Below are 60,948 nucleotides of genomic sequence, written 5' to 3'. Positions count from 1 at the left end.
TGCCTTATTAACCACTCTCTCAACCTGTCCTGCCACTTTCAATGACTTATGCACATATACCCCCAGGTCCCTCTGCTCATGCACCCCCTTTAGAATTGTACCTTTTATGTTATATTGTCTCTCCATGTTCTTCCTACCAAAATGAATCACTTCACATTTCTCTGCATTGAACTTCATCTGCCTATTTTGGTTGTGTCCCTGTCTAGGTTGGAGTACAGCAGTGCTCCTTACAAACTGTATGTCAAAGGCCACTAAGCCAACTAATGACTTGCTTGAGACCCACTGCCAGAAATGCTGTAACATGGGGTGCTAGGAAGTCCCGCGTTTGAGATTTCCTCACACAGTGAGCTCCTGACTTCAATCACACCATGGCAAAAACTAGACACTTTTCCAAAGGAGGAGAAGAAAACAGTGGGACAATTAAACTGCTCTATTTTAAATAGGACCCTTCCATTTGCTGTATAGAAACTGGAAAACCCTGATTCCTAATATCACTCATTTGTCATATTTTTCTGGAGAGCAAGAAAAGAGGAGGGAGCAGTATTGACAATTCAGACAACATCCCACAGTATGTTAGGCTCGAGGCTCCGAGGTACATGGAACAGTAGGTTTGCAGAAGGGCTACAGGTGAGAGATTAGTGGGCTGCAAATGCCTTAGGCCACAAAATAGTATTACTGGCATTGGCAATTGCGTGTTGTTCATAAATAGAATGGAAATAAGACTGAATTAAATTCTAATGACGTGTGCAGTACTACAATAGGGCAGAATTGGGGGCTGGGGTCAGAATCTTGGAGTAGAACTGAACGGCAAAGTGTCTGGCAGCAGGAAAAGTGGGAGTGAGGATTTTGGCAGGAGAAAGGCCACCACAACGAAGAAAAATATTTTGATGCTGTTGAGAAGATGGAGGAATAAACCTTAACATGCTTGTAGTGTGGTATTGGGGCAAACAATGTCGAGATTTGATCCCTAGACTTTCCTGAATTAGCTGATCACAAGGAGAGGGTTGAGGCACTCCAATTAGTGTCCCTAGATTAGAGAAGGGAAGAGTTGCTGAGAGTTTCTGTTCCTGATCAATTCTCACCGACTGCTCCTTGAAAGCAGCAATAAGGTGAGAGCTGAATCAGTCTGATCTGTGACAGTTCAACATAGCAACAGGAATTGGCCAGTCAACCTGTTTTGCCTCAAACTAGATCATAGATGATTTGTACCTCAACGCCATTTACCTGCCTTTGACTCATATCCCTTGATACCCTTACCTAATAAAAATATAACATTCGAAAACTTTCATTGACCCAGAATCCACAGCCTTCTGGGAATAAAATGTCCACTAATTCTATATTCTCCTACCAGAGGAAATAGATTCTCTTTATCTACCCTATCAAATGCTTTTATCATTTTAAAAGCCTCACTAACTTGGTGAAGCACAGTTCATGAAGAATAGCTACTCGGGTGAGGATCCAGAGGACTGCCTGTGACCATAGATCTATACCAGGTTTGACTCCGTGTTTTCAGCAAAGGATAAGGAGGAAAATTGGTAAAATTACTTGAGGGTACGTTGGCCGTGAAAGAACAAGAGATATCTATTCTAGATAATAGAGTAGATAAAAAATAAATGACTGCTGCAACCAATAAAGAAAGTAGGTTGTATCAATGTAAAACATCTCCAATTACGAATGCCATTTATTAAATTTGCCTTAGCCATGTGCTTCAGGTTAGTCGATTGATGTGCGTATCACAAAATATGGCATGGAGCTACCCAAACCATGGAATAGAATGTATTAGGCAACATTGCAATGGCTTTGACAGTTCTGCAGAACCAGAGAGTATGACAGTCATCTCCATTATCGCCACTCCACTCCCAGCCATGACTCTGTTGGCCAATGTGACAGCCACAATAAGGCAGAGGAGTGTAGCACAGAATTTTAAAATGCCCAATACTAACGCCTGCCCCGCCTCTGATAAAATAAGAGCAGGTGGAGACTTATTTTTGCTTTACTGCCGTTTTGCTAATATACAGTGTGATCCTGTTGTGTCAAATGTAAAAGGCAAAATAGGATTTGTAGATATTCTTGAGGCTGTGTTCTGATCAACCCTGCATGACTGAAGATTCGGAATCTCTGTCCGGTTTGCATTGAAATAAATTTCTGGCTGCTTGGTCAAAAGTTGGACTGTCTGATCCTAAACTAGACAGACAGAAATCCTATTGTTTACTGTTAGGAACTAAGCTTTCCTGAAACAACCTTAATCAAAGTCACAAATGACATCCTGTCTGACTTTGACTTTGGTGCACTTTCTTTCCTCATTCTTCTCGACATGTTTGCTGCCTTTGATACGGGTGACCACAACTTCCTCCTCTAATGCTTCTTGTCACCGCCAGAATATCTCCTGCAATGGCTTCTCTTCCTGTCCCCACACTCTTACCTCTGGAGACCGGGAAGGATCTTTCCTTCGCCCCCTCCTGGTTCTCATCTACATGTTACCCCTCTGCGTAACCATCCAAAAACACATCAAGTTCCATGCATCCCCTGCCAAAATCCAGCTCCACCTCACCACCATGTCCTCTCTCAGGCCCTCCATTGCTTCTGTGTTGTCAGGTTTCACCATTTCTGGATAAGCCAAAATTTGCTCCATTCGACATTGGGAAGACCAAAGTCATTGTCTTCATCCCACACCACAAACTCCATTCTGAACCACAATATCTCAGGTCAAGCCACACTCTGACCCTGAGCTGAGCTTCTGACCCCACATCTTCTCCACTAACAAGACTGCCTGCTTCCACCTCCGCAATATTGTCTGTCTTTATATTTCCCTCAGCCCATATGCTGCTGAAATCCTCATCCATGTTTTTGGCACATCCAGACTCAACTATTCCAATGCTCTCCTGGACTTGCATCTCCCACCCTCCAGAAACTTGACTTCATCCAAAACTTTGCTGTGCAAATCCTAACTTGCATCAAATCCCACTCAGCCTTCACCCCTATGCTCGCTGACCTACATTGGCTTCCAGAACCCGAAAGCCTCCATTTTAAAATTCGAACTCTCATGGTCAGCTGCCTAGGCCCTAAATATTGGAATACCCTCTCTGCTTGTCACTCCTTCTTTAAAACTCTCAACACTTTCTGACCAAGTTTATGGTCATCGACCCTAATGCTTCCTTCTTTGGTTGGGTGTCAATTTCTATCTGACTATACAACTGTGAAGCATTTTTGGTGGGGGTGGAGGGGGGGGGGGGTGGTTAACTCCATAAAAGCTTACATCATTGGCAAAAGCTTCCCCTGAACAAGCACACCATAAACTTAATGACTGCAGAGCAACATTCTGAAGGCACATACTTGTCCTGGAGTCTTGACATGAAAAGTTTTAATACCCTTGGAATTATTATGGATACCAATATCGCACTCAATAAAATCATGGTTTGTGAAACAAATTTAGTTTTAGACAAAAGAACTGGGAGATGAAATTTCAAAAGCCGTGGGGCTAGAAATTTGTCTTGGGTGGTGGCGCAAAACAGGTGGAGTCGGATTGACTGCCCGTCCGACGCAGCGCCTGATATTTATTCCATCAACTGCACTGGAACCATCAGGGGCTGTGTAGCCAATTCAATAGTGCACATTTTTGCGCCATCACCTGAGATGAATTTCTAGCCCATGGAGTCACTCTCTAGGTTATAGCCCAATGCACTTATTTAAGTTCCATATATAAAAAGAGCAAATGCAATGTTCAAATAAGAAGTTATGTAGGGAGGAAAGCTACTTTGTGTGTAGCACTAAAATATCCTGGTACTAAGCTACTTTTCCTGCGCTCATTTCCCAGTCCCAGACCCCTCACTGCCTGCAGTAACCAGAAGTGAATAGCAGGCGACCCGGAAGATGAGATCTGCCTGAAACAAGCCCGAAGATCATCGCAACCCTTTTATTTTTTTTAAAAAAAAAGACCCTTTGCAAGCAAGGTCTGTATGCAATGCTCTGATTTCAAAACTTGGTTGGCTGCATTCAGTGCAAACGATGCTTGTGGTGCAATGGCGAGATTGAAGGCGAGACGAAGCTTTGCTCTGTGCAAAGTGCCACTGTATTTTCAGATCTTTGGCTTTTGCATTCAAATGCAATGCAAGGCATGCGTGTTCTCGGAAGTGTTGAAGCGTCTGAATTTTTTTTTTTGTGTGTGTGCCGGGCGATTCAAACCCTTGGCAATTCTTAAATAGCACGTAAACAATGAATCATCAGACATGCAAATGTGATTTCTGGTCTGGGCAGATCTCTTTTTTTTGTTTCATTACTTTGAGACCTGCAAAATATGGCGACTCTATGTCCTTTTTTAAACACTGGCTGCCATTTTTGTTTTTTCTTTTGTCGCTTTTTTTTATTTTAAAAACTCCAGACAGTCTGAGAATGTGGGAGAGGCATTGCAATAAGGGACAGCTGGAGCAATCTCTGCAATATCAGAATGCCCACATTTCTTTTGTGTGCAAAGTTTCTCTTAACAAATTCCTAACATTTTAATTTTGAAGAATTCAGTTTTGTTAATTGCAACTTTCTTTTTTGGAGCGTGAAACAGACACACTGCATTTTAGCGCCTTTCCACAATTAAAAAAAAAATAATCCTTTGGAATGGTGTTTTAAGAACTGTTACTCTTAGGTTTTGCATTAAGTTTTTTTTTAGTTTTATAATTAAAATCGAAGCTATTTGGTTTGAAAGATTTAAGTTTCTTGATTTTTCTTGTTTAAATATATCTTCAGAAGTTTTGCATTGAATTAATTTTTGTTTAATTTGCTTCAACTCATGTAAATGCTTCAGCTTTAAAAAAGCAAATGCAACTTTAAAATCTACTCACCTTCATTGAATAATTAATGTTAAGCAAAAACAAGGATTAATTTGCATAAAATAACAAGTCATTGGGCGTAATATTTAAATATGCAAAATGCACCTCTAGATAGGAATGTTCTCTGAAGTTATTGCAGGGGCGGGGGGGGCGGGGGGGGGGGGGTGACAGTGTATGTCAGAAATCCAAAAAGAAGTTGCATTTTTTTTTTGCTAATTCTGAAACTAAGCTGGCAAAATGATGATAGTTGGTGTGTTGATGTTTGTTGTTACAGTGATTGATTGATTGATTGATGGGTGGATGGATGAACGGGCTTTGGCTACTGGCTATGTTGGACCAGGCATTCCCAGGTTGTTCTTCCACAGGATCCCCCACTCTGTTGGGGAACAGCAGACGGCAGGCTGACTGTAGGCGGCTGAAAGGGCCACACAGTCTGTCTCTTTGGCTGAGGACGTTGTGAGGAAAAGTGTCTCATCCTGATTTTGGGCAGATGGTCATTCTGGATAGATGCTTCAGAAGGACAGTGCTCAGTTTGGTCAGGTGGTCAGTTTCCAGTCCAGACAGATGACCTCTCTGGGCAGACAGGTGGTCAGTGTCTAGTTAGAATAGATCATTCCAGACACCATGGCTGGGTAGGTGGTCAGTTTTGTATCTGGATTGGTGACCTGGTTGGACAGGTAAGTTAATTTATCAGCGATGTTGACCCTGTACCTCTATTTTGGAGACTTCTTGTGCTGTGTGGTGGAGTTGGCCTAATAATGTAGAACTTTTGAAAGCAATTGCTATAGAGTTTCAGCATTGTCAGGTTATCAGCTCCTCTCGGGAAATACTCGTAGATTTTGTGACTGTTTGCAGTCATTTTGTATAGAACTGTCAAAATTAACTGCGGCTTGTGATCAGGCTATGTTGGAGATTTCAGAAAGTATTTGAATATTTTCCATAACATATATGGAATTAATGTTTGTCTTATTTCCTGCAGTTCTATCTTGTTTCATCCACCCGTCCTCCAATGTTCTCACCTGCTGCCCTGAAGGTCCAGTTTCATGGGTGTTAACTCTAATAATTAACACAGTAGGTCATTCCTATGTGAAACGTCACAGTCTGTTAAGTGCACAGGTGAACTAGTTATTCTAAACAGTCAATTGTAGAAATCATCGAAATTTACAGCATGGAAGGAGGCCTTTCGGCCCATCATGTCCGCACCGCCCGCAAGTAGCCATCCAACCTAATCCCACTTTCTAGCTCTTGGTCTGTAGCCTTGTAGGTTACGGCACTTCAGGTACATATCCAAGTACTTTTTAAATGCTATGAGGATTTCTTCCTCTACCACCCCTTCAGGCAGTGAGTTCCAGATCTCCACCACCCTTTGAGTGAAAACAAATTCCCCTAGAATTCCCTCTAAACCGCCTACCCTAATCTATGTCCACTGGTTGTGGACCCCTCAACCAAGAGGAATAGGGCTTCCCTAGCCGCTTTATTTGGACCCCTCATAATTTCATGGACTTCAATTAGATCTCCTCTTGGCCTCCACGTTCCAAAGAAAACAACCCTAGCCTATCAAATCTTTCCTCATAACTAAAATTCTCCAGTCCAGGCAACACCCTTGTAAATCTCATCTGTACCCTTTCTAGTGCAATCACATCTTTCGTATAGTGCAGTGACCAGAATTGCACACAGTACTCCAGCTGTGGCTTAACTAGTGTTTTATACAGTTCCAGCATAACCTACCAGCTGTTATATTCTGTGCCTCGGCTAATAAAGGCAAGTATCCCATATGCTTTTTTTTAATTTCCAAAATATACTTTATTCATAAAAATCTGTAAAAAATACATTACCAAATAGTTTCAAACAGCACCAAGTCAGAAAATACAAACAGTGCAAGGGAGATCAGTTTCTTTCAATACAATCATGAGTTGCCTCACAACCCTTCCATTTCATTTGTCATGCCAGATACATTTTTACATTTTACAGCAAACGAAAATCTTCCCAGTTCGAGGGGTTTCCCATGGATCCAGCCCCTCAGTTCAGCTTGGTGGGGGGACCTTACATAGTGGTCTTTCCCCATTGATCCTTTGCTGCGGCTGCCCCAAGCTTTAGTGCGTCACTCAGCACGTAGTCCTGGACCTTGGAATGTGCCAGTCTGCAACATTCGGTCGTGGACAACTCTTTGCACTGGAAGACCAGCAAGTTTCGGGCAGACCAAAGGGCGTCTTTCACTGAATTGATAGTCCTCTAGTAGCAGTTGATGTTTATCTCGGTGTGCGTCCCTGGGAACAGCCCGTAGAGCACAGACTCCTGTGTGAGAGCTGCTTAGGATGAACCTCAACAATAACCACTGCATCTCTTTCCACACCTCCCATATGCCTTCTTGACCACCTTATCCACCCACGTTCAGGGATCTGTGGACGTGCACTCCAAGGTTCCTCTGTACCTCTACACTTCTCAGAATGTATGATGGAATTTTACAAAAATTATATCAACCGCTGTACAACCAGAAGAAATGGAATCCTTTTGTATAAGCAGGATATTCTACCATGGGGACGTCACCACTGAGCCCAGGCCTCTCCTCACTTATGCACATTTTCTTGCCACTGGATACAAACCAGCAGACATGAATTCTCAAAGGCTGAACTATCCAGGCTTACTTTTGGCAAAACCTTGCCTATGTGGAGTGGGGGTGGGCTGGGCATGAAGGTTTTACCTTGGCTATTCCCAAACACATCTGCCCTCAATCTAAAATCTCTAATGTTGTAATTGCTTTAAATGAAGCAGTAAAGTTGTGGGTGCTGATGGAGGGGTTGGGGGGTGCAGGGTGGGGGGTGGTGTGGGGGAGGTGGGGGGGGGGGTGGTTGGGGGGTGCTGATGGTGGGTGGGGGGGAAAGGGGGGCGACCCAAGGCTGAACACTGAGACAACCAGGCCTCAATGATCAAACACCAGGAAAATGGTTTTGATTTGGAGGCTAACTCTGGTGAGGCATAAGTTTTTAATTATTTATCAAACATTGAAAAGCAATGGGAATTTTAATTTTTCAGCACATAGTCAAGTCTTGGCCAGGGATATTTCTTTAATGTATCAACTGTAAAAGGAGGGGAGCAGACGCAGATTAAAACAGGCAATGGGTAAATTTAGAACTGATGTCTTGTCAGTTCTTCTTCAGACAAAGAAGGAACAATACATTGGGTAAAAGCAAAATACTGCAGATGCTGGAAATCTGAAATAAAAACAAGAAATACTGGAAATACTCAGCAGGTCTGGCAGCATCTGTGATGAGAGAAGCAGAGTTAATGTTTCAGGTCAGTGACCCTTCATCAGAACTGGCAAAGGTTAGAAATGTAATAGGTTTTAAGCAAATAAAGCGGGTTTGGGGCAAGAGATAACAAAAGGGAAGGTATTGATAGGACAGGGTGCTTAAAACCTATTACATTTCTAAACTTTGCCAGTTCTGATGAAGCGTCACTGACCTGAAACGTTAACTCTGCTTCTCTCTCCACAGATGCTGCCAGACCTGCTGAGTATTTCCACCATTTATTGTTTTTATTTCAATACATTGGGTAGTGGTGACAAAGACACTGCAATCCTTTGAGAAAGAGTCAGCTGCTGTGAAGGGTTTTCTCTGGATGGATGGGCTGAATGACCTTCCTCATTTACATAAATCTTGCTGTCCTGGATTAAAATTTATGCACAGGTACGAAGAGGTTGATCAGTCGAAGATCTTTCCTAGTGCTAGCTGTGAGATAAGTATCCCAAGACTTCCTCATTTTTAGTGAAATTTATCTTCCTTTTGATTTTTCTCCTCAATTTATTCTTTTATTTTGAGGCCAGCAGTACATAGAATCTTACAGCACAGTAGGAGGCCATTTGGCCCTTCATGCATGTGCCAATTCTTTGGTCGAGCTATCCAATTAAACCCCTCCCTTGCTCTTTCCCTATAGCCCTATAAATGGTTTCCCTTCAAATACTTATTGGATCTGCTTCCACCATTCTTTCAGGCAGTGCATTCCAGATCATCATAACTCGCTGTGTAAAAAATGTTTCCTCACGTTGCATCTGGTTCTGAGCTTTCTGCCACTGGAAACAGTTTCTCCTTATGTACTCTTATCAAAACTGTTCATGACTGAATAATTCTAAAAGAGATTAACCTTCTCTGCTCTAAGGAGAACAACCCCTGCTTCTCCTGTCTGTCCTTCTGAAGTCCTTCATCCCTGATAAAATTCGAGTAACTCTTTTCTGCACCCTCTCTTAAGGCCTCGTCATCCTAAAGTGTGGTGCCCAGATTTGAAAGCAATACTCCAGTTGAGGTGTTTTATAAAGGTTTAGCATAACTTCCTTTCTTTTGTATTCTATGTTTTTAAAGTCAAGGATCTGGCATGCCTATTTTAATGGCCTTCTCAACTTGCCCTGTCACCTTCAATGATTTGTGTACATGTACCCCCAGAACTCCCTAATCCTGCACCCTTTTAAAAGGCACCCTTCTTAACATTTTCCCTGGACTGTACATTCCAAGAATTGCCAACTAGGAAATTAACCTTGTGTTCAACCATTCTGAGACATGTTGCATTGGAGCCTGACCATTTGTTACGCCACTGTTGAAATGCTTTGGCACTACACTTTCAAAGTGCTTTTCTTATTCCTAACCACACAGTCTTCCTGTTTGGTCACGAGGGCAAGACTTAATGTGGCTGTTATGACTGCAGGTAATTCAGATAGATTATATCTGTCTAATGTAAAGAGCACAACCTGATAAGTAAATATTTTATTTTTAATGGCCCTTTAGGGTTTCTCCCTTCTGCTCACTTATGCTGGTTTCTCAGGATATTGGTGAGCATTTTGTACCCCTTCCAAGGGCTCATTCGTCATGTGTAAACCGAGGTGTTGAGTGTTGTCTGGGTGTTCAGCAATGAGGTAGTGAGGAAATCACAGCCTAGCCCAGTTCTAGACTCCCATGGTATTCATACATGTTCACGCTCCACCCACACTCCATTATTTATGTCATTTTGATTAGTTATTGAAACCTTACAGATACTGAACAGGGCTGGAAATAAACCCAATCTGCAGCCCACCTCTAAACTGAGAGAGCAACTAACACCAGTAATCGGAAGCAGCCTCACGCTGAGGAAAATTGGGGTTCCCCTCCCTAACATCATGCAGAACATCTCCACCTCTCTACAATCCAAATAGCCACCACAGCAAAGAGTGAAGGTGCCCAAATTGGATAACCCATCAAGTCTTCACCAGACGTCATGTTACGTTACAGATGCAAACCACTTTTTAAAAATGAGTAAGCCAGCCATCAACCGAGAACCAGAAAGTTGCAAGCAGTCTGTTGAGTTCTAATTGACCTGATTAGTTTACAAACTGCGAGTATTGGAGTAGTAACCTTTACAGGGACAGATCAGGTTAGCAGCAAAACATCACAATCTAGTTACAGAGCTCCAGACTTCCTCAAGCAGCACCTCAGGTGATGTGCTATTAATAAAAAGACTGGTTTATGTGATATTGTCTCCTCCCAGTAGGTGTCAGGAGTACAATTAATAAATGCTCTCATATTTTCAAACTTTTGTTAAACACGTAGGGACAAATGCATTTTGAGTCATTAACTCTCAACTTGAGCTCTGAATTTGAGTCTGAATGGACTTCTAGTTAATCTTAAATGCAACAGATGGCTCAAGCTATTTGTGGAAATATTTTTGATTTCAGGTGAATTTTTCTATTTTCTATGTTTTGTGAACTGCTAAAATCTGGAAAATTTGGATGAGAGTCATGACTGTAGAAGTTGGACTGTAGCAGGTTGTGCTGATTTTGTGCAGCACTTACATTCCATTGAAGGAAATTTCAATGTGATGCTATGTATTTGATGGAATAGTACGTTGCAAGATAAGTAAATACAGGGCCAGAGGGCACCCTTGGTCCATGTTTGATACATAGAAGCTTCTAATATGAAACGTACTTCATCAATAGTAAATAGTTCAGTCTTCCAGCATATGTTATCCTGCAACAGTGCTGACGCTTCATTGCAGTACTGAAGGGATGCTGTTTTGTTGGAGGGCCTATCTTTTGAATGAGATGTTAAACTGAGGACTTGTCCTGCCTGTAAATGCAAGGTGTTCTCTGATGTCTTGGCCAACATTCCTCCCTCAAACGACACTACCAAAAACAGATCAAATGGTCATCCCCGTCTGATTTGCTGCTTCTGAGACCTTGCTAAACACAGATTGGTTGCTGCATTTGCCTACATAGCAACACATGCTGCACTTCAAAACTACTTCATTGGATGTGATGTGATCTGGGACATTGAGGTCATGATAATCGCAAGTTCTTTTCTTCCTTGTGTTTTACTACCTTGTTGATGTATTTTTCTGGAAAAATTCAGGTGAGAAAGTCAAGCACTCAGACGAGCAAAACAAATGGCTTGAGCCCTCAACTGCTGTGTTTCTTTGGTTCTCCAAGGATTCACTAAATAAGGTGGATAGGAAGGCCCTAATCCGCTTGGTTGAGGGGTCCACGAGGTGAGAGAGTTTAGAGCTGGGGATTTGGAACTCTTTACCTTTCCACTCATTTTCCAAGGTCTGCTGCCAGTGTGAAGCCTTGCTAGCTGGGCAAGCAGGTCGGGGAGTTGGCGTGTTCTTGTGATGCCTCCTACTGGGAACAGGGTCTTGCACAGTTAACCCTCCAAGCACTCCTAGACCTGGTGTCACACAGACACAGAGTAAAGTTTCTTTTGTTTTACTGCATTGCTGCTTCTCAGCCCCAATGTCAACAAAAAACAATTGCATCGGTGTAACTCTTCCTACACCAGCCATTCATCTGGCCTCTCTACGATTGTACATTTGTGTTGTGGGATCACTAGGACCTGGGTTGAGATTGATCCTTCCAGCCAGTTGTGGGGAGGGCAAGGAATTGAGGAGACTTGTGCCCCATCAATCTGTGCTGGGTTTGAACCCGACTGCCCAGTGGTTGAAAACTGTGCTACCAGCCCAATCTCTACCCATGGTATGGATGTTCCTCCCAGGCAAGTAGGGCAGCAGTGGAAACGTGCATTGTGATTTATTGAAGAGGATGGAAAAATGCAGAGGGCTGGTAATGGAGTAGGTCCATGGGGACAGTAGGACACAGTGCCCTGTACAATGATCTGATGAATGGCTCTTGCAGCTGCCAAAGATATTTGTGTTCGTGCCTTCTCTGGTTTCTCAGACATCTTAGTGACATCCTCCAGCTGTGCTTCAGAGAGCGCTACCTTCCAATTGCAAAACTTTCTGTTTGTGGAACATTTTAATTGGGAATCCCAACAGAGACACCAGTTGTACTCGAGCCTTAAACCACCCGAGAGCTTTCAGGTATTGTTGGGCAGCGGCAGGGAGACATGGAGCTGATATATGTTTCCTGAATTTGTGTCAGGTCAGCTGACTGTGATTTGCTGGTGGAACTGGATATTTCAACAATGTCTAAAAGAGCTCTCGGTAAGGTTTAGTAGGCTTGAGCTCTCATGAAGAAGCTGACAGTTCTGTTGCTTAAAATATCTACCGTATTAATACAAGTCCAAAAAGAGGAGTGTTTACGATTCTGACAAGAATGTAACCCATCTATTACTGATAACCATTAAAATTCACACATGTTCCCCCAGCGGCTCAGTGAATAAACCTGTTCTGAAACTGAATCTTTCAGACCAGAAAAATCCACAGTGGAATTCCTGCTCTGTATTGGATTAGCCAATCTCAGCTCGTGCAGCAGTAAGGTGTCTACAGTTGGTGCCTGTGCAGCCCCTGTCTGCAAGTGTGAATGCCTAGATGCCGAATGGGAATAGGGTCAAGCTCAGTGATCAAGGGCAAGAATTTCCTGCAGGCTTCTGAACTCTGTTGTCAGGCTGAAAATGCAGGTCAGAAGCCTGCACTGTGTGGGAAACAGTTACTCACCTGTGACTTTCCCCAAATTGGCCAATTCGTGGCCAGAGGGCGGTCACGCTGTCCAGTTAAGGATGGCTGGAGGGCCAGGAGGAGGCTCTCCATCTTGAAAGCAGCAGCAGGTTGCTGTGGCAGGTAAGTGAGGGAAAGGGCGCCCCAAAATGGAGGCATCCTCTCCCCAACCTCTTTAAACTAAAAAAAGGCCTTTGCACCTTATGGAAGGGGATCCCCTCAACATGGCAGTCTGCAACTAGCTGCTGCACCCAAGCAGGCAGGAGTGGTGGGTGCAGGTCTAAGCCTGCCTGGAGCACTAGCCCCCCACCCCCCATTCTGTCACCGGTAAGTTGCCTCCAGGCAGCTAACCTGTCCCCACCATCTGCAGCGACCTGGAGGCCAACTGGAAAATCCCAGTCTGCCTCTGACAATACGCCTCAATAGACCTTTAATTAGCTTAGTAGGCTACTGACTGCTTGCGGGTGTGTAGCCTCACCATACCCCCACCCCACCTCTGGGAAAATGGCCCAAGGGGTGCGGGATGGAGCCAGGGAGCCAGCACACAGGCCAGTGGTGCAAAATTGCACGCTCTCCCACCTCCTTTCCTGTTGAAATCCAGGCCGGAAGCATTCTTTAGCCTACAACACTTGCTATTTAAATTCACACGTAACACCAACAACCCTTTGTACTTCAACAGTGTGTGGGACTGACTGAGAAATAAAGTTATATTGATTCACTAAGTAGTGAAGATCAGTGCAAGGTTAAGGAATGTGAAGTACCAACTGCTTTATGTTTAGTGATGATATCACATTGAGGTCACTAACGAGCGTTGTAATTCCATTTAAAATAGCTGGAAAGTACTGATGTAGTCTCTAGTGAGATACCTCTGCTGATGAGTAAACCTTCTATGAAGCATGATAAGGCAATTGTTTTTGAAAAGTCAATTGATCTGCAGTTTACACAATCGGGATATTATTGCGTCCGCTTAACAAAACCTGATGGGCTGAATTTTATGCAGGTGGCAGGGGTCCTGATACTGGGCAAGGTCGGCAAGAGGAACCCCGCCTCGGCTGTTTGTGGGACCCCTGGCTGCATCTTACTGTTAACTGCCTGGCGCCAAGTTCCCCATCCTTAGGGGGCCCTCCGTGGGCCACAGATTGCCCAAGCAGAAGGGTCACCCTGCACCCAGCCCACAGGGAGGCCGCCAGGTTTTACTGAGCGTCCACCCCATGTGGCGATGCTCCCACCAGCTGCTTGTAAGATAACAGTGGCGGTGGGAAAAGGCCCTTAAGCGGCCATTAATTGGCCTCAGTAGGTCTCTGGACGGGAAGGCCGTCCTCAGCCTTCCCCTCTCCAACAAAATTCAATGGCATCAGGTAGGTGACGGGCACTCCACCCTGTATGCCTGTAACTTGTTCTCCTTGACTAGAAGTGTCAGGAAAACCATGGTCATGGGACAAGGTGTTGCATCTCTGCATCTGATCACACTAAATAACACCCCACTGGAAGTGGTTAGCAAATTCTGCTACCTTGGGTCATAGAGTCATAGAGTTATACAGCACAAAAACAGGCCCTTCGGCCCTTCATGATAGATGGTGACAGACAATCTGTCCCTTGATGCAGAGCATGATACACACATAGGGAAAGCAGTGACCAACTTGTGAAATGTGCATGGGATAACACCAAGCTGACCCTTGGGACCAAGCTGATGGTTTACAAGGCCTGTATTCTCAGCACCTTGCTGTATGGCTGTGAAACATGGGAGACTTACAGCTACCGGGAAAAGACGCTCAATAATTTCCATCTTCACTGTTTGCAGCGCATTATGAGTATAACCTGGCAGGATAAAATCACAAATCTGACAGTCCTCTCAAAGGCAGAGCTCCCAAGTGTGTTGGCACCAAGTAAACAGAGGCAGCTTCGGCGGATAGGACTCTTCCGCAGATTGGAAGACAATCGCATACCCAAAGACCTTCTGTATGGTGAGGTAGCCAGGGCCAGATGACCAGTGGGGCGCCCAAAGCTCTGCTTCAAGGATGCTTGCAAGCGTGACATGAAGGCCCTAAATGTCGATAATCGCACTTGGGAGTCACTAGCTGACAAAAGAGGGAAATGGCGACACATCCTGTGGACTGGTGTGCGCTACTACGATGACCAGTTGCTACAGCAGCTTGGCAACAGGTGCCATTGCCGAAAACAACAACTCACAGCATCACTTGGCAGCTTCACGTGCAGCACTTGTGGCAGAACCTGCCTCTCAACGATTGGTCTTCACAGCCATCAGCAAAGGTGCACCAAGACAAGACACCCCACCTAAATGGATTGTTTGCTGTGTGTTCATTAACTTTCATAGATGGAAGGATACAAACACAACTCCACCCTCCTGCCTTCGCTTGCTATTTTATAAGCCCCTGCCTCCCAGCCCGTCCCTAGGGGGCTGATAAAATTTAGCCTGATGTTTCTCATCAGTGTTAGACAAGTATTGATATCATCAGGTGATAAGAATCAGAGAGAAAAAAGTCTTAAGTTCCATAGACAATTTGATCAACCTACTTGTCAAAGGTTAATAATCCTGCTAAAAGATACGGGTGTGGTTGATGAAGAGTATACAAGGCTAATAAAAAAGATTATTGAGAATTGTGTTATCTGTAAAAAAAAACAAGTATTCAAGAATGCCATCACATCCTATTGTAAGCAAAATTAAAGCACATGGGATTGGGGGTAAGGTACTGACATGGATAGAGAACTGGTTGGCAGACAGGAAACAAAGAGTAGGAATAAATGGGTCTTTTTTCGAGTGGCAGGCAGTGACTAGTGGGGTACCGCAGGGATCAGTGTTAGGACCCCAGCTATTCACAATATATATTAATGATATAAATGAGGGAATTAAATGTAATATATCCAAGTTTGCAGATGACACAAAGCTGGGTGGGAGTGTGAGCTGTGAGGAGGATTCAGAGAAGCTCCAGTGTGATTTTGACAGGGTGAGTCAGTGGGCAGATACATGACAGATGCAGTATAATGTGGATAAATGTGAGGTTATCCACTTTGGTGGCAAAAACAGAAAGGCAGATTATTATCTGAACGGTGATAGATTGTGAAAAGGGAAGGCGCAGTGAGATCTGGGTGTCCTTGTGCACCAGTCGCTGAAAGTAAGCATGCAGGTGCAGCAGGCAGTTAAGAAGGCAAATGGTATGTTGGCTTCATAGCGAGAGGATTCGAGTACAGGAGCAAGGATGTCTTGCTGCAATCATACAAGGCCTTGGTGAGACCACATCTGGAGTATTGTGTGCAGTTTTGGTCTCCTTATCTGAGGAAGGATGTTCTTGCTATGGAGGGAGTGCAGCAAAGGTTCACTAGACTGATTCCTGGGATAGCAGGACTGATGTATGAAGAGTGATTGGGTCGATTAGGCTTGTATTCACTAGAGTTTAGAAGAATGAGAGGGGATCTCATAGAAACCTACAAAATTCTAACAGGACTGGACAGACTAGATACAGGAAGGAATTTCCTGATGGGGGAGTCCAGGACCAGGGGTCACAGTCTAAGGATAAGGGGTAAGCCATTTAGGACTGAGATGAGGAGAGATTTCTTCACCCAGAGAGTGGTGAACCTGTGGAAATCTCTACCACAAAAAGCAGTTGAGGCCAAATCATGAAATATATTCAAGAAAGAGTTAGATATAGTTCTTGGGGCTAATGGGATCAAGGGATACGGGGAGAAAGCGGGAACAGGTTACTGAGTTTGGATGATCAGCGATGATCGTATTGAATAGCGGAGCAGGCTCGAGGGGCCGAATGGCCTACTCCTGCTCCTATTTTTCTATGTTCTATGTTTCTGCGTTTCCATTGGCTCGTGACTTTAACGAGGTAGTTGCCATGGATAAAAAAGATATGGAACAAAGACAGAAGTATTTTCATCCTTCATGTTATAGGCCTGGGGACCAGCTTTAATCTTTCGACGGTAATGCATAGTAAGAACAAAAGGGCGATTATAGATAAAATCATGGAGAAATGGACAGGGACTGGATTTGGAACACCAGTGAAGTTTCTGACTGATATTGGAGGGGAATTTACCAATGACGAGTTCAGGGATGTGTGAAAATGTGAACATCATGGTCATGAATACGACAGCTGGTAATCCTTCTAACAATGGACTTTAATTAATAAGATTAGGGTAAAATTTAAAAACGGGAGTCAGGCTTGTGAGGCGTTTATTTTGGGTTAGATATTGAGCAAAGTAGGTCTGAAATAGCGTTAATTCAACAATCCTATTTAGAGGGTGTTATTCTCATCCCGGTTAATCCTACTTGATCAGCTCAGAAAGATGATGTTTATATATAAAGAAGTGACAGGGCAATTGCGAAGCTTGGTTGGTCAGTTGAACTGGTTGTGCACTCAGACTAGACCACATGCTAGTTTTGATGTGTTGAAATTAAGTTGTACGATGAAACACCCTGAAGGAGAGAATGTTTTAAGGGCAAATAAAACATTGAAAAAATTAATTCTGGAGAAATGCATACTTAAGTTCCCATCTATATGAGCCAAAAGAACATGAAATAATTTTTAGCAGTGCTTCACATGCTACTCTTCCTTTTGGGTATTCTAGTGCAATTGGTTTCATTATATTTTGTGTGAGATAGGAAATGCTGTCCTTTAGCTTGTGAAGCTAAGAAAAGAAAAAGGGTTGATTAAAAACACTCTGGCTGCCGAAACAGTGGCTGTTTTAGAGGCAGTGAAAATGGAATTCTATTTGTCAAATATTTTAAGTGAGATTCAGTACAATGGAGGTACTGAAGGTAGTATACTGATTGAATGTTATGTAGATAATCGTTCATTATGGGATAATGTGCACTCTACAAAAAGTGAGTGAGAAAAGACCTTGCTGGCTTGACACAAATGCTGGAGAGAAAGGAAATCTCTAAAATTAAATGGGTGGGTGCAGGTCATCAACTGTCAGATTGTTTTACAAAAAGAAACGTATGTAGCGCAGAAATTGTTAGGGTTCCTAGAGGAGGGGGGTGTGTCTCGAAAGTAATGTCTTGTACAGAATATGGGGGTCTTTTGATCTGATTTGATTTTGAAATTTTGGTTGTATAGGTAAGCATTTAATTATTCAAAGGGAAGGGAATTGTTAATTGTATATTAATTGTGTTTAATTATATGCAGGTGGTGCGCATTAACTAGGGATTCACTTGTGCTCCTATAAAGCGGAACAGACTGAAACTGTGGTGGTTGGGTTTGAAGGTGCATGTAGGTGGTGTGCATCTCTGTAAATAAAAGCTTGTAAATGTTGGACTCTAGTTCTATCCTTCACTGCTTGGCTGTCTGTACTATAACATAGGGAGTCAGGCAGGTCAGTGCCATCCCGGTGACACCTCGATAATCTTTCCTGGCACTTGAAGTGCTTGTTTCTGACATTTGAGAACTCTTCGATGATTTGCTGATGTCAGTTGCACTTCACATTATAGTAATATAGTGGGATTTCCCTGCAAACTCTTCCATCATGTCATATTGATGTTCTTTTTAAAATCGCTGGAAGTAATTGCAAATGAGTGAGACTGAGGCAAAATCTCACCCACACACAGCAGGCAGCTGCCAAGTACGGTTCGCCGTCTACGTTAAAATAGGTATTCTCAGACGGAGTGTCATTGAAGGATAAGGTTGGCCTTGGTACATCTGGAGAAGTGAGGGGGGAAATCGTATATGGTTCCTGCTCTTGATCGCGGTGCAGTGACTCTTTTGGAAAGTGTTTGTGTATCTGGGGTGGGATCAGTCCTTAGTGTAATGCAGGCTCCCCAGCCCCCTCCCCCAACCCGCCAAGTGCACATAGCCAAATACCCCGCCCACTTTCACTGTCATATATGTGATGTATGGCTGCTGATACCCATGGATAGTGCACAGCACGAGGAAGTGGGAGAATTGGATGGATACCAAAAATCCAATAACTTTTCAGTGTCACAACCAAAAAACAGAAAATGCTGGAAATACTCAGCAGGTCAGGCAGCATCTGTGCAGAGAGAGACAGAGTTAACTCTGCTTTTCTCTCCACAGATGTTGCCTGACCTGCTGAGTATTTCCAGCATTTTCTGTTTTCGTTTCAGATTTCCAGCATCCACCATATTTTGCTTTTGAACTTTTCAGTGTCCTTGCATGTGGCTTCAGTCAGATGAAACTGAATTCCTTGAAAGCTATGGAGTAAAATTATCTTTAACCAAGGAATACTGGACTAATAAATATAATTGGAGTGCAAACTAAATGTATCATTCTCATTTGGCTCTCTTATTGAAAAAAAAAGTTTTCCAGGTGTATGTTTTCCCCCCTGTTTCCTTCCTCCTTAGCTTTCTCTCTGTATCTCTTCAGGCTTGCTTTTCTCTTGAAGAACAAGCAACCCACTTTCAGTCCTCCGATGGTGTCACTTCTGAGCAAGGCCTCAGGAGGTACCTGAAGTGAATTTCTCCTGATGATCCTCCCCTCTGATTTTAACTCCATGGTTCTGTTCTCCTTTTAGTGACTCGCAAGTGCAGCACAGCTGAGATTGGAAACTCTGTGAACAGTTGTGGGGAGGCACTGAGTAACTGAGCTGTGCAGACAAAGACGGTCACTGTTATGATCCCAAATACTGAGTTAGCTAATCTTCGTTGGGCGCTAAGGGTGCCTAAATTGGCCTCACTGCCACAAGTTGAAAGAGGAAAATTGGTCAAGGTTCCCATTCCTGAATGCCACCCTGCAGCATCTGGCGGAAGTGCACTTGCAGGAGAAGTAGATTTGTGGGGTCCCAAAGTCAAAAAGAACAACTTACAGCGTCACTTGGCAACTTCATGTCCGGCACTTGTGGTAGAACCTGCTTCTCAAGGATTGACCTGCGCAGCCATCAGCAAAGATGCACCAAAAGAAGTGCGGTCTGTTATTTATCCTCGTGGTCGAAAACTCTGTGGCCAGCCCCACCCATGAAGAATGGCTTCGTGGGCAAGGTGCTAGAGGGCACCAGGGGAATAGTAGTCCAGGATAAACCATGTCTTGGTGAGAAGAGGGGAGAAAACGTGAAGAGAAACAAAGAGAATCGGAGGGAGGGGATGTTCGACCTACATTCCATCACTCCGGATATGATGCAGCACCTACTGGGTTATAGTGGTTTGTCATTGGACTTTTAAGATTTTGAGTTTAAACTGCACTCACCATTATGAGGGAATTGAGATTTGAATTGAATGCCAACATGGGAGGCATAACAACTTACATTAATATGATCCCTTTAACATACTAAAACATCCCAGAGCACTTCATAGGAGCGCTATCTGACAAACTTTGACACCGAGCCACATAAGGCGATATTAGGAAAGGTAACCAAAGGCTTGGCCAAAGAGTTAAGTTTTAAGGAGAGTCTTAAAGGAGGAGAGAGAACTGTGGAGGTTTATGAAGGGAATTTCAGAGCTTAGGGCACAGACTGCTGAAGGCATAGCTACGAATGGTGGAATGAAGGAAATTGGGGATGCACGAGAGGCCAGAATAGGAGCAATGCAGAGCTCTCGGAAGGTTGCCCCAGGCTGGAGTAGGTTTATGAAATATACTGCAAGACATAATGTGTGGATGGGATATGAAAAATCACATCGGAACGAAAAGCAGAATGGTCCTCCCCTCTGATCTTCCCTCCTGCATTGACTGTTTTCCAGTCAATGCCTCCACCGAGCAGTACAGCTGAGATTGGGAATTCAGGAGAGTTCTGGGGATGTTCACCTAATGAGTCAGCTGGTTATAAGCCAATGAGTAGCTGTTGCATTGGTTGCTCGCCCACTATTATTGCCATGAAGGCCTGAGGCATACCATATGCTCTGCGTATTCCAGTGTGGGTCTAAGGACAATCAACACTCAGAGCCTATGTGTAAACTGTGCACCCTGAAGATTATGCAAATGGGGATTCCTCTACCTCGAACACCTGAATTTCAGGGCAGTCACACTGCAGCCATTGGAACTGGAGAAGCCTGCCTCAGAAACTGTTCATTACGATTCACAATCTCCCTTTCCTTCCTTTAGGGCCACTCCATATATGCTCCTTTTGTTGTTGTTCCATGGTTAAATACCTGCACGAGGTTCATAGTCAACAAAGTGCCAGTGCTACATGGACAGCCAGTATCCTATCATTAACATGCTAGCCCCCAGACCTTCCCAGTGTATCGTGCTACATGCACCAAGCATCATGGGTGTGAGCTGAGCCCGTTTAGGTGTAAGTGTGACCAGTACCCTATCAGGGACAATCCTGATCAAGCCCATAGGTTAAGAACAACCATGTTTCTCTGGCTCCAAGTCACTCTGCTCAAAAGGGGCAATGACGTGTGCCGAGGGGAGGTTCTTATCTCTATATGTTTTTCTAGGCCATATTTATTAATTAATTCTGAAAGCTGTTAAACACTGCCTAGTGATTGTTCATGTAGCAGGACTGTTCGAAGACTTGGAACTGACAAAGAGTGACAGAGGGAAAGAGGCTTGCATTTATGTAGTGTCTTTCACAATCTTAGGACATCCCAAAGTGGTTATGTACTCAATGAAGGGCGGCGCAGTGGTTAGCACCGCAGCCTCACAGCTCCAGTGACCCGGGTTCAGTTCTGGGTACTGCCTGTGTGGAGTTTGCAAGTTCTCCCTGTGTCTGCGTGGGTTTCCGCCGGGTGCTCCGGTTTCCTCCCGCAGCCAAAGACTTGCAGGTTGATAGGTGAATTGGCCATCGTAAATTGCCCCTAATGTAGGTAGGTGGTAGGAGAATGGTGGGGATGTGGTAGAGAATATGGGGTTAATGTAGGATTAGTATAAATGGGTGGTTGTTGGTCGGCACAGACTTGGTGGGCCGAAGGGCCTGTTTCAGTGCTGTATCTCTAAATAATAAAATAAATAAATAAGTACCTTTTTCTAAAAGTGTAGTCACTGTTGTAATGCAAGAAACACAGCAGCCAATTTGGCACAGCAAGCTTCTACAAACAGCTAATGTGCTAATGACAGGATAATCTGTTTCAATGATGTTGATTGGTCAGTACTACAGAAAGAACTCTCCTGATCTGCCATCAGTCACAGTTCAGTTGGTAGCACACTCTCCTCTGAGTTAGAAGGTTGTGGATTTAAGTCCCTCTCCAGATAATTGAGCACAAAATTTAGGCTGACACTGCAGCGCAGTACTGAGAGAGTTATGCACTGTCAGAGGAGCCCTCTTATGGATGAGATGCTAAGTGGAGGCTGGAAGGTGAGCAGAGGAGCTTCCAGTGTCTTGGGCAATATTTATTCCTCAACCCACATCACTAGCTGGCCATTAACACACTATTTGTGGGAGCTTGCTGCACACAAATTGGCTGCCGCGTTTCCTAAATTACAACTGTGACTACACTTCAAAAGTACTTTATTGGCTTTGAAGCACTTTGGGACATCCTGACGTTGTGAAAGGTGCGACATAAATGCAAGACTTTCTTTTTCTCTTCAAAATAGTGCCATTCAATCTTTTACGCCCAGCTGAGAGAATAGACAGGGACTTGGTTTAATATTGCATTTGAAAGATGGCACCTGCGACAGTGCAGTTGTCTCTCAGTATTGCACTGGCTGTCTGGACAGGATTTAAGCAAGGGCTTTGAATGGTTTATGAATGGAAAATAGATATCTGGTAGTGAGTTGTAGGCTAGAATCTAATTGAGGGGCTCAGACCTTATCTGTTCAGGCCATAGTTTATGTGTGAGTCTTTTCAGTAGGCTATTTGACTGTGAAGGGTACCACAGCTGAAGCAAGTTCTGGCATTCAGACAGCAGTAGCGGAAAGCCCTGAATAGCGATCAGGAGGAGAAACCACTGCCTTTGTACTCTTCTTCATAGTCATGGGGATTGTCAGGCCAATTGCAGCTGTTTACCTGCAGCTCTGGCAGGGGCCAGGCAGCTCAACTGGTGTTTTGGGGAGTCTTTGGTGTTAATTAGTCTACAATGTGGGTGTAGGATATTAAAGCTGGAAAGGCAGAGCCCTGCGAAGAGGAGTGGAGTGTCACAGAGTCAGTTTGTCCAATTTGGTCTTCTGCAGAGTGGCAGCCCATTGTGGCAACCCCAACAATTCTTCCGCAATTATTGTCCTTCCACACGTCTTTATGTGTATCAGAACCAGCTGAAAAAGTGTTTGCTAGGTTTATGGATTTTGGGTGGTGCCCACCAATAGAGTCATAGCGTTATACAGCACAGAAACATGCCCTTCAGCCCACCGTGTCCATGCCAGCCATCAAACACCTATCTATTCTAATCCCATTTTCCAGCACTAAGCCCAAAGCCTTGTATGCTATGGGTGAAATTCTTTTTCGTCAAATCCCCTCTAAACGTCCTGCCCCTTACCTTAAATCTGTGCCCCCTGGTTATTCACCCCTCCGCTAAGGGAAAAAGTTTCTTCTTATCTACCTTATCTATGCCCCTTATAATTTTGTATACCTCAATCAGGTCTCTCCTCAGCCTTCTCTGCTCTAAGGAAAATAACCCTAGCCTATCCAGTCTCTCTTCATAGCTGAAATGCTCCAGCCCAGGCAACATCCAGGTGAATCTCATCTGCACCCTCTCCAGTGCAATCACATCCTTCCTATAGTGTGGCGACCAGAACTGTACACAGTACTTCAGCTGTGGCCTAACTAGCGTTTATACAGCTCCATCACAACCTCCCTGCTCTTATATTCTATGCCTTGGCAAATAAAGGCAAGGATCCCTTTTTATTCATTCTTGGCATGTGGGCATCACCCCTTGAGTGGGTGGTGGGTCCTTGACCTGACCTGCTACAGTCCGTGTGGTGAAGGTGCTCCTCAGTGCTGTTAGGTGGGGAGTTTATGTCCTGATTGGATGCCATGGTCACAACCGAGTATCTGTTTTGTTTTGGTCTTTTTTAGCGAGTGGCTCACTGCAGAGGGCAGATCCCTTTTGGTGTGGGACTGGAATCACATAGAAGTCAAACTGAATAAAGGTAGTGGGTTTTCTCCCCGAAAGGACATTAGTGAAACTGTTGGGCTTTGGTGACAATCGTATTCATCTATAGGATGAGAAGCTTACCAGCAATCTATGGGGGAGATGGGTGGCTGGTCTTAGTTTTATTCAGAAGTTGGTTGGTTAGTTTATGGCGCCATGGTGCAATGATTGCTCGGAGAGAATTTTGGTGCCTCATGGCATTGGTGCTCATAGAGGTGCCCTGGTTACTGCTGGTGCTTACTCACGGAATGAATATCCCACATGTGAGATACATGCAAGCGTTGCCTGCTGCTCTGATCTGTACAAGCTAATAGCACACTGCCTCCAGGCTGTAGTCAGGAAAAACTCAGCCAAGGCTTCCACTTCTCATCACTGACCAATGGATGTTTCTGGACATGAGCATGGGTGGACAGCAACTGAGGAAAGGATTGAGCTTCATGATGATGCCAACCGTGGTCCTGCTGTCAGTTGTTGAATAATGGTGATGTGAAAGAGGAGTCAGAGGAGAACCAGTGAGCCAACGCCTGCAGGAGAGGAGAGGCGGAGAGAAAAATTGGCCTGGGATAGATTTCTGTCTGTCTTTATATTTATTTATCTGTCAGTCCTGTTGTAAAAATGGAACACTTGGTCTTCCACTTGGGGAGACCTATCAGCGTGCAGGGCTTCCACCTGCCATGGAAACGTCTCTGATCTGAATGTACCATCTGGTCCTCAGTGTTGTTTATATGTTGGAGAGGAGCTCCCCAGCCTGTGCCAAGGAATAGTGCCAGACCCAGGATGGAGCCTCGTTGAGACAGGTGCCAGGGATGGCCATGGGAGGATAAGGCAGTGTCAGGGAAATCATTTCTTTTCGGAATCTCCTGTGTCGGGCCGTGCTCTGTGAACGCTTACACAGGCTCAATCCAGCGACTATACCTCGGAGGCTCCCTCTTCCAAGCACTGAACGCTGGATACCGGGAATTGCAGGCGGGCCCTGAATGCAGTGTTCAAACTGGACAAATGATGGGAAACGTGGCAGAGGCTGTGCTGGCCCTGTCGATTTGGCCACATATTATGCCACCGGTCCTGCTCTCTGGAAAAGGCAGGAGTCAGAGGCACAGCAGAGAATGTTTTTCAGCACATTTCCGACCCTGTGCACCCCAGCTTCGCTCAAATCGCATGTTCATAATACAGTAACAAATCACAATTCAGGAACTTTGCAAATTGCCAGTCAACAATCAGTTAACAAACACCAGTCTGCAAAGTCTACTAATGAAATGCAGCAGATGCACAGCCAAAATTGCTCAACAGCTGGGTCCCACTCTCTGCCCTGAACTAACTGAGCAATGCCACAGAGGATCAGCTAGCATATATTTAAAATGCCTCATTTAGAACAAGTCTGTCACTGTCCAGAGATCAGATTTCAAATTGCTGTTGCCAAGCGATTTTGAAAAACTGGGATAGGAAATCTGTCATTTCATGATGGCTTCTGCAGGCCAGGTGTCAGAAATTTACAAGAAGTTGTCCAGTGATTGGCATCAGTGGTTTAAAAGCAATTATCTAAATTTGTCTGTATATAACATTTCCCCACAGTGAACACTTGGAACAATGGCCTTAAAGAGACAGGCCAGGGTTGGCAACTAAATATCACAATAATGCTCCACACTAACCCTTGAGCAATGCCACGGGGGGATCCGCCAGCACATAGCACTATTCTGCTCTCTGAAATGTAGACTGACTGACTTCTCTTTCTCCAGAGAGACTGCCTGGTCTGCTGAGTATGTCCAGTTGCTACTGCCTTTATTTTCAAACTTCTGTTGCAGTTAGATTTAGCATTTCTAACAAACCTTCAGCAAGGCTGCATGTCTGTCAGTGGCACCATTCTTTTAAAGAAACTTTTCTGCACTCAACAGTGACACAGACAGAAACAAAAACAAGAAATGCTGGAATCACTCAGCAGGTCTGGCAGCATCTGTGAAAAGAGAAGCAGAGTTAACGTTTCGGGTCAGTGACCCTTCTTCGGAACTGACAAATATAAGAAAAGTCACAGATTATAAGCAAGTGAGGTGGGGGTGGGGCAAGAGATAACAAAGGAGAAGGTGCAGATTGGACCAGGCCACATAGCTGACCAAAAGGTCACGGAGCAAAGGCAAACAATATGTTAATGGTGTGTTGAAAGACAAAGCATTAGTACAGATTAGGTGTGAATACACTGAATATTGAACAGCAGCAAGTGCAAACCTGAAAAAAACCCTGAAAAAAACAGTGGGTAAGCAAACTGAACAAACTAAGATGAAATGAAATAAATGCAAAAAAAGATTGTAAAAAATGTAAAAAAGAATGTAAAAAAAAGGAAGAAAAAATAACTAAAAATGAAAGTAAAATGGGGGGCTGTCATGCTCTGAAATTATTGAACTCAATGTTCAGTCCGGCAGGCTGTAGTTTGCCTAATCGGTAGATGAGATGCTGTTCCTCGAGCTTGCGTTGATGTTCACTGGAACACTGCAGCAATCCCAGGACAGAGATGTGAGCATGAGAGCAGGGGGGAGTGTTGAAATGGCAAGCAACCGGAAGCTCAGGGTCCCCTCACTTGCTTATAATCTGTGACTTTTCTAATATTTGTCAGTTCCGAAGAAGGGTCACTGACCCGAAACGTTAACCCTGCTTCTCTTTCCACAGATGCTGCCAGACCTGCTGAGTGATTCCAGCATTTCTTGTTTTTGTTTCAGATTTCCAGCATCCGCAGTATTTTGCTTTTATTTTAGTGACACAGACAGGCTGGTTAAGGTACTGCAGGATCCTAGTAACAACTCTGCAATATGTTGTTCATAGTAAATGTCATGTGGTCCTCCCTTGTACAGTCCAAGGGACTGTTTTCAGTTTTATGTGGAGCTGGTCTGAAATATGAAGTGCTTCACTTTGTTATTGTAACACATAATTGGGGTAACAGGAGCTGTGCACAGGCCATGATCTAGACTATAAACCTGGGAGCTTGCTTCCCCAGTGGCTCAGTTGTTAAGTACACAGTGTGTGGTGCTGCCCAGTCCTGCAGACCAGAAAGGACACACGTTTAATCCATGGTCTGTGCTGTATTAAGCGATTTCAGTCGAGTCTATAGCCAAGTAAAAAAATAAAAGCAGAAAATGCTGGAAATACTCAGCAGGTCTGGCAGCATCGGTGGAGAGAGAAAGCGAGTTAATTGTTCCAGGTCGATGACCCTGCATCTAAACCAAGCCAAGTATAGTTGGTTTCATTGTGTCCTGAGCTGAGAAAGGGAAAAATCCGCCAGGTTTCTGTTCTTGACTGTTGTCCAGTAGCTGTTGCCCGAAGTACGGACGTGGAGTGGGGATAGGATTAGGCCTAGTCAATTAGCCTCCCAATACTCACTGTGTCGACACACATGAAGAATAGTTGTGTGCGAGAGGCACTGGAGGGCCATTGATATCTTTGAAATTTCAGTGTGAGTTAGGAGAAGGGGGACGAACATTGGTGAGCTGGTGGAGACTGGTTGTTGTGTATGGTTTCCATATACACACCACACTCTTGCTATACTATAACACACTAAAGGCTAAGAGCTGAATGAGATGCAGCAAATCAGTAATACCATCCTCTAATACCTATAGCCTGCCGAAAACCATACATCCGTTTGATCTCACAGAAGTCCATCACTCATAGAAACGTTGGGAACAGGATAAGCCATTCAGCCCCTTGAACCTGCTGAGCCATTTAATTAGTTCGTGGCTGATCTGCATCTCAACTGCATTTTCCTGCATTTGCACCATGTCCCTCAATATCCTTACCCAACAGAAATCTATTGCTCTCAGTCTTCAAAGCTCCAATAGTCCATAGCCTTTTTGGGGAGAAAGTTCCAGATTTCTGCTACCCTTTGCGTGAAGCAGTGCTTCCTGATTTTGCTGCTTAATGACCCAGCTCTAATTTAAAGATTATGTCACCATGTTCTTGATTCCCCCACCAGAGGAAATAGTTTCTCGGTATCTACCATATCAAATCCTTTTAACGTTTTAAACACCTCAACCAGATCACCCCCTTAACCTTCTGTACTCAAGGGAATACAAAGCTAAGTCGCAGGCTATGATCTGCAGACACAGTGGTCTTGCTTAGTCAGTTTGTCAGAAATTTCGCAGTTCTTTTCAAATTTAGAAACCTGGGTGGACGGCTAAGGCCTACAGTGCAAAGCTACAGCTTACGTATAAGTACATCGTTGACAAATGTGTCTGATCCCTTTTCAAGGTGGAAGAGCCGCTCTCCAAGAAGGAAGTGAAGGCTGTGTCAAAGAGGCAGGTTAATAGAAAGGTTATTTAAGGTAAAGGGACAGATGGCAAAGTAAAGTGGCTGTAGGAGAGTTCCACATGTCAGGGGCACAGAGCATCATAGAGCATTCTAACGATCAAAAGAGAGACAAGGTAAATGTAGAAATCTAGTAATTAGTTGATGCTAAGCTTGAGTTTTAAAAACCTCTAGATTGTAGGGCAAAGGGAAGTTTTGAGTGTTATATTCCAGAAAGCCAGGTGGTGAAGGATAGAACTGGAGCCAATCTGTACACAATTCTGCAAGTATTTATTACAAACATGCACCTCCTAACCCAACAATCACAGTTTCAGTCTGTTCCTATTTATAGGAGCACAAGTGAATCCCCAGTTGATGCCCACCACCTGCATCCAATTAAACACAATGAATATACAATGAACAATCAGGAGTTTTGAAGTCCTGGGATAGAATGAGATACAGGAGGCGATGATTGATTTTAATGCAGTGTAAATGCAGAGAGGGGACAGGGTCTCTAACTTGGTAGAAATAAAAAAGTCGAGGAAAATTACCATAGATGTATTGATAAAATAAAGACAAGAAATGATTTCAGCAGTGAGGATGAGGAACAGTTGGACAATAGAGGAGAGAGAGGCAGGTTTCCTAACAGACAACAAACTCTTGTGTCCTGTGCAAGAACAGGCTCAAGGGGCTGAATGGCCTACTCCTGTTGCTATGAATAGGGTTAGAAGAACCTTCCCAGATCCAGGAGCAACATTCCGGTCTGGGATGAAGTTGGCTTTTTTAAGGAGTTGAGGGGAAAAGCGTTGCTTGCCGCACAACTACTGTAACTTGAGGTTTTTGTTTCTCTTCTGCAGTTACCATGGCTGAACCGCGATTCAACAATCCGTATTTCTGGCCTCCACCACCCACCATGTCAAGCCAGGTACGAGTGAATAGACACCGCGTTAAAAAAATGTAACAGTGTCCAACATTGAGGCACACAGCGGCACTTTGTGCTCACGGAAGTTTTATATCGGAGGCAGAAACATGAGGCGGGAATGCACGCCAACATATCCCTAGTAAATACTGCTGGCATTTTGGTGTCGATAGTTTCTTTACAGTCATTGCAATGACCCATCGTATATTTCTAAAATAAATTGGGGGGTTCTGCGTGCCCCAGTGGGTTAGACGCTGACTTTTCACCCATGGAAGCTCTGTGCAAATCTAGCCCAGGCTGATGGGATCAAAGTCTCCTCTATGTGGGCTGTAAGGGTCCTATGTTATATGGGCAGTCTCAAGCCAGACCTTTGCAAGCTCAGCACTGCTGCCCAATCTCAACAGAAATTGGCACTAAATTTCCAGTTGCTCTCAGAGAGGTCACAGGTCAGCTGGTGTGGGAAATTACAAATGGCAAACTGGTACAGTGGAGGCCACTCTTCCGAGGATGGGGCTAATGTACCCTTGCTTGTTCGGATTAAAGGGAACTCTACTTTTGCATCTCCCTGGTCTGGAACTGCATGATCTGACACTGGGTGCCTGAAATGAAGTGGGAGCCATTCCCTGGTACTGACATGTTCATGGAACCTCACGTCGATTGAGGATAAAATTCATGCAAATGAAACAATCAATTTTTCTCCCTATTCTTTTAAGTGGGCAAGAAGGCTGTCTACCAATGGCCCCCTGTAATGGTTACATTAAAAGGTTGGCCATCTCCGTCCATGTGGGTAAGACCATGGAGAGCACAGCATGTGCCACCCAACCGTTGGCAACCAATATGTACCACCCAATAGATGACACCATGCCCTGCCAAAGCATGGTTGGTCATAGAGGCAGAAGGAGTGAGGTGGAATGGGGTTAAGGGTCATTTCTGAGTCACTCGCGACCCCTCTAATGGTCAACTTCATTGGTAGAAGCTATGAGTTGTTCACCTTCCCATTTGTGTGGCTACAGAGGATACATGAAGCAGGGACACATCCAAGAGGGGAAAATAAAATACAAAAGATAACTTGTTTCATTTCTTGAAACTGCTCAGAGACAGGAGGTTCCTGCATTCCATGGGACATTCCCTCTCAGCTGTCGAATGTTCTGACAAACTCAGATCTGAAAAACCGTTACTGCCAAACCTCTAACTTAAGTCACTAAACTGCAAGGTGTGCAATAATTGTGGTGTTAGGATTGAAGAAAGTAAAGAAACAGATATTTTTGCATTTATATAGCATCTTTCACAACTGCGCAATATCCCAACATGCTTCCTAGCCAATGAAATACAATTAATCACAGAATCACAGAATAATACAGTGCAGAAGAGCCCTTCGGCCCATCGAGTCTGCACCGATGCATTAAAACACCATAGCCTTGAATGTTATGACATGCCAAGTGCTCATCCAGGTACTTTTTAAAGGATATGAGGCAACCTGCCTCTACCACCCTCCCAGGCAGGGCATTCCAGACCGTCACCACCCTCTGGGTAAAAATGTTCTTCCTCAAATCCCCCTTAAACCTCCCGCCCCTCACCTTAAACTTGTGTCCCCTCGTAACTGACCCTTCAACTAAGGGGAACAGCTGCTCCCTATCCACCCTGTCCATGCTCCTCATATTCTTGCACACCTCGATCAGGTCACCCCTCAGTCTTCTCTGCTCCAGTGAAAACAACCCAAGCCTATCCAACCTCTCTTCATAGCTTAAATGTTCCATCCCAGGCAACATCCTGGTGAATCGCCTCTGCACCCCCTCCAGTGCAATCACATCCTTCCTATAATGTGGTGACCAGAATTGCACACAGTACTCCAGCTGTGGCCTTACCAAAGTTCTGTACAACTCCAACATGACCTCCCTGCTTTTGTAATCTATGCCTCGATTGATAAAGGCAAGTGTCCCATATGCCTTTTTCACCACCCTATTAACCTGCCCTTCTGCCTTCAGAGATCTATGGACAAAAACACCAAGGTCCCTTTGTTCCTCGGAACTTTCCAGTGTCAGGCCATTCATTGAATACTTCCGTGTCACATTACTCCTTCCAAAGTGTATCACCTCACACTTTTCAGCATTAAATTCCATCTGCCACTTTTCTGCCCATTTGACCATCCCGTCTATATCTTCCTGTAACCTAAGACACTCCACCTCACTGTTAACCACTCGGCCAATCTTTGTGTCATCCGCGAACTTACTGATCCAACCCCCCACATAGTCATCTATGTCGTTTATATAAATGACAAACAATAGGGGACCCAGCCACAGATCCCTGTGGTACGCCATTGGACACTGGCTTCCAGTCACTAAAACAGCCATCTGTCATCACTCTCTGTCTCCTACAGCTAAGCCAATTTTGAATCCACCTTATCAAGTTACCGTGTATCCCATGTGCATTTGATTTCTTGATAAGTCACCCATGTGGGACCTTGTCAAAGGCTTTGCTGAAATCCATGTAAACTACATCAACTGCACTACCCTCATCTACACACCTGGTCACATGCTCAAAAAATTCAATCAAATTTGTTAGGCATGACCTCCCTCTGACAAAGCCATGCTGACTATTCCTAATCAAATTTTGCCTCTCCAAGTGGAGATAGATTCTCAGAATTTTCTCCAATAGTTTCCCTACCACTGACATGAGACTCACTGGTCTGTAGTTCCCTGGCTTATCTCTACAACCTTTCTTAAATAGTGATGATTAGATTAGATTATGATTAGAGATACAGCACTGAAACAGGCCCACCGAGTCTGTGCCGAACATCAACCACCCATTTATACTAATCCTGCACTAATCCCATATTCCTACCAAACATCCCCACCTGTCCCTATATTTCCCTACCACCTACCTATACTAGTGACAATTTATAATGGCCAATTTACCTATCAACCTGCAAGTCTTTTTTGGCTTGTGGGAGGAAACTGGAGCACCCGGAGAAAACCCACGCAGACACAGGGAGAACTTGCAAACTGCACACAGGCAGTACCCGGAATCGAACCCGGGTCCCTGGAGCTGTGAGGCTGCGGTGCTAACCACTGCGCCACTGTGCCGCCCCTAATGATGCAGCTCTCCCTGTGGCTCATTTAATGAATGCACCAGCCACATGGTGCTGAGTCATCATGACTCCCAGTTTCTGTCTGTGTTGAGTTCATTGATTCTGTTTGGGACCATTATTCAGGTGCAACAATTGGCTGCAGAACCCCTGCTTTGGGGGAGGGGGGTAATCACATTGGGTGCTTGCTCCTGATCGCTGTCCAGTAACCTCTGCTGCAAAGTGCACGTTAGGTTTAGGATTGGGATTAGGGTTAAGGTGAGTGTCTGGTGTGATAACCCCCTACAGTCAACCATCTTGCCAACCTTCCCCGCCTGGGGTCACATGGCTGCTTAAGAAGGACGCACAGGGTAGTGGCTGCCCAAGGACCTGTATGTCAGCATGACCCAGAATGTTTTGGACAGGAATGGGGTGGTGGTGGAAAGCAGGACAGGAGTTTGAGCTTTGACTTTAGGACAGTGCAGTTAACTATAGGAGGGTGGTAGCATAGTGATAATGTTACTGGACTTGTAATCCATAGGCCTGGACCAATGATCCAGAAATGTGAGTTCATGGTGGAATTTAAAATCAATTAATTAATTAAATCTGGAACAAAAAGCTAATCTCGAGAATAATGACCGTGAAACTGCTGGATTGTCGTAAAAGCCCATCTGGTTCACTAATATCCTTCAGGAGAGGAAATCTGCCGTCTTTACCTGGTCTGGCCTATGCGTGACTCGTAACCTACAGCAATGTGGTTGACTCTTAAATGGCCTAGGAAGCCACTCGGAGGGGAATTAGGGATAGGCAATAAATGCTGGCCTTGCCAGCAACAGTCACGCCCAAAGAGCAATTTAAAAAAAACTGACCAATACAGGTCTGGTAACAATCCCGCAGTATTTACACAGACTATTCCACTGGTGTATTGGATGCTTGTGGGCACCATATGTGCAGGTTTATGATCCCAGTAAACCTGTTTAGTTATTAATTATTAGACTGTCTTATTTCTTCGGTGTCTTGTCCCCCTCCTCCCAGCTTGATAACCTGATGCTGATAAACAAGATCAAGGAGCAGCTAATGGCGGAGAAGATCCGCCCACCGCACATGTCCCCTTCGTCAGTGCAATCCCAGCAGCCTCTGCTGCTGCCATCGACCTCGCAGAGCGGCCAGTCGCCCTTGTCCATCCTGAAGCCGCAGCAGCTGTCGGAGGTCCACGCACAGGCCCCTCAGCCGGACGTGGCCCTCCACGCCAGACCTGCTACCAGTTCTGTAACAGGTATTTTGAACTGTAAGGACATATTTTTTCTCGCACGCTAATTGACATTTGTTGAACGTTAATTTATATCTGACCTGTTTCCTCAGGAGGAGAAGTGGTGCTTTGAGTCCCATACCAACCGTGGGATATACCTGGTTTCAGTCGTGCCACTGTTGGCATTTGGCAAATGGTGGCCAGGCATTTTCTTACAGAAAAAGGAAGGGGTGAAACTATAGGAACAATACTTCCATTATAATAGGGCCTTTTTCACTCTCTGTATGGAAGCTGGCATAACCCACTCTCTTGACAGCATGTTCTTGCTATACTGGGGAGCGACAAAGGGGAAAGAACACAATGAATCCAGCTCAAGTCAACATCCCTCAGCCACGCAAGCCATGAAAGACGCCTTGAAGCACGTGAAGCAGGAGGAGGCTGCCGTTGGCCCTCAGGCCTCATAACAAGTACCACCGAGATAAGGAACATAAAAGAAAAATGGCTGGAAGCACTCAGCAGGTCAGTCAGCCTCTGTGGAGAGAGAAAGGGATAAGTTAACGTTTCAGGTGAAGGCTCTCTGGGTGAAATGTTAGCTTTTCTCCTTTCTCCGCAAATGCTGACAGACGTGCTGCCGTAGTTTGATTTGTTTTTGATACCCCTGAGATTTGCTTTGCTTTGCCTTGTCACGGAACTGTTCCACTTGCAGTTGATGGCCAAAATGACCATTCTTAATACCTGAACCCTGACAGTGAGTGGTACCCCAGTACCTGTCCCTCATGTGATACCCAGATCTACAGGTCTGCTGCACGAGTCATTGGAAAGAGACCAGGAATGTGAACTCTGGCAGATTTTACCCCTCACTAGCTCAGGGATGCGAAGAAAGAAAGAACTTGTATTTACTTGACTGCAGGCCACTCTTTAGAACCAATGAAGAGTTTTTGAAGTGTAAGTCACTATTGTACTCTGGGAAATGCAGCAGCCAATTTGCGCACAGCAAGCTCCCACAAATAGCAACGTGATAAATGGCTGGATTTTCTGTTTTAGTGAAGTTGGGACAAGGGATAAGTATTGGCCAGGATGAGCTCACTTGTTTTTCGAAATAAAGCTGTAGGATTTTTTAGGTTCGCCTGAGAGGGTAGCTGGGACCCTAAATTCTCATTCAAAAGACAGCACCCTCTGATAGTGCAACCTTTCCTCAGTCGTCTGCTGGATGTCAGACAAGGTTATGTGCTCCTGTCTCAACAGTGAGACTTGAACCCACTACCTTCTGATTCAGAGGCAGGGTTGCTGCCCACTGAGCCACAGCTGCTATCTAGACTAGCTGTCGCACCTTATGCCTATCACCATGCCAGCTGAGATCAGCTGCACAGTGCAGAATGGAGGTAAAACCTTGGACATTGCTGGGTGACTGAGCTCTGCACTGGGCAGTACATCCAACCAAGGAGCCACTGCTTACATTCTATATACAAGACCTACCAACTGTCCCATATTTGGCAGGAGACTCGTGGGTGAACCCATGACCTGCCCTCCCACCTTAGGCCAATGAACTGACACTCTGTGGAGGCAGGTCTATCCCAGCATTCAGTAATAAAAGTCTTTATTGAAACTGTTGGCCTCATAGTTTTAATAGAGGACTTTCCTTTTTGCAGTGGATGCTGGGATAGCTGTACCTCCATAGCTGCATCTTGCTTCCTCTGACATTTCAGTCAGAGAAATCAAGAAAGAGTGCGCAGAAATCTCAGCCCAATGGGCTGTAAGAAGAGAAAGTAAATGTCTCTGGTTGTGACTGAAAATCTGAGATTTGTTTGATTCTGGTATATCAGAGGATACAAGTCTGGTAATCAGTGAATGTGTGGATGGGTCTGTCATCGCAGTCTAGTGATGTTGGAGCCAAAAGGCTGTCACTTGTCCCAGGGTCGCTGCCATTTGATCAGGGCTGGAAGAAGTTGAGTGGAATATAGAGGTTTGTTATGTTTCTGCAGTACATTGTCCTCTACACCAGGTGGCTCTGTTAGTCAAAATATAAGACAAAATTCTGCAAACAGTCAGCGCGTCAGTCATCACCACTAAAGAAAATAGAAAAGTTAATGTTTCCAAATTGGCCGCTTTATCAGAATTGTTGGGCAATTGGACATATCTGGCACTGTTGTTGTGGCTAACATCAGCCAGGGACTGGTGCTCCAGAACACCCTGCTGTCAGTGTCTGAATCACAAATTCTTTTTCCCAGAGACTGTTCTTCATGCACTGGGTTACTAAGCAGTACACATCAGGAGATACCTGATCTGACCCCTGGTGTGTGCTAGATTAACTAATCTCTGCCAAGGCAGTGGGAAACAACTCTACAATCTGCCCAGGCATCTTAGGCTTGAGAGATCAAAGGTCAGCCGCTGTCCAGTGCTCCTGATCACTGTTCAGTGACCCTGCTAGAAAGTGCTGTGTGTGTGGACATTAGGCTCAGTTATGTTCCCCCTCACCTTCACCCAGTCGAATACCCTGCAAACATTTACTGGACTTGCCCGGTAAAAGTCACTTCAATGAAGCTGCGAGTGGAATGGTACCTCAGCATACCAACATAGGGCTGGGACTAGATCCACTGGTCACTCAATTGTCACAACACTCCTCATCCAACCCAACAGCCATGTGATCTCCTGGGAGAGGCGAGAAAACAAATAAAAACCCAGGCCAACTGAGTGGGGGAGGGGGGTAAATATCAATAATATTCCACTCAGACTGCCTCAGGCGATCATTCTGACCATACCTACCTCTTGTACAAGGTGATCTCCATTCCAGCCAGGAACAGGTCCTGCTTCTGCTTGAAGGAATTCAGTGAATCAGTGTCCACTGCACGAGTCAGCGGCCTGTACCAGAGGTTTATACTCTCTGGAAAAAGAAGCAGCTCCTGACATCTAACCTCGATCTGGCCGTATACAACTTATAATTATGACTCCTGATCCTCCTTAACCTTGAAGCAAACTGTCTCCACCAACACAGTCTATTTCAGTTTTCCTGCAAATAGGCATGTCGAAGCTTTTCGTTTTGCACTCATCAGGACAAATCGCAAGAATACCAATGTAAGTGAAAACAACAACTTTGTACTGTATGAGAAGTTGTTGCTTTCCCTTACATTGGTATTCTTGCGAATTGTCCTGATAAGTGCAAGACGAAAAGCTTCGACAACATGTCTCTATTTTCAGCAATACTCAAGTTCTGTACTACCAAATGACGAACAGTCTATTTCCTTCACCGTCTTATAAACTTCGATCAGATCACCCCAAAGTCAACACTTCTGTGAAGTGTGGAGGCCCAGCTCTCTTAGTAACTAGAATAATTTAAACTGCGAATTAAGCTTGTGGCCCTCATCTGCTCCCTTTCCAAAGTCTCACTTTAATGGATTGAGAGAGTTGGGTAGAAATAGGGAAAATAAAAGTCATGCTTTTTTGCAGTAGTATCTTGTTTGAGACTGTAAGGAATTTCTGTAGTGAGAGACCAGTCATTGTTGTAGTACCTGAGGTTTGCCACAGTGTGGTGTTCTGCTACACCGTTGCCTCAATAAGGTGTTGCATAACTACAAATTAAATATACCAGATTATAATAAAACGGGTTTGAAAAGGATGAGGATCTGTTGCTGCTTCCTGTTCCTCGAGCTTTCTCCCCTCCTTTCCTGTAGGTGTTGAATCTTGCTGGGATACAGCATGGTTGCTTGCTCTCTTGAGGTCTCACAAAAGTGGCCACCTCAATCCTGATTGTATTTCCCCCCAGAATCCACACACATGCACTTTCCAACAGTTGAGAAGGAAATGATGACCTGTTTGATATTTCTCCCCGTGCTGCCTGGGTTGAGATCAACTAACGCACACAGAGGGAACACGAGATGGGACCTTCCTGATCTGGGACAGGATCAGTTAATGCATTAACCAGCTAGGCTACTGGGGTTTTCCCAATCATATACCTTTATTCAGTGGGTGGGCATCAGCCTCTTCCCACATCTGGGATCAGTCACTCCTCCGAGCAGTTGTCAATAATGTACAATAATGAAGGGCATTCAGGTTATTTTTAAAGGGTCATTGATGCAGATAATTTAAAAAAACTAAAACAAATTATTTTCCAGTAATAATTTTGAAGTATTTTTTATATATAACACTGGAATAGATTTAAAGCAAGACAAACGTGCTGGCGTAGTGCTATTGGGAACAAAGTTATCTTTCCGGCCTGTTTAAATACTATGTCACACAATCACCTTCTTCCTTCATCCTGTGTGTGTCTCTCCTCTCGTTCTCTCCCTCCTCCCCTTTTGCCTTTCCCCGCTCTCTTCTCTCATGTTTCCTCGCCTCTGTTCGGATGTTCTCTCCACTGACACTCTTCCTTGTCCCTCTCTTTTTTTTCCTCCTATTCCCTCGTCTCCCTGTTTCATTTCTTCCAGCTCCCTTTCTTTCCCTTTACCTCTATTTCCCTTTCCCCCTCCTTCTCTAACTCTTCTCTTGTTCCCTTTCTCTCATCATTCTCTCTTTTTGTTGGTTACCCTGTTCTCCCAGTTCCTTCTTTCTCCTGTTCCCTCTTTCTCCTATTCCCTCTTTCTCCCTGTTCTCGCTCTCTCTCTGTTCCCCCCCATCTCTCTCTCTCTTCCCAACCTCCCTGTTTCCTCTCTCTCTCTGTTCCCGCCTCTCCCTGACCTCCATTCTCCCCTTTCCCTTTGTTCCCCTTGCCCTGTTCCCCGTTTCCCCCTCTACCTGTTCCCCCTCCCTGTTCCCTCGTTCCCCAACTCTTCCTGTTCCTGCCTTTTTTCCTGTTCCCTCTTCTCTCCCCGTCTCCCTCTCTCCCTGTTCTCCTGTTTCTTCTCTTGCTTTCTCTCACCCCTCATTCTCTCGGTTTCTCCCTTTCCTCGTAACTCAATTTCTCCTTCTCTCTTTCCCTGCACCTCCCTTATTTCTCTCCCCTTGTTCCTCCTCTTTCCCTTTTAGTTTCTCTTTCACTGTGTTCCCCCTCACCCATTCCTTCTTTCTTTCTCTGTGTACCTCTTTCTTTCACTCCCCCCCATACCCCTCTGTCTCCTGCCCACTGCTCTGTTCCCTACTTGACCAGTTATGTATTCTCATCAGTGTCAGATAAGCCAAATGTGCAGTTCTGCAATAGCCATTCTCATGAAGCTTCTTTCTGGTGCTTGTTCAGGTTCTGATTCTGGGAGCCCAGCATCCATGTGTTTACAGCATCAACTTGTATTTATGCAGAATTATCTCCCAAAGCATTCTCCACAAGTGTTAGAAAAAAAATGACACTGTGCCAAATAATGATTGACCACACGCTTGGTCAAAGTGGCAGGCATTAAGGAGTGTCTTAAAGGAGGAGAGAGAGGTAGAGAAGCAAAGAGGTTTGGGGAGGCAATTTTAGAGCTTAGGGCCCAGCAAGCTGAAGGCACGGCCGCCAGTGATGGGAGGAAGGAGGTGGGGGATGTGCAAGAGGCCAGAATTGGAGGAATTCAGGCAAAGCCAGTTCTTCTAACCCAATGGCAGAACATAAGAACTAGGAGCAGGAGAAGGCAATTCAGCCCCTCGAGCCTGCTCTGCCATTCAATACGATCATGGCTGATCTCATCTCGGCCTCAACTCCACTTTCCTTGTAGACTTAGTTTTTATTGATTTACAGTTATGCTGCGACATGGGAGCCAGATTTGTCAATGTAAATGCTGGGCTCGGGCTCGGGCTCGAAGATGCTCACATCCCAAAATCCAAACAAAGGGCAGTATGAAAGTAAGCAGACCAGACAGCGGGGGCGAAAATGGGACTGATCCTTCATGTTGGTCTAAGAGAGCTTACTAAACTATTGCTGATCCACATGTTTAGTAAACACCATCTCATGTTCCATTTACAGAGCACATCAGCCACGATTACACTTCCCGGTTCTGCTGCCAAATGGATTTTAAAAAAATAAATATTATGTGCCGAGTCTCATTGAAGCCCTGGCATTTCATAAAGTGACCAAGCTTTGTCCCAGTGGTTAAACAGGCTGACAGAATTGATTGGTTGAATTCTTGCTCTGAACCTCTCTCCTGTTACTCTGATATTTGTTACAGGGGGTTATTGTCCTTTGGATTTACAGTTTGCAAGGCGGAACTAGCCATACATAATGGAGAAAACGGGACAAGGCAATTAAGGGTATCCAGGCTGGAGGTGGACAGGACTCACCATAAGCAAATCCCACAGGAGATCATTCATGAATATATATTTATAAGGGGACAGTTCCAGTTTCCAGCTCCTTTTATCCATTAAATTGAACAGATGGAAAATCACAGGCAGGGAGTGCCCACATTCCCGATATGCGCTCCCTGCGTGCACCAGGAATGCAGTAGCAGAATATTCACCTTATGTTTAGTGGTAGAGAGCGAATGTGCCTACTTAAGATCCCTTCTGCACTGGGAAAACGTGAACAGGCCAGATGAAGCACAGCTCGATCATAGTAGCTAAACATTGGAATTGTGCTCCAGACTATCCACAAGCAGCACCAGAGAGATCAGCCAATGAGTGTCTGTGAGAGTGAGAGAGTTTCTCGTTGGCAAGGCAAAAACTTGGAGAGGCATTATCTCTGTTTTATATGATGTTAGTCGTAAAGAGCGAGGAACTAATTGTCATGTGTAAGTGTGTTCCAGGGGGCCAGATTTCACTGCTGCATTGCAGTCATGTGATGTGTGGCACTGCACCGCTCTGGGGCAGTCCTTACCAGGCAGCATGGAAGCTGAATGAAATAAACAAAGAGCTCCAGTATTTTTAAGCTTAAAGTGTGATTATTTCTAACTTAGGGGAACCAGAAGACATAACAGTCTCTTTAACAGAAATAGATTTTGGATTTAGGCCGTGCATGCTTTGATAGATGAAATTCTAGAGTTAACAGAGTTCTAAGTCTGATTTTCTAAAATGCCATTGTGTTTGTTTTCCCCCCCCCCCCCCACCCCCAACCTCAGGGCTCAGCTTATCTCCCCCCACTGCCACTTGCGACTCCATCAGTGTGACAACGCCCACCTTAGCCAGCCAGGGTCGTGCCGAGGTCTCCTCTCCCACCCTGATCTCCGGGCTCATCACCCATCACGGCATGGACCCTGCGCACTCCAGCAAGAACGGCCTAGCCAGCACCCTGAAGACCGAACGAGGCAGGAAGAAGATAAAGGGCGAAAACTGCATTGGGCCGCCCGTTCTTGTGGTGCCGTATCCCATCCTTGCTTCAGGCAACGAATCCTCTAAGGACGGGAAAACATACAGGTTGGAAAATAAGCGGTAGAGTACCCGTTAAAAAAAACGGAGTCCTTCAAAACCCCAGAAACGTAGGACCTCAGGATCAGGAGCAGTGAGGCTGAGGTGTGGGCGCACTCAGTGGCTGCACCAGCAGATCATTGTCCATGATGTAGTTTCTGGGGTCAAGGACAGAGAGCGGGCATACGATCAGAAGTCAACAGCCATGGCCTGTTCAAAGGTTTGCAAGTTTTTAAATCGTCTGAATGTGTCCCGTTCAGCACAGTTGGCCAAAAGCTGGCTTATTTTCCAGATGGTTGGGTTGCCCATGATGCTACTCTTTGCCATTGAAGCAACGGGGTTGGAGCAGCACCCGGAGCCAAATTGTCCCACACAGAGCAAGATGTATTTTTCCTGCTGTCTGGCATTTCCACTGATGACGAACAGGATTTATAGAATCATACAGCACAGAAGGAGGCCTTTCGGTCCCTCACGCCTGTGCAGGCTCTATGAAAGAGCTACCAGTTAGTGCCTGCTCTTTCCCCTTAGCCCTGCAGAGTTTTCATTTTCAAATATATATCCAGTTTTCTTTTGAATCTGCTTCCTCTGCCCTTTCAGGCAGTGCGTTCCAGATCACACAACCCTGCTTCTTTTGACAATTATCTAAAATCTCTGTCTCTGGTTACCGAGCCACCCAACAGTGGAAACAGTTTTTCCTTGTTTAGTCTATTGAAGTCCTTCAGGATTTGCAGAGATGTGTTAGAATTCTGCAGTAGTGGACAGGCAGCAACAACAACAACTTATATTTATGTAGCACCTTTAATGTAATAAAACGTCCCAAGGCGCTTCGCAGGAGCATTATAAAACAAAGTAAGACACCGAACCACAAAAGGAGATATTAGGTCAGATGACCAAAAGCTTGGTCAAAAAGGTAGGTTTTAAGGAGTGTCTTAAACGAGGAAAGTGAGGCAGAGAGATGTAGGGAGGGTACTCCAGAACTCGGGGCCTAGGCACAAGGTAAACCCATGTGGAATCAGCTCCCTGTTCTACAGTGGAGTTCATCCTCATTCCAGTGTGAAATCCATCATGCTGCAGTGTGGCTTTCCATTCAAGTAGAGTTCCCTATTATTGAATGGAGAACATTTTATTCAAGAGTGATGCTTGCCATTCTCGACCAGCTCGCCATTGTAGAACATCGCTCCCCATTCCAATGTTGATCCGCTTCTCTAGAATGAAAAGTTCCAATCCAGAGCAGAGCTCAGTTTTCCGATAGAGCCCTCCACTCCATAATTGAGTTCTCCTGCTCCAGAGCTTTCCCCAGTCTCAAAGGGGACTGCCATTTTTGGCGCCATGCAACATTCCCTGCTTGACCTATAGCTTCAAGTGGCCCTGCCATGAGACGTGCCAAGGGAACAGCATAGTAGGGCCTCAGGCACCTGTTGCTGTATTCAACTGGTTCTTCTTTATGTACGAGCTTTATGGTCATTCTTTACTAGTCTAGACACAAGCCTATTCGACTGAGGAGGATATCAAAACTGAGCCTAATCCTGCCTTGGTGCAGTGTGCACAAATGCTTACTTTCCAGAAGAGATCACTGGATAAAAGGAGCTGGAATCTTGGCTGATTTTGTTCTCAGTTGCCCATGGGCACTGAGACCAATTGTAGCTTTATTACTGCCTCAAGTAACAAACACACCAGGGTCAAACCTGAGTCCTTCTTTGTTTGTATGTGTCACTCCCAGTTTATCTATCTCCCATTGTCCGGGACCCGGAGCACCACTTTCATTGACTGCACCAATTGTGAAAGCAATGCCTAGTTTGGCAGCTCATTGAGACTTTGCTGCCTTTCTCTCTCTCCTCTCTCTCCAATAACAATAGAGTTGGCATTACAGCCGCTGAGGTTCGAAATCAGCCAGGGTTTGTGTCCCTGAACACTGTGCAATGACTTCTGCTAGAAAGGGCACACGGGCAGATGTGAGGATAGTACCAAGCTTGACTGTGAAGATCCACATGGGTTGCATAAACCACTAGACGCAGATGTGAAGGAAGGCTGTTTGAGTGAGGCACAGGAAGGCGGCTGGCATTTGTGGAACCCGTCGCCAAACTAGAGTCAACGCCTTCAAGAGAGTAATCAGATTCTAGGAAGCTAGTTGGGATATTTCGACTTGCAAGAACTTTTTCTAATGGAATCGTGTTTCTGCCTCTCCCTGCTAGGTGTAAAATCTGCCCTTTGACCTTCTTCTCCAAATCCGAAATGCAGATTCATTCGAAGTCTCACACGGAAGCGAAACCGCACAAGTGTCCACACTGCTCCAAATCATTTGCCAACGCTTCGTACCTAGCTCAGCATCTACGTATCCACTTAGGAGTTAAACCCTATCACTGCTCCTACTGCGAGAAATCCTTCCGCCAGCTCTCTCACTTGCAGCAGCACACAAGGTGGGGACTTTGTACTTTGTGGAGCTGTGATTCTGTCTTGATGAATTTGTCAGCATGGCTACATTTTAATTCCATGTACGTTCCCCCTTTTCTTTCGGTTGACTGTGCCTCCTCCCTACTGCCGGCAATGACCATTTCACCTCATTCAGGGGGACAGTAGTCTAACTTCAGATATCATTGGCTACCATCAACAATGGTTCAAGTTAGCCTGCAGGATAAATGGCCCTATGAGAAGGGTGGGAGATAGGGGGTGGAAAGGGGATTGGTTAATTGGAAGTAGGATTCCTTGGGCTGAATTGATGCCGAACTATTGATCCTGTGGTATTTTTTGTGTCTTCCTTTGCGGAAATGTCTGGTCTCCACTTGGCAACTCCTGACAGCGGAATGCTTGTAATCAGAAGTTCAGAGTGTAGGAAATCGGAGGTGCAAACTTGCACTCCTATGTTTGAGCGTTGCTGAGAACAGCCCCCAAGCGAGACATGGGTTGAGTTTGGGTCCCTCAACAAATAGTGGTGCCGCTGGTCTCTTGTCAACAGCACAATATGGAGCACAGATATTTCTATAAAAACAACTGAATTGTACTTTTTCTAATGCAGGATCCACACTGGGGACAGACCGTACAAATGCGCACACCCAGGTTGTGAGAAAGCTTTTACCCAGTTATCGAACCTGCAGGTTAGTGAACAAGTACACGCCTGGTTTAGATGCTGCTGGTGGATCGCTAACTCACTTGAACTTTCATCGGTGTATGAGGCGAGATGTCAGAAATCTATTCTGCTGCAGTTGTTAAACGAATCATCGATCCAAATAGACAGGTTTGGGTTGAGCTAGCAAACTCAGTTCAAGGGGCAATGGGAAAGAGATAGCTGGCTTCATTGTCCAGTGTCGACTGATGAGAAATGTAGCCCAGCATAAGAGAAGGTGTATTGAGTCAGAGCAGGGAGGAGGAAGAGTGTGTAGGATTTTCTGTTTAAGCTTAGGAAGAATAAGAGAGGAAGGTTCAGAAGAGCAATAATCGTGATCGTATCAATAGAGCAGAGAGTGAAGAGAAAGGTTGTAATGTAAAGCAAGAGTTTTGAGGTTGGATGGGAGAGAGCCATCACTTATCAGACAAGCTTCTTTCATTCATTTGCGGGACCTGAAAACTATAGAACTCCAACTGCAGTCCACTGGCTTTTAAAACCCAAGCAGGCTGAAATTCGAGCATGACTTATTGCATCACCTCAACTTCTCTCCTACTCTCTGAACCGTGCGGTGCTGTTCGCTATGGGCCTTCTCGGCTTCACAATAAGCTAAACTCAAGAGGAGTCTTTTGTTAAATAGAAACTCCAGGAACAAGGCTTCATGCTGAGGCCAGCTGCTTCCCTACTATGGGCAGTAAGTCACTTTAGGCCAGTTATGCAATGACATTAGCAGATGTCCTCCTGCCCTCTGACCTGATGAACGATGAGTAGCCCAGAAGGTGAAGGACCACAAAAAAAGAGGTTGACGGGCAAGAATAGATTTGCACTAATGGAAGGACCTAAATGTACCCAGAGGAAGTGAGGCCATATTATCCTGGTACAGGCCTTCCTAAGATCTGAGGTGGGATAGATGGTGGTGTAGTGGTAATGTCACTGAACTAGTAATCCAGAGGCCCAGGCCAATGCCCTGGGGACACGGGTTCAAATCCCACCATGGCAGCTGGTGGAATTTAAATTCAATTAATTAATAAAAAATATGGAATTAAAAGCTAGTCTCAGTAATAGTGCCATGAAACTATCATCAATTGTCGTAAAACCCATCTGGTTCACAAATGTCCTTTCGGGAAGGAAATCTGCCATCCTTACCTGGTCTGGCCTACATGTGGCTCCACGTCCACAGCAATGTGGTCAACTCTTAACTGCCCTCTGAAATGGCCTAGCAAGCCACTCAGTTGTCAAGGTCAGTTATGGATGGACAACAAATGCTGGCCTTGCCAGCGCTGCCCACATCCCATGAAAGAATGAAAAATAGGTTCATCAGTTCCATTTGTATGAAGTGTTAAACAGGTAGACAAAGTAACATTTTGACTCATTTTCTGGACCAGTAACAGGTTCGATCATTCTCTGGCCTAGCCAAAGGATTCAGATTCTTCCAGGAGGATCAAAAACCCTCAGGCGAGTCTGCAGATTGGAAGAAATATTTTCCCCTACAGAAAAACAGAAATGGGACATTTTCTGAGCCAAAGCACTTGAGGAAGAGTCAATTAATTCTGACATAAAGACGTGCGATAAATCTCTAGTTGGGAGTGGAGATTGTGGGGTTAGGTGTATGCAGTGGGGAGGAGGGTGAATATTGTCTGGACGTGACAGGCTGGATATGAGGATGGGTGAGTACTCTGGAGCTCTGGAGTATTTATGTACAGAAGCAAGAGCAAAAGTGCTGGATATGCATAGTAGGTCATAAGCATCTGAAAGAGAGAAGACAGGTTAATGTTTCAGGCAGGAATCGGTCATCAGGTTGAGCAGAAACTATGATGAGATGATCTGTGGATAGAACGAGATTTATGGGCCGATCGGTCTTTTCTCAGACGTCAGCTTGGCTCAGTTGGTAGAACTTTCACCTCTATGTCAGTTGAGTTCAAGGCTCACTCCAGAATTTGGATACATAATCTTAGGGGTACACTTTAATGCACCACTGTGGAAGTGCTGCATGAGAAATTTGGGAAGATCTTCCCGAGTCTGAGCTTTGGGTCACCTGGCACGGTGAATATCGGAGAGTCGGTCTGGATTTTACAATATTCATTGAGCCCAGGAAATCCAGAGCACCTGGTCACAGACCCAGTAAAATCTTTCACCATTGAACCGAAACCCAGTCTGCCCGTTTGGGTGGATGTTTAAGGTCCAATGATATCTTTTTGAAGAAGGAGCAGGGAGTTTTCCCAGTGTCCAGGTCAATACTCCTCTCTCAATCGACACCACCAAAACGTGCCCATTCATTTCGTTTTTGCTCTTTGTGAAACCCTGCTGTTCACAAATTGGCTGCCATGTTTGGCCACTAAAGAGAAGTAACTACACTTTAAAAAAAAAACTCACTGGCAGTGAAGTGTTTTGGGATGTCCCAAGGGTGTGGAATGTAAGTTCTGTCATTCATTTTTCCTTTTGTTTTTGTTTCAGTCTCATCAACGACAGCACAACAAAGACAAGCCATACAAATGTCCAAACTGCTACAGAGCTTACTCAGACTCCGCCTCGCTGCAGATCCACCTCTCCACACACACGGTTAAACACACTAAAGCCTACTGCTGCAGCATGTGTGGACGAGCCTACACCTCAGTATGTATCTGCAACTCTCTTCCGAATGAAAACCCCTTCATCTGCCCAAGCGATAGAGCTTTCTTTTGAAAATATATCAACATCTTTTCATAATTTTCTCTTAAAAGAGCAGACATGCTGAAATATGAGACATTGACTAGTACTGGGATGTGGGGCATTGACTAGTGCTGGGGAATGGGGCACTGATTTATGCTGGAGTACACTTCCATGCGTGATGGACAGCCTTAGTACCTTGCCCAAGGGAACATTTTTCACGTGTGAGCCCAGACAGGGACTGATGCCAGGTTATTTTGCTTAGGGGCATATTCAAGTCAAGCACAATCCCCTCATTACCCAAAGTTCACATTCATGCACTTCATAGGAGGAGTCAGTGGATGTGGACCTGGAGTGGGAAATCTAGTTGTGTGTTTTCCCGCTCTCTGGCCCAGCTGCTGTGGTCCATTATTGCCATTATACTGGTAATCCAGCACAGAGCTGGATCATTATCTGAAGAGAAAAAATTTGCAGCGTTACGGGGAAAAGGTAGGGGAGCGGGTCTAGGTAAGTTGCTCTTGCAGAGAGCTGGCATGGACACAACGGGCCGAAAGGTCTCCTTCTGTGCTGTAACTATTCTATGATTCTTATGTGTGTGCCTTTACTCGTGAGGCCATTGTAGGTACACCAAACTCGTTCTTGTTCTGTGTTGATATTTTAATACTCTGCTTGCAGTCTGATGTTGATGAAGAGCTGGAACACAGAGAGTCCACCTCCAGATTTCACCTTCCTATGAGAGATTGCTTGGCCTCCACTTGTAGCAACCTAGATTGAGAATTCAATGTATTTGGTTTTGCAGGGCTTAGTTGACATCTGTTTGCTCCTTGGTATGGCATATGGAGGGGGGGAAGTGGCGAGAGGGCACCCGAGTAACCAGCATGTATTTCCAAGAAGGCTGGTTATAATTAAACTGTTTTCACTGGGTGCATTGTATGAAGAACACAGTGCTAAAATTGTTGACTTTTGTATCCTTTACAGGAGACATACCTCATCAAGCATATGGCAAAGCATACGGCAGTGGAGCACGCAATCGACACCCACTCCCCTCAGAGAACGGAATCCCCTAGTTGTCCTGTTCGGATTTCCCTCCTTTAATCAGCCCCTGTGTCGGAACTCCGGGAAGTGGACGCTCTGGGGCAAAGGTCAGGCGCATTCTGCGGATGGATGAGGAGCTTTTCTTTCTCATTTGTCACATGTCGGTATTTATTCAGTCTCTTAAAAGAGGCTTGACCACACCAGTAACATTAGCACCAAGTTCTTACGAGTGCAGAGACTCCCAAAGACTACGACAACGCACTTTGAGCCTGAGTGTAATCCGTTGCCGAGGAGGTGAGTGCCTATAACCCTCGGATGAACGGCTTCCGTTGCTGGGCAGCGGCACTGGAAGCAACGACATAACCTACAGACTGGTAACTTACTCAGTAAGGGCATGGATCCGTACTGTCTGAGACTTAATAAGCTGTGTCTGAGAGCACCACTTTTATTAATGTTTAATATGTCTTACTATTACACAGGAAGACTAAGGAGGAAAGAATATAAGAGAATCAACTAGATATAGAATTATTAAACAGTATCTCATTTTGTTGTTCTGTGATAGTGCGACAATTCTAGTTTTCAATTATCGATTATTAGCTAATATGAATTATTATACTAAATGTATGGTCAATTTTTATGTGTCTAATTGACGTCTTTGCCCTACCTTTTACAGGCTCTGTACACAGGCCCAGACACAACTCATTTTTAATATGCATCCTAACCAGTTCAATACAGAATGCCCACATCCACCATCACGGAACATGTCTATGGTAATATAGACTGCTTTAATGACAACTAAACTGCCTCTGTGCACTTGAGACAAGTAGCCATGAATAGCAGGAAGCAAGTTTGAGCGTGCCTTTTGTTGCAGCATAGAAGTGCCCGAGTGCAAAGATAAAAGACTGATGCCAGTTTTACTCGAGTCAATGGCTCAAGGGTTGCAGGACAGAAATGCCAGGAAAATGAGCCTGAGGCAAGTTGAAATCAAACTGACTGATTTCAGGCAGACACACCCCCCAGTGTTCAAAAGTTGTCAGTGTCATTCGGGGGTGATCAAATCTGGCCTTACATGAGTGCCCGCTATTTACCACACTTCACGAGCAGACATTTACACATCTTGTCATGTTGTGCCCATCCCACTTGCGCGTCCGATTTACGAGTCTTTATCTGCTGGAGTTGAGTCAATTCATTATCTGCGTCCAACACGGGTTGAATCTTAAAGGGGTCATTACAAAAATGTCTGACGAATCTCTTTGTTCACAAATGCATAATGTAAATCATGCTGAAATACATCTCCGTAATGTCTTTGTGACAAAGGTGCTACAGACTCCTGGGAACAGAGAGGTTTGTCAAGTACTCTGTCATGAAGCCAGCCCCCTTTAATTTAGCTGGGAGATATAAATTGTGATAACAGACTGGAATCAAATCAAGGGGTTCCGCTGATTTATATACAGAATGGATGTATAATAGATAACTAAGAGTGAATTATAGATCGGAATTTAATCAAGGGACTAAGGCAGTTTATATATCGACGAATGAGAATATAGGAGTGATTAAACGAATAGAATCCAATCGCGGTCATAGCGTAGATCAGAAAAGTGAAGCTCACATTGTCTGGAGCAATCACTGGAAACCTCAGCTTAAATGCTATGCTTTCACATCTGGAAAGCCGGAGTTCAAAAGCAGCCCAGACTAATGGGATGACTGTGCCCAATCTCTCTAAGCTGTAGGGGGCCACCTACATGAAATGAGTTTGGGCCGTCGCTACTCAATTTCTAGTTAGCAATTCAGCCCTAAACTGGTAGTCTCACTCTAGAGAGGCCATAATGATGATTTGTGCCAGACAAAGGAAAATGTTGCAGTGGTGCAATAAGGGATGCTGTTCTAGGGATGGGACTGAGGTACATTGTTGGACCAGAGTAGACAGAGCTTTACTCTGCATCTCACTATACTGTCCTTGACCTGGGAGTGCTTGATGAAGATAGAAAGAAGTAACGGTAGTTGTGGACTCCAGCAGAGAGTGGCTCAGCAACATAATGTTGGCCAGATGTACAATAGTTGGTCTGTAATGAATGGTATAGTACAGCACAGGACACTGTGATCTTAGGGTTTGCTGAACAACACTTAAACGTTCAGCGTCCAATTCTGCTGCTCCTGGTATTTCATGTCTTTTTTAAAATTCAGATTCATATGTCATGTACACTTTTCATACTGTTATTTCAAAGAGATTTATATGATAGAGTCAATGATAGTAATCTTTTCTTTAATTTTTTTATATATTATATATATTATATATATATAAATATGTATAATTCATTTATGCTCGAGGGAATGTCCCTCTCAGCCTGCAGATTTAGAGTAGTCATGGCCTGCACTGTCACTAATCTGATGTTCTTGTGGAACAGTATAAATATTAAAATGTTTGAAAAATTGTTTGTGGGGAAGGGGTGGGTTTGTAAAAGAAATTGCTTAAGGTTAGTTTCACTTAAGGGCCTGATCTGGGTGGATTAGAACACTGGCCTTTCAACTGTGGGACCTGGGTTTGAATGCAGCCTAGGTTGTTGGCTGAAAATTCCCCCTCCATTGGTTGGATGTGAAGGTACTGTGTAATAGCAACTTCTCACCGTCGCATTGTGGTCCCATCAACCCGACAATACCAAGCCACCCATAATCTGGCAATCTCATTCAGAGGGAAGTAGGAGACTAGCATAGTGGCTTTTCACCTGAGGTCAAGGGGAATTACTTTCTCTGGCGACAATGTGTTAGCAACATAGTAAACTCAGCAGGCAGATTTGCATTAGTCGCTTTCCCAAACAAAGTCACAACAACGTTTAAAAAGAATGTGTTTATGATTGGAAGTAATGATGACAGAGAATCTTTCTGCCATGTTTACAATGTTACCTATACCGTATGCAGTGACCAGAGGAAATTGTTTTGCTGCCACTACAGTGTCGTTAACACATAGCAACTAAAGATGCCCTTTGCCTGCCATAAGTAATCAACATGGTAAATGCGTTGGGAATGCATCTTCTAGTTGCATTTGTGATGTTGCTGACATATAGTGACGAGAGAATATTGTTCCCCATTGCAGGAGATGGAATTGAAGGGATCTTTACTCTGCAGATGGCTCTGCTGTGCCTGGTTTAATGCTGAAAATGATTTGGAAAAAATGTAAAAAGAAAATTCTGCGTCAAAAAAAGTAGACTGGAAAAATGTTTTGAATGATTTTAACTTTTCAGGGACAAGGAGGCACATTGGTTGGCCTTCTGAACAGGAGCCCTTGCATTGCCTATAGAGACCGGGTACAATCTGAGAAAGGAGGTGACTTTTCCTTTTGGTTTGGGGAGCATTGGGGGTTAGTGGGGTGTAGGATGAATCTTTATCATTGGTGCTTAAGCTGCTCTCCAATAGAACCTGTGTAAGAAATATTAAAAGGACTCCTATGAGTCCAGTTTTGTATTCTCACTATCCCATGGACTGTACATATCACCTAGTGACACAGTTGCTGTGTTTGATGGTCACTGTAGATTCCAGTACTGTAGCGAAGATGCTGAATATTTTATTGGCACGGGACCAGAGAAGGTTCTTCCTCCTCCGACATGACACTTTTTGTAACTTTTATCCCCTCCCCGCGTGTCCACCTTCCTCCCCTGAGTTGCTGACTCCAGTGGCCATTCTTTACATGTAGAGCCAGGCAGAGTCTATTGGTCTGCTATTTGAGAAAGGGGAGCATCTGAGCCTGGCCAGCCATGCTGTTAGCTGACCTCCACACGCACACTTTCCAGCAGGGGTCTTTGGGCTGTGATCAGCAGTGAGAACTCAGGATAGTTTTCTTCTCCCCGCTCCCTAGCCCAAGGCCACTGAGACTAGTTGCAGGAAACACTTCTATTATACTGAAAAGCGCCAATACGAAATGAAAACCTGGGACCAATTTCTATTGCTTAGCCCAAAAGAGGCATTGAAAAAGTAATCTATCTGTACCCTGAATGAGTCACTCTACCTTTTAAAAGCATTTGTTCCAGTTCAGGAACAGGAAGCTGACTTGGGATTGTTGTCAAAAGATTTTAAGTTAGATCCTGTAGAAGAAGAAAAAAATTCAGAACTGAGATGAATAGATTTTTATTAAGAGTATTAGAGGTGATGGAACCAAGGTTGGTAGATGGAGATAAGAAACAGATCAACCATGATCTAAATGATTGATGGAACAGGTTTGAGGGGCTGAGTAGCCTACTCCTTTTTATACGTTGCTAAGACAACAGAGCTCTTTCTACATATTGGGTGGAATCTTCCAGACATAGAAGAATCTCGAAGAATTTCTGGGTCCCAACTCTGCTGGTGTCTGCGGTTTGCCCGACTGTGCAAACTTCTCGGAGGCAGCCAATTAACAGGCTCCCTCCATGTTCTCTGTCCAGTTAGGGACAGTGGGAGGGCCAATCGGAGCAGCAGGACAGGTGCCAGCTGCTGTGTGCTGCTGATCGGCATGGAGCAGGAGAGGGCAGCATAGGATGGATGCCTGATCCTCATTATGTGGTTGGCAGCCTATCCCTTCTGCCCAGCACCCTCCGGTGGATCTGTCTGCAGGTGAGGCCAATCTGCTTGCAAACCTTTGCCTGAGCATTGCCAGCTTGTAGTCTCAAAGTTAAAATTTCATGCTGATCTCATGACGCCTTGACATCCCACTCTGCTCTCACCTCCTGCGAGTTGGCGAGCTGTGGACAAAGCTGGGGTCCTGTGTGCCCTTGGTAGAATCTCAGACTCTTCAATAAGTGGCTGCCAATTACTCCAGTTAATGCCTCGACTATCTACCCGCCCTACCGCTTCCGGTTTGACCCCGCCGCCAGCAGGATCGCTCGGGCGTGGGAACACATCGAAGAGCTGACCTGATGCGCGATTTTCCTAATTTGCTTTGGGCCCTGCCACCAAACCTGCATTTGCAGGGTTGGAAAGATTCCGCTCATTGGGCAGGATTTTTGGAGCCCGCTGACGTCGGGAACGGAGGCGGATGGGGCCTGAAGATTCCGGCATCTGCTGGCATGCTGGTTGGTTTTCAGACCCCATATCCAGCGTCGGCCATTTTGATTGAGGTTTGTTTGAGATGATTAGGCTCGTTAAAATCCTTGTTAATGGTTGGTAATGGAGGCTGAATGGGGTGCAGTTCAACTGCCTGGAGGTAGGCACCCAGCAGCAGGCTGGAGTTCCAGCGCTCCAGTCAGGCCTACAGGCCCTCCCTGCCTGCCTGGGTGCAGGTGCAGCCACAGGCTACTCTGTAGAGGGACCACCCCCCCACCCTTCCCCTGCATCCCAGAGTGGTGGCCTGGCTGCTTCATCTGATTTTTAATTACATTTTTAAAAAGGTTGCTGAGAGGGCACCTCCGCGTTGAATCAGCCTCTCAGTTATTTACCAGTCATTGCAGCAGGCTGCTCCTCTGAAGCTGGAAGGCCTCTGATTGGCCCTCCCACCACCCTTAATTTTACAGGAACCTGTCTCCATGCCAATTAAGGGGCACCCTGGTCAAAATCCCAAAGAGTGACTGTTTCCCCCTCGGGGGACGGATTCGGGACCAGGGAACAGTCCTAGCTTCTGTTTCCCGCCCCCAAAGCAAAAATTCAGCCCAGTTGTGTCAAGAGTATCGAGGCATTTGCAGGTGAGCTGAACCTGCTGCTATCTCCAGCTTAGTATGCCTCCTACACCAGTTACCTCACAGCAGATGAGACTTGCTTGTGATGGGGCTTTAACAACGTTATTAACCATAATGAAACCTGAGAGGTTTATTCTTTTCATTTAAATCCAGATATAGAATTCCTCTATCAGTCCCAATGAATGTAGCTGTCACTGCGTTTAATGTAACCATTTGTTTTATCATTCTTATACTTGCCATTCTGGAACTTGAAAATTACAAATACTCTTGGGCCTAATCATTTGCTGTGTTTATGTCATAGGGTCAAGAACAGTATTAGTTTTGTGGTGTATGACTTTAGATGAGCCTGATGGAGTAGGGCTTTAGTAGAGGCACAGAGATGTACAAGCAAGATGAAGTCTGTCCTCTTAGCTTAATAGTGGATTTTGGTGTTGAGGACCCCAAATGCTACATTCCTGTCTTTGACCAGCCTCCATACTTTTGCACCTTGCAGCAGGAGTCACCATCAGAAAATCAGGCTCATTTGAGTTTCCCTATCTTAGCACCCTTGGCACCATCTGCAACACTGCAGAGCAGATAGGTCCCAAATTAAATATGTGATCTGTGCTGGGTTAGCTGAGACCACAGTGCTAGGGGAGCACAGCAATTGGCTTCTGTATCCCCAGGCTAGAGGCATAGAGTCATTTATGGCAGAGAAGAAGGCCATTTGGCCCATCGAGTCCCGGCCAGCTGTCCATGGGGCTATCCAATCAGTCCCCTGTTTGATCCCTGTAGCCCTACAAGTTTATTTTCTTAATTAGTTTCCTTAACTAAATGCGTGTACCTTTAAGTCTAAGGAGGGAGAAAATCAGCCGAGTTCCTGCTGCTGACATGAGGACAGGATCAGGCTGATTGATGATGCCACGGTTATAAAGCCTGCTGACATTCATAGTCTGAATTCACACATGAAGAATGGTCACTTGGACGAGATACCAGAGTTGTGTGCCCAGCATTATTCAATGCCCTCAGGAGAGGAGTGAAGAAAATAGGTGGGGGTGGGGGAGGTGAGAGGTTAATATTTTAAATTGGGTAATAGGCAGATAACAAGAGCAAGGTCAAATTGCCTGTCAGGTGACCTTTCACCCATGTGAACGGCACACTGGATTGTCATGGATTTATTTTGAGATGCTGTTCAGTGTGAGTCAAATAAATAATATTGTGGAAGTTAGATGACTGCAGCTTAAAGTATGAACTAACAGGCACCATATGTGGGATGTGGAAATACTCGCTTAATGGTTTGGAAGCCACAATTAGCATTCTCGAATTATGTTTACATTTAGTTCCTTTCTCATCATGAAGTGATTTCTTTCCCTCTTTTTTTCCATGACGGCTGAGGTGCTGGGCAAGCAAATAATTCTCATACCATTTCCAAACCTTTGTAAACTTTGCCAGCAAAACATTCCCGGAGATAGGCTGCGTTTGAGCTTCCTCCCTTCTTGGGCCAAGGCTCCATCTGGCTGGATGAAATTGGAAACTCAAACCAGTGAGAAATTTTAGGTATGGGCCCAAGATCCAATGACTTATTTGTGACACCGGCTCAAGGGGAATTATTAGAAAGTGAACTGCAATCTGGTTAATAGCTAAACAGTAGGTTGAATTTTATGCAGTTTCAAAAACGGGAAATTGCGTATGCTGTAGTTAGTTAAAAAGGCAGCATCACTGACAAATCTAAAACCTTATGCGCCTATACCCAATGTTTAGGATCATCCAATATTGGAGTGCAAATGGAATTAGTATTGGCACAGTAATCATGTTCCTCCCCTCGGTCTCTTTAAAATATGATGAAATACAGCATATATTGCTAGCGACATCTTACAGTAAGACAGCAGTATTGCACTATTTATAGTTGATCAACTTTCAGTTTAGACATCTTGCACCTGTTCCATGATGTCTCATTGGGAGATCAGCCAACTGTTTGACTTAAGGCTGGGTTGAACACTCTGTACAGTACTTTTCTAGACTAATATTGCGACACTATTTTCAGCCAATCCTCTTCCTCACGGCCATGAAATACATAGACCATGCCAAATGCAATGGACTTTGCTCATGGGATCACAATCTTAGGAATGTGTCAGAGCAACAACACCCATCTCATTGTAAAGCAGACCACACCAAGCACCATTTCAGACTCCAGATCTGTGTCCTGTAATTGAAAGGTCAAATCAACAAGGTGCATTCTCTCCTGCACTGCAACCAATGTTAACTGAGCAAACTGACAATTGACCCCATCTTCTGATGTTCTATGTGCAAGCCTGCTGGCATGTCCTTGGCTAACTCTGTATTTCTAAATGTGTAATTTTTCTACTGCGTAAGAGGATTTTTTTTTTTACTCCTCCCTCTTAATTCTCACCATCTAACATCTTGAAGATGCTCTCTCGTGCTGGGTACAATGGCAGTCTGCTACCTCATCTCACCCAAGAGAGATGTTCTTCATGTTGGAGTGTAATCCATGACTGTTTGTAGAAGGCACCACAGCTAAGTACGGTCCTATCCTCAGCTGGCATGCATGAACTTTCCAGCAAGTGCCGCGGCACAGTGATTCGGGGCGGGGTTGATCGTTTAAGGGCTGGTTTATTTCATCCTAACAGGTTCCCAGCTTGTCACAACGTTGCCCAAAAGTCCCTTTCATCTCTTCAGTGCATTACAATCCTCATTTGCACAGCTTTAATAAAAAATGTCATGGGCACAAGCTGGCAGAACTGTCGCCAACCTGTGCCAAACAAAGTGCGAGGCACTGTTTTGAGAATAAAACATAAGAAAAGGTTCAGGCACTTTGGTAGCTGCAACACTGAAGTGTCAGTCAGGAGCAAGTGGTCACAGCAGCAAGACCTTATTAAACACCACCTCTTCTAAGCTAGGGTGTTCTAGGGGTTCTACAGTTAGCCTCAGTACCCTCAGGTTCGAGAGAGCAAAAAACCAGCTGGGCTTTCTGCCCCTTTCTGAAATCCATGGATCCCTGTTGGAAACTGTACGTCTGTGTGTGTTGTTAAGCTGATCAGCCACAGTTGTGATGCCTCTCATGGTCAAATGACCTGCCAACTCTAGCTTAATGTCTAGGCTTACACATGAGGAGTGGGTACTTGGGAGCCACACAGGATGGCTTTGGTACACATACTCCAGCATGCTTGAGGTCTTTAAGAAGTGTGTAAGGAGAGGCAGGTCTGTTTCCTCATCATTAATGATGGGCTAATATTAACCTATGGTGCCTGTGCAGCTGTCATTCAAAAAGATACCGTACTGACTGGCATATTAGTTGCAATTTTTAAAGCAAAATAAAAATCAGTTTGAGTTTGGGTTGCAGCCCTATATATGAGTTGATAATGTTCTTCTCCTGGGGAGAGATCAAGTTCAAGTTGCGGCCTATACATGTGTTAGTAAAATATTTCAGGGCCTGGGTATGAATTGAATATTATGACTTACAAAGAGTGCATGTGGAAGCATTAATGTTACAGTGGGACTGGGCCAGTAAGGGTGTTTAATGTAAGGGAATTGGACACACCAGTCTGATAGCTATTACTGAAATCTTATTTTGTTACATAGATTAATACTGTAATTTCAGTCTCTAAGAAATGTCATTAGTTTTACAATGCTGTTTGTGACTTTGGGAGCCCTTAAGCCATCAGGAATTTTTGGCTTGCAAGCAACCTATTCCCATTAAGTAAAAGCCTCATTGCTGGATCCCAGTCGGAGCCAACATCCTCATGAGAAACTTTATGGGGTGAGTTGGTGGATGGACAAACTTTCTGCCACAGTATTTACAACAGGCTCTTTGATGATCAACCTGACACTGCCAGCACAAGTTTATTGTTTGCAAGCAATGAATTGCTCATGACATACTGGGCAACTGAAGTCGCCGTTGTTTTTTTAACAGGTACTGTCCTGACATTTGAGCATTTTGGCTAAACAGACGGAAATATCTTTCGTGTTATCTTTTTATAATAATTCTAAGACTGTACAATTATCACAGAAGTTTTTAAGACAACCTCATGCATTCTGCAGTGAATCTATCCAGTGTACTGTATATTTGGAACTTAGGTGTCCACCCCACAATGTACATTCTAACGGTAAGAAAATCAGGTGCTGCCCACACCTGATTTGTGCTCTCGATGGTTGAGCTGTGGGCCAGGAGTGGGCAATTGGAGAATTGGCCTGTTGATGCCAGAGCACCAAAGGCAAGTTAGAGGAAGGTTGGCATTTACTGGCTGTTGAAGGTGGCCTGCTAAATAAAACTCCTCGCGATGCATATTAGAAGGGAGCAGAGAGCAGGCCATGAACATGGCGAAAGGAATGGGATTGTGCTTTCCATTGATGAAAATTTGTCAAAAATGAATGACCTTGCATTGCAACTCATAAGGTCAAATGAGGTTTTATTTTAAAAGCCAGTCTTCAGAGATTAGAAATTCTGATTGTCAGAGTTTACACCTGGATGCTTATCACACTGAGACTCACTCCCTTGCTAACTTGTTTTTAAAATGCAGATGTTGACACCTGCACAAAAGTAGCACACCCATGCAAATAGTATGTGTGTTCAATGTACAGAAAGTGTGAACTCATGCCAACCAGAATTTCCACCCTTTAATATCTGCATTACAGTTTTCCAAATTTCCATTCCAACAGCAGTCTACAGAACCCACATCCTTCGATCTGACACTGTTCGACTCAAGAAACAGTCAAGTATAGGATAAAACTGTAACCAAAGTATGGATACACTGAAACCATGGAAATAGTTGCTGATTAACCAAAGATTTAACTTAAAAGTGAGCAATTCTGCATTCATTGTTTCTTAATTTGGCTGAGCAAAAAGCAAAATCTTCATAAACTATTAGGTATGGTTATCATTTCTGTTGCAAGTACCCTTTTGAGACTGGTGCCTTTGGAGAGTGACCAATGATATGCTTTCAGCTCCGTAACATTTATAGGTCAGGGACTACAGTGGCCTGTGAGTATTCATTCAACGGCCAGTTAAATTTTAACGTTAGCCGATAGCCAATTGGCTAACATTGAAACGATTCAAAGTGAAGTTTAAATAGCTGCTAGCTGACCTGATGGAAGCCAATGTGATGTGAGACTGCAAGGTAACCTTCCTTACTTTGGAAGTGGGCAACTTTATGGCTGAATTACACTACAGTTTGTAACAATGGAATCGCTGGACATGAATTTGACTTGTGTGATCCAACTGGCCTTTTAAATTTATTGTTGCGGCCAGTGATCAATCGTGAAGGTGCTTCTGTATTGGGCACCGTGGTGCTTAGTAATTGGGTTGACTCTGGTCAAGGGACCTCAAAACAGCTGTCTGAGAGAGGTGATCTCCTTTGCCCCTGTGAGCTGAATTCTACACCAGCTACTAGTCGAGTGGCACCCTTTTGTAAAAACTGAGTAGGAGCTGGGGGGTGGGCAGGCAGTGGGATCATGACTTAAGTTCTAATGTTGCTTAGCAGCTGATGAAAATGCACTGAAACCCTTAAAAATGACTTCCCTTACCTTCCTAAGATGGAGCAATGAGAAGGAACATGAATTTTTAGTTTAAAAAAAATACAGACTGTATAAATTTTAGAAATTTCTGAAAAGGTCCTCTTAAAAACTGATATGTCCAGTCCTAACTGGCATTCATACTCTCAGTAGACCCATCCTTTGCTTTCCTGCTTACTGGGTTTTAAAAGGAATCACCTGCACGCCAGTAAATTGAGCCACCTTCTTTCAGACTAAAGGGTAAATATTCCGACTGCACACTTGCTTGCACCTTGCCCGTTAGGAGTGCATATTGTGGGATCATAGGCTGCACATGCAGAATTTTCCTCTATGTGCTCTGATGGACAGAGAAATGTGGGCTGATGCTACATGATTTTTCATTATGCTCTTGGGGCAGGCAAGGCTCCTCACTGGGACTGTGAAATCGGAAAAGCCACCTTTAAACATGATCGCATTAAACACAGTTCTGCAGCTATGGAGATGGAACTTAATTTTTGTGTTACTCCTTACCCCTGTGTACATATGAATAAATGTCTTAAAATTTTTCTATGTCGATTGACTACATCTACCGCATACTAATTTCATTTGAAACTTTTGAGATAAAATGTCTTGTTATTTTTATACGCATTTAAAAGCCTTAAAATATATAAAATTCTGTTTTTTCTCTCCAGTTTTATTTTTTAAATATGTATTGTACTCATTACTTTCTATGGGTTTTGAAGCTACCATTTTTTTTTTAAATGAGTGTTGTATTTAATACTCTTCCCCTCTTCCTAGCATGAGGTTAATGTGGTTCAAATAATACGAAATGAAAAAAGATGTTTCGTCTGGTGCAGCGTTGAGTACGAATCAATCGTAACCCGGTATATTGTAGTTCTAAAAAATGAGAAAAAATTCTCTTTTTTTATTATTTTTTTGCATTTGTCTTGGAGTGTGGTATCTAAACATTGCCTGGAATGGTTGTGTACTTCATGGGCCAACACAGTTTAAAAGAAAAGTTTTCTTTGTATTATAATAATAAAAATTTGTATCTTTCCGTTATTGAATAAAATATAAACATATGCAGCAACATGTGCTGATTGTGAATGACAGTAACTTGCATTTGTATAGCAGCTCTAACATCGAAAAATGTCCCAAGGTGCTTCACAGGAGAGTAATCAGCCAACACCCAGCCAAAGAAGGAGATTTTAGGACAGGTGACTAAAAGCTTAGTCAAGGAGGTAGGTTTTAAGGAGCATCTTAAAGGAGAGAGAGAAAGAGAGGTCAAGAGGTTTGAGGAAGGAATTCCTTAGGGTGCAGATGGCTGAAGCCATGGCAAAGAATAGTGGAGCAAAAGAAGCCGAGGAGATGCACAAGAGTCTAGATCTGGAGAAATACAGAGTTGTTGGAGGGTTGTATGGCTGGAGAAGGTTACAAAGATAGGGAAGCGAAAGGCCATGTAGGAATTTGAACACAAAGATGAAAATTTTTAATTCGACGTGTTGGTGGACTGGGAGTCTTTGATGTGTCTAATAGTTTCTATGATTGTGATAAAGCTTCCCTGACAGTCAGTAAATGCATTGTATACTGTACAACAGTCACTTACACTCATAGTTCCTTTAACGTAAATAGATAAGGGAATAAACATTGAGACATGACGATCGGCTGATCAGCAAGATGGGTGTTAAGTAGGCTTTTTGAAAGTGGAGAGAGAAGTCGAGTTAAGGAAGGGAGTTCCAAAGAATTAGAACCAAAATAGCTGGAAGCTGTGTTACTAATGATGGGATAACCAAAGACTGATGCCCAAAAGGTTTGCGACTTGGATGGGAATTTTGATGACATTGTTCCCTTTGCCCTTCTTGGTGGTAAACGTTGCAGGGGAGTGAGATACAGTTGAAGTAACCATGTTGCATTGCTCCAGTACATACTGCAGCTACAGTGCACACAGCGGTGATGGAGAGGGTAGGTATTGATTCCAGTGACAGGGGCATTGATCAAGTGCACTGCTTTGTCCTGGATGCTATTGAGCTTCTTGAGTGTTATGTGTGTATTGTGGATAAAATGTGGACCTCAACAGCTCCCTTCCCATCCCCCCATCACTCCTGCTTCATCCAAACACCTTCCCAGTGCCCATTCCCCTTGCCGCAACCCCCCCCCCCGCCCCCCGACTCACCCAACTCCTTTACTACCACTATCTCCTTCTTGATCTCGTCACTCAACCCCTGGACACTTTCCTCTCCCTTACCATGCTGCTACCTTGCTGACCTTTGATCCTTCACATTTTTGTTCATTCATTTGTTCCTTCACATTTGTCACCACATTTTTGTTTCTCTGGATTTTTCTCTGTTTTTCTTCTTTATTTTTGGGAATAGATGGTGTGTGTGGCAAGGAGCCGCTAACAGCTGCAGGCTGCATGTCGGAACAATAATATATGGCCAAAGTTTGTGAGTTGGGTGGGGATTTTGAGGTGGTGGTATTCCAATGATATTGCTGCTTTTGTCTCTCGGCCTGTTCCCTCCTCACCTCTGCCTCCTATCCTCCCTGGCTACCTGTTGCGCTCAGGAAGGTTTAATAAAGAAAGACTTGCATTTATATAGCACCTTTCGTGACCTCAGGACATCCCAAAGTGCTTTA

The 60,948-nt window shown here is 44.5% G+C and overlaps 1 protein-coding gene across 2 annotated transcripts; it reads left to right on the top strand.

Annotated features, from left to right (window-relative positions):
- The first annotated feature begins 3,864 nt into the window (after positions 1 to 3,864).
- LOC137352226 (zinc finger protein 362-like) lies at positions 3,865 to 59,394 on the top strand. Of its 2 annotated transcripts, none has more exons than XM_068017466.1 (8): positions 3,865 to 3,950; positions 28,794 to 28,861; positions 32,955 to 33,195; positions 40,122 to 40,416; positions 42,600 to 42,824; positions 43,421 to 43,499; positions 45,962 to 46,120; positions 47,132 to 59,394. In XM_068017466.1, exons 2-8 carry the CDS (start codon positions 28,799 to 28,801, stop codon positions 47,246 to 47,248), a joined length of 1,179 nt encoding a protein of 392 aa, XP_067873567.1. In that variant the 5' UTR covers positions 3,865 to 3,950; positions 28,794 to 28,798; the 3' UTR covers positions 47,249 to 59,394. The 2 variants fall into 2 exon arrangements, with proteins under 2 accessions (XP_067873567.1, XP_067873565.1); XM_068017464.1 differs by having other exon boundaries at positions 32,955 to 33,207.
- The last annotated feature ends 1,554 nt before the right edge of the window (positions 59,395 to 60,948 follow it).

This window comes from Heterodontus francisci, chromosome 37 (assembly GCF_036365525.1).
Source record: "Heterodontus francisci isolate sHetFra1 chromosome 37, sHetFra1.hap1, whole genome shotgun sequence".
In the NCBI taxonomy this organism is placed as follows: Eukaryota; Metazoa; Chordata; class Chondrichthyes; order Heterodontiformes; family Heterodontidae; genus Heterodontus; species Heterodontus francisci.
This window is presented reverse-complemented; position numbering and strand designations above follow the sequence as displayed.

Coding starts and splice junctions, on each gene's coding strand:
- LOC137352226 (XM_068017464.1), top strand. CDS start 28,799: ATGGCTGAACCGCGATTCAACAATCCGTATTTCTGGCCTCCACCACCC. Junction 42,825..43,420: donor CACTTGCAGCAGCACACAAG/GTGGGGACTTTG, acceptor TTTCTAATGCAG/GATCCACACTGGGGACAGAC. Junction 43,500..45,961: donor CCCAGTTATCGAACCTGCAG/GTTAGTGAACAA, acceptor TTTTTGTTTCAG/TCTCATCAACGACAGCACAA.